General features: G+C 45.0%; 1 protein-coding gene across 1 annotated transcript; it reads right to left on the bottom strand.

Moving 5' to 3' along the window:
- Positions 1–30,498: 30,498 nt before the first annotated feature.
- Positions 30,499–49,642, bottom strand: LOC131281843 (angiopoietin-related protein 7-like). The gene is made up of 3 exons (XM_058311202.1): positions 49,523–49,642; positions 48,601–49,438; positions 30,499–30,860 (listed from the first exon to the last, which is right to left on the bottom strand). The coding sequence occupies exons 1-3, from the start codon at positions 49,640–49,642 to the stop codon at positions 30,499–30,501; spliced, it is 1,320 nt and encodes a 439-aa protein (XP_058167185.1).
- Positions 49,643–68,537: the final 18,895 nt, after the last annotated feature.

Below are 68,537 nucleotides of genomic sequence, written 5' to 3'. Positions count from 1 at the left end.
CCAACGACGATGGAGGGAAAATTTGAATCCTTCCAATTGTCCTCGAGAGGGTGGAGGTGTGACATGTGATTTAAACCCACATCCGAACGCGCCATCGGACGGAGGGCTCAGACGAGCGGACGAAGATAAGGCGAGTGCAACCGGAACGTCACAAGGACACGGGGCACTGATTTATAGTTGACAGTAATGTCCTGCGAAACGTGACGTTCCATTGATTAAACGGTTTCGGTTCCATCGCCGTTTGGTGGTGGCAGTTCCGGAGGGGGAGGGGGGGAGGGTGGTCGGATTTCGGGTCGGCATTCACTCAAACTCATCATCCGCGCACGGTACCGTTTCATGGCCATTCGTCATTCGTTATCGGGATACTTTGCACGCCCACCCCATTTCCCGCCCACGTTATTCCCCCCTCCGGCGATTCCCAAAGTCTGGCGTAGATTAGTTGATGCATTAAAAATTGAAGACACATGAAACGTTTTCGTGTGTAAATTGGAACCATATGAAGGCACTTTGTCACAGGCGAATGAACGAGAGAGAGAGAGACCAAATTGAAACAATTTTATTTCAATCATCTCTGTAATCAGAAGAGAGTGAAAAAAACATTTATAATTGATACTATGCATGCATGCATTTTTATTGCAATCATAAAACTATAATTAATACTGCAACCCGGCCCAGATTGAAACGTAATGGAGGCGCACGGTGACCAATTGGAGAAACACAGTTAAAAGACGAAAAATAAAATCCGATACGAAACCTTTCGGTAAAATTGAGGAAAAAACTTCTTCGGACATATGTAAGCAAGGTTATGTGCGCACGGTTAAATGCTACAGTAAAATACCCACTGAACTGTCGAACAAATGAACAAAAGGGCACAAACAAATGAGAATACAAGTGGACAGAGTGTATCGTTCCGTTACTCACTGGTTACTTTTTTTTCGTTCACACTGGAGCATTCAAAACACGGAGAAAACAAACATGGATGCATAAATAGTAATTTAATTATCTTAAATATATTTTAATTGCAAAGTAAATTATTATTGCCTTCCCATTTCATTTCGAGCGCATTTTGGTGGACTGTCCGTTTTACACCGTTGTGTCCTGTTGCCGGCAATAACGACACGAACATCCTATCGTAGAGGACATTTAAGCAAACGTAAATGGAAGTGTGGGAATTTTTGTAACTGAATCAGAAAAAGTTGACATACATTGAGAGACTACAAAAATTTCTATCCATTTTCTATATACGTCCGAGCAATTTGTTGTTCATGAAGCCTGTAATTAATTCCTCACTATTGTGCACATATGGACTCCCTTTTTTCACACGTTTCCAGGTCATATCAGCTACAATTGAATCAAAGGTTTATGAAAGCGCATCCGAAAAAAAAGAAATCCGTTCAGTCTCGTTGCAGTTCCGTTGTGAACATATTAAGCAATCTGGAAACGGGGCATGATATAATTAAAATTTAATAATCTGATCCAGACCGAAATTGGTCCCCCAAGAGTCCTGAGCGCTGGACGCTGTTGGCTGCCCGGCTCGTTCTTTTCGTGGCCAAATCAATCCATATTTACTTCAGCCTGTCTGTGTGTATGTGTGCGAGTGGCACTAGTGGACGGCCCACTTGGAATAATTCCCGTGAACTGATTAACTCAGACACTTTTACTTCATTATGCAGCCATCATAATTACTGCCCCCAAAGGGGTCGCTTCTCCGGGACGCCGGACGCACGACACAGGGGGTCCGAATAATTCCGAGCGGAAGTACCCGGCCCGAAAGGACGCGGCCGAAACCCAGGGGTGGAAAAGTCTGGAGGTCGTTCATCCGGCCGGCTCGGAAACCATCACCCCACACCAAGGGCCAGGGGGAAGGGCACGACGGCACCCGGGGCAGGCCAGGAAACGTTTGGAGGGTGGTCGTATTTTTCAACACTTTACAGTCACTCACAGGCAAATACGCAGAAAAAGGGAAAAACCAACAAATGCCCGCCCGGACACCGGGGGCCACCGCCTCGTTTGGGGCCCGCAAATGGGAAATATTCGTGATCAGCGCGAATAAAGTGTGTTGATAAATTAATTTCGTCCGCTTTCGGACTTCGGCGAGTTTGCGTGCGTTGCCGACAGGAGAGAGTGGGCCACAGGAGAGCAGGGAAAGGGGAGTCCAAAAATTGTTACCTTCTCGGTGGCGTATCATCCACCACAAGGTGTCGAATTCGGTGCGGAATACCGTTGCGATACACCTTGAGAACTTCAATGCCCGGGAAGGAGCAGATCAGACGAAGCAGGCCCTCTGGTCGTTACTGTCAGTCACAATAGGATATATTCAGTTCAAGCCAGGACTCCCTTCGCCAGCAGTATAGTTGAATTTATTGCACTAATTAAAGCAATAAATGCGTGAAGTTTAAACTAACAGAATGCTGTATTTGATATCACATTCTATCGAGTGCAAAAGTTTTATTTTAAGTACTTTTAAGGGAGTTGAAACAAACAAGTTTTTATAAAAGTTGGAAGGCAGAAGTAAGCTCAATAGAAAATACAACTATATGATACATAAAACACATATCTAGCAAAAAAGAATCATTACAACATTTTTCCATTAAAATATAAGTCAAATTGAGTTCAGTTTTCCCCAAAAATATGATATGTGTTTAGTTTTTCTGAAAAACATATCAGGAGTGATCCAACGTGAAAGAACCAAGAAACAAAAAAAATTCGTAAATCCCTAAAATACTCCCTGTATTTATCTCTTTATCAAAATTTTGAAAGCTTTCGTCAATCAATCTGCTCCAAATAAACGTTCCCCAAACTCAGCGGAGTTCCCCAACGAACGAAACAATCGAAACGAACGGATCGAAATAGTTCTCCCCGTAACCTAAAGGCCACCCGGTCAGGCGCGGGCTGCGTGGGCTTGCTCCCATAAACTTGAGGCTCAAAATCTCCTCCCAGCGAAAAGTTGTTGCTCGAGAGCGATGATGGCCAAAGCGGAAGGGGGAGGCCAGCGGAAAAGCACATACATCGCGCACATGCAAGGCTCCTCCAATACGTTCGGTTCCGAGTCCAACTCCGACTCGTCGAAGGCCGATGCAAAAGGACATAAATTAGGAAAATCGTTGTAATAACTCCCCGGTTAATCTGGTTTTCCTCATTTGATTTCCTTTCTCGTTCTTCCCCTTGGATGTTCATTCTCGCTTTGGCAACGCGCCCTTTGCCCGTGTTCGCTGAAGGTTGCTTATGCTTCACTCAATCGGATTTATGCTTCCCTTTGTCCGCCTCCGCACGCCCCACGATCAGCTTCCTTCCCCTCCGTCTCCTGTCCTGCTCGTTTCTCTTCCGTTCTGGATGTTTGCTGAATGGCAGCTTTCTTTCTGACGCGCACCGTTTGCCCCGTGTTTCCGCATCATCCCCCGTCCCGCGAGCGGCGTCTCCCAAAGGCCAATCATGTCGTCAAGTTTGACCGCAAGAAATATTCATAAATTCATAACCGAAGTCGAAGTCTGGGCCGCCACCAATTTCCACCATCCGCTGCAACGCCCTTTGGTGGTGGTGTGGGCGGCGGAAAACGTGCGACCCTCCCGGGTTCGGCGTAACCGAGGAGAAGGAATCGCCACCGGCCGTGGAAAGCACGGAACATTCTTTCCAATCTCCTCCGACCCTTCGCGTTGGCCTGCAAAATCCACTCATTTCGACCCGAAAGGGGTTCCGAGTTTGATGCTCGTAAAGTTACGTAAAATTATGTGAACCGTCATTGACGAGCTTTCTGGAGCGGTCGCGCCCTCCACGTCGCCGACGCCGGTGAGTTGTGGCGGTAGAAAGCGCAGGTATTTCCTGAGCGCCAGAAATTCTTGCCCACGCCACCTTTCGAAGCCACCCCGGGCCGGTGTTGGGTTTAATGTTTGAAGGCCGTTTGAAGGCGACAGCTCGTGACTCGGTGGATGGGGGGTAAAGTATCGCACTGCGAAAACTGACACGTTTCGACAAAAGTATCACTAACATTTGTGACTGGTTGGGAAAGACGATGGCAAACGATGTGGCTAACTTGGAGTCAGTTTAAATCAACATGTTGGAAATGAATTGTAGTTCACCATTGACATTTTAAACAGCCCTTTTCGGGCCTCATTATTTTATTTTGAGTGAACAGTATTATAGTTTAAAAATAGTAGCTAATAGTTTTAAAGAAGCAGCACGTAGAATTGATGGCCCTTAACCTATGATAAACAAAACTAAAAATGTCCATACACAAACAACCTACATTTTCCCATTTTATTAAGATAGGAAAGTGGAAAACATAAGCAGTTAAATTACAATATTCATCGCCAGATTATAAAACTCGATTTAATCAATTCAATGAAACCATAGTTAATCAATTAATTATACTTTAAAACTCTTAACTTGAAACTATCCATCATTTCCTCTCAATTTCAATTTACATTGCGTTAGTACTCCTTCCCTGTGCTGCCATCTGTTGACCGGGATTGCAAACCTAACGCACGGTCCTAACGTATCCTTTCCACTTCCCTTGCAAAATGTTTTTTCCCCTTCCCTTCAAACGTAGGCCGCGTAGATTGATCCTTGCACTAGCACTAGCTATTATCCTGTCGCGGTTATAATCCCTTGCGTTATAAAAACCACCACCGGGGTAGGAATAAAAAGGATATCGGGGTTTACGCTTTCGTACCACAAACACCGCAAACAACAAACCGACCATTGATAAACGACACAGATGGGGAGAGGGAGAGAGAGAGTGTGAGAAGTGCGTAAAACAGGGGGATGAGGAGGGGCTGTCAGACACACACGCATGTGTGTGTCCTACGGACGACAACACACCGTCACAATACGCGTTTTTTGACCTGCCGGCATTTTTCCGCGTGCACCATGTGTTGTTCCGGGCAACGCAAGACGGGGGCAACATAAAAGAAAGAAAAAAAAAAACAAATCCGACGTAAACATAAATTCACGCGTACCGATCAACTGCAAGCCAACATTTTCCACCCATTTCCCGCGAATGAAGAAAAAAAAACTACAAGCACGAGAAGGAGGCTGTGGAGGTTGAATACTCACACACCACCGTGAACCGGCAAACGCACACCCCGTTGTCTGTTGCGTTGTTGTTGACGACGACGACGACGATGATGATGATGATGATGATGATGATGACGACTACGACAACGACCTTCCGCTCTTCACTTCGCTAATCCGCCTGCTGCGGCTTTGAACCACCGGCTAACTTGATGGTTTATTTTTTATACCGTGCATATTCTCCACCCTTCCTTCGTTTCCCTTTGCCTGTTCTCTTCCCCATCCAAGCAGGCATCCTCTTTCTTTCTCTTACCTTTTCTTTCCTAACGCGAAAAACGCGTCGAATTCGCGTTTTATTGCACGCTGCTGATTCGGTAAAGATGCTGTCGCTTTTCTCGTCCGCAACTCAAACTTCTTTCTCCTCCCCCCGAGGCGAGGACGAGGGCGAGGGTGAGGAGGAGGCAAATCAGACACTTTGTACCACCACCAACATGCCAGAACGGTATGATTTACTCCCGGGAGTTCGGTGGGAGGCTTGTACTGCCTATTAAAGATTCTTTTTTCTTCACCCTCTTGTTGCTTCTCGCACTCACTGTGGCGGATTTGTTTTCTTCCTGTTCACTTTTCTCTCGTACTTTCTCTCTCTTTCTCTCTCTATCTTTCTGTTGCTCACATCAAACGCACTTTGCAGATTTGAGTTTTCTTCGGCTTTCTTTCTATTTCCTCCTATTTCTCGCACATTCCATATGGATGGAAATAAAACGCAACCGGGGGCGGATGGGAGTCGCGGGGTGCCGGAATGGTTTAAAAACATGTGATTTTATGTTTTCATTTTACCGCACCGACCGGCCGGGGTAGAATTGCCGCCAAAGGAAACACCAACGGATTTAATGGTGGGTGCCAAATGTTGAAAAGAAAATTATTTGAAAAAAAAACAACGACCAAGTGTGTCTCTTGGATAGGGATAGTTTTTTTCAATTAGTCACTAATTTTCAGCAGAAATTATTTCATCAGCGCTTGCGAAACCTTAAACGATACGAAACCCGTGACAAGTGGTCCAAAATTAATTGCAGATGAACACACTTAGCCAGCACAATACAACGGCACCCTCGAACGGAAACTGAAAACTGTCGCTCCGAAAAAGGCAACTCACACCAACACAAACCACCCTCGGGAAAACTGCAAACACAAAAGGACACCGAATGACAACTGTCCATCATTTGTCCATCAAAATCATCAACCCCGAGGGAGGGGGACGCTAAATGGTCCGCCACCGGTGGGATGGGTCGGAAAATGAGTGAAAATGAGGGTAGAACGTTCGTCATTTACCATTCCTCGTGCTTCCTGTCCTCCTGTTGGCTGTTGGGGGGAAGTGGGAAATGGATCGATCCTTGGAGTTACCGGCGGAGGGTATGAACGGAGGCACGTACTGTTTCCCTTTTCCGCCCTCTCTCTCTTTCTCACACTCACACACAGACACACAGACACGAGCCGACAGAACACGCACTAAGGGCAGAGACGATGGGGTGCTTTCTTGGGCGAGGACGAAGACGTAACGGTACGACATAAATCATGTGTTTCTTTTTATGACTTTTCCTTCGTTCCTTCGACGCCCACCCTTCGGCCGGCGCGCGAGAAAATCCGAACCGGAGCAAACCACGCGAAAACTCCGAGTCCGCAACTAGCAGCAACTTTCCTTGCCGCGACACGGCACGGTCGAAAGCATAACCGCGCGAACACACATACGGAGATCGTGTCCGAAAACGACTGAATTCCGCCGGACAATGTGGGTTTGTTGTTTGTGCGAAATGGTCTTCGATGGCACCGTGCATTTTACAGTCATTTTGTGCTACCGCCAGCCCACCGTTTCGCGCGCCCCAAGCCAACCCCCTCTCCCACCCCCTTGCGCCCCAAGAGCTGGTTTGGTACGGTTGACCAGTTCGATCGGATTTGGAATTTGTCGGTTTTCGGCCTTCCGATGCGCGGCGGGAGCGAGAAAGCAAGCGCACCCAGACGGGAAGAAGATCGCTCGTATGGCACCGTCTTGGGAAAAGCGCGACGGCAGCGCAAAACATCGCGCCACGGTGGCCCCGACGGATAGATATGGCCACCTGTGTGCACGACGGCGTTGCATGCGGCAATGCGTGTGGTGCATCCTCGCGTTTCTTCGAAGATGGGGCACTCACTGAGCGACGGAGGGGAATCGAAACCAAACACCAACACCAAGGTACACCACCATTTCCCCTTCGACACGAACTTCACCCCTTTAGTTAGGGGAAGTTCGTTGGAAACGCTCTACTTCACGCACACCAAAGCGTTTGTTTCTCCTCTCCGAGGAGGGGAAGAAGCCGCAATCAAAACATACGAACGGATGGACGATGGACAGACGGATGGATGGATGATTTGGACCAAACATGGCGGTGGCGGACATGGATGGAGGCGCCTTGCGAGGTGGAATGTTCGCTGAGCACACAACAGCTTTCGTCCCGGTTTGGACGCGAGCAAAAGTGTCACCGACATCAATGACGATCGAAACATGTCGTCCGAAATGACACGAACAACGATCATAAAGCTACCGAAAAGCCTTGGTTCCTTGGTTTTTGGACACTTTTCGGTGAAAGGTGATATTTTCGAAGCACACAATTGTCGGACTCTGAAAAACCTTCCGAATCGGTTTGGAAAAAGGAATTTTACGTAACCATACACTGCCACTCCGGGAACATGGTCCATTCTAATTTCGAATTCGTATTTCATCCAAATCTTGATGAGCACACTCGCGTTGAAGTCTGACAGCAATCCCCTTCCGTTTTCCCTCTCCCTCCCCCTCGACCAGCGGACACAAACAAATATATCCGTGGCGGATTCCACATTATGTACCAACGCATACCACCGCACACCGTACGGTCCTCGGTGGTGTGCGAACCGAATCACACTTCTGTATTGGTCCGACGGCGGTGGGACTTCCTGCTTCCTAACGCGACTTCAAACACACTGGCAACGTCCCGGCATCGTATCCTTGGCACGCACATTAGCTCGCACGCTCACACCACGGTGTGGAAAAAAGTGGAGCGTGCGCTCTAAGTGACGGTTGTAAAAATGAATGAATTATGGTTACTCCACCCCGTCCGCCGTCCGGCAGGTCCGTTTTCCGCCCTTCCCTACCCCACCGCTCCCGGTCACTGTACCAACATTCAACCACCTGAAGGAAGAATTTCTTCTGTTTTGGTTGTTCTGGATGAGGTTCGCTCGGAAAAAAGAAAGCAAAATGTTTTTACGACCCGCACCATACCGATGGCGTCGAATAAATGTTGCAAATAAGGGTGCAAAGGACGACGGTGAAGTAAAGGTGGGGTGGTTTTTTCTATGCACCGAAAAAGTTTACTTTTTTATACAACTAGAAAGAGCGTAAAGTTCTTATTCGTTTGAAAAGTTCTCGAAATCAACAAAACGTATGAAACGGACCCGAAACGTTGGATGTGGAAAACCAAAACCGATTTGCCGACGGCATTTTGAAGTGAATATTTCGTTGGTGTACGTTTTATCTAGATAATATTCAAATGTTTTTAAAGGTTTTATAATGGAAAAAACCCCTTACGACGGACATCAGTAATATGTTTTTTACATTTTTTTAAATCATTTGGAAACATTTGTAACATTATTAGCATAGCTTCTTTAACTGAATTTTTCCTTTAATATTCTTTATCCTTAAGAGAAACTAATATATTAACGACCTGGAAAAGAAAAACTAATATTATGATAAAAGGTCAGGTAATTTTGGCAGACAGAAATACTAATGCTTTATTTGGAACAATAAACATTTTAAAGTTGACCGATGCGAATTAAAATTGTTCGTATATACTTTCTATGCGATTACCAATTATGTGCATTTACAGAATCTTCTTGAAATTTTATTTGCACAGTTAGTATTGACAATCAGTTGTTCTCTATTTCGGTTATTTCAAAATACTTTAGATTTTATTTGGATCGAATGCTTGATTTCTGCCATATTTCTAAAATATCTGTTACAATTCATTATTTCAATTCTATGAGATAAATTATAACATCGTATCTAATACACATTTCACCAGGTAGCGAGAACCTACTTGCTCGTCATCTCCTCATTAAATACTGCGGACATTATTTCATTTCTAATTGGTACTATCGAAGGATTTATGTTCTATATCCCCATTCAATTTTTCCACCAATTGACAAGCATGACCAATTATTCTGAATAAATTCGATACAAAATCATCCGCACGAAGTATAAAACGACCTTTGCGAGCCATTTTGTTTTGTTTTCCTCCTCATTATCCGTTTCCTGCGGAATCGGAAATAGAAATAAACGCAATCACGTAGTTGTTTGATAGCAAAGCAAGAGTGGGCGGGGAGGGAGGGAAAAAACGAGCCAGAAACAACTGTACTCGCAGTGTTTAGTCAATCAACTCGCGTCCACTCACCCGTGGCTTGTACCACCGGGGGCTTATCTCGTGGGGTCAATCTTTCTCCCGTAAACACGTCAATAAACACAACTGCATAAAACCGCGCGAAGCCCCGCGTACAATATCATAATCATCAGGTGTAGGTTTACGCGGGCCATAAATTCCACGGTGGTAGGTCGCACCACCCATCCACCTAGTTGATCATGCACGGGCTACACGAACTAATCGCGAACAGTCAACAATTAGGTGTCTTCTCTTCGCTACACTTCACACTATTAATATTCATGCCGGGTGGCGAAGGGGGTGGGTGGGCGTGTGGTGTGTGGGTAGAGATTTGGGTAGGGTCTTCTAGCCGGCGACCCACAAGCTTCCATCATCTTAAACCGGCCGTCACTAAGGAGCCCGGCGCTAATTAAGCCACTGGTACAGGTTGAGCGATGCTTATTAGATTTTATGATAAAATTATTACGACGTGCAGTGGTCAGCGAAGGGAATCCAATGGAGGTAAGACAAAAAAACCAAAACGAAATGGATCATTTACAGCGGAACGCACACCGGGAACACATAAAATGCGTCACCAGGGAAGCCACCGGCAGCACATTCCAACACGAACGGGGAACGGAAGGCCTATGTTTTAACGCGCGGGTGAAAAAGTGAACCTGGTGAGGGGTTTGGCCTCGTAATGGGCCGGGTGTGGTTACCCGGCAGGTAGACGGAAGGATGATTAAAGCTCTCACGGAAGGCCATCGATGAATTTACAACCTCTGTGAAGAAGTGTATTTGAAGGAAAAAAAAAGAGTATCACATGTGAGTGGGATGAACGATCATGGAACGGAATAGTAAAGTGATCTACTCTCAACGCCTTCGGTACGACGTTTCGGGTCGATTTCAGGGCCGGTTTCAATCGGGGGAACACTGGAAGCATCCAGTGGGGGTCATAAAAGTGCGGTAACTGCCACAAACGGGAAAAAATGGAAGGAAAACAAAACAGAAGGAAGGAAGGGCAAAAGGAAATGCAGAAACATAAAGCAACAGGAAGGGGAACGCACACAGAAAACACAAACGGGAAAGAAAACAAACGAACGGCAAGGAGATAGAAAACGGCAAAGGCAAAGCCGAGACACGACAAACTAGACTTACGAACAGGAATGCTAAAGAGCCGGAGGAGAAGAGTATGAAAACACAACGGCCATCCAGGAACATAGACGCGACGAGCTGAAAGGAGCGAAAACAGAAACACAAACAAAACGGTAGAGGGCGCAAACTTTGACGGTTTCATTCCGGGCAATTATGTTATTATTTTTATGACCAATTTGGACCTATTAGGCGGTTCTTTGGCTCGTCCGTCTCAGATGAAAACCTCCCCCCGGTCTCCACGACAGGTCCGATCGCAAGCTGATGCGTCTTGAGTCGATCTCCTCTCCCCGGACTTCAAACACTCGCCCTCGGGGAACGATTTGGGTGATGCGCCCATTTTCGCACCCATCACGCCATGGCCGGAACGCACCGGAGGGCATTTCGCCAGCGGGACTTTGGCACCTTTGGGGGCGCCGCGCATAAAAACGCCATCCAAGATGGACCCGCTTTCAACGCCACCACGGTGAAACTAGCCATCAGCGGATAAACGGTTAACGCTACCGGAGCCCGCGAATGGGCACCATGGTTTGGGGCAAAGGAGTGGATGGAAATTCAGAGAAAATGATGCCCGGAGGCCCCAGGTCGTTTATCGTGGCCCAAATCATCGAGAATGATCGTCCGAAAAAAATACACTCGGTGGTAGAGTGTAAATACCTCACAAATCCTGTGACCGCCGCCTTTGAGCCAATAAAAAGAAAATTCTAGAATTTCATAATTCTCACTCCCGTCGCACCAGAGAGACAATTTCGGCCGTTTTTTTGCTTTAGCCTTAAGCTAGAAAATTCACTTCATTGCGTCACGCCATCATGATTAGCTGCGCCCGCCGCCCGGGAACCATTCCCCTGGCCCACCATTTTCCATCAGCACGCAAAAACCAGACCCGTACCCGACTCCCAAAGACTCCCAGCGAAGCCCGCTGCTGATGGACGGCAGATTGATGGGGGACACGATTTTCCAGACATTTTCGGAGGTGATTTATGACAATGGAGCAAAGTATGCGGCATGCGACCGGACCGTATCCGTTTGCTGGTGCACGGTGGGTTGGGGGGGCTTTGGGAGTGCCCGGTGTTTTTTGATGGAGTTGGACGAAATTTATGGCATGGGTTGAGAAAACTCTATAAAATGGAGACGATGATTTACGGGATGGGGAAATCATCATATCGTAAAACAACACGGGGTACGATTATTCGAGCGGGAGGAAAGGGCAGGGAGGGTGATCGCCGCAGGTCTATTCGCTTTTCGGACCCGATATGAAATATTGGTGCAATAAAGCGACGCTAGTGATGAGTGTATCTAATGCTAGGGAAAATAACACTAATCGTTGTGAAACAAATATGAAGCATAGCGTTTTGATTCTTATTATAATTTCGTTTTTTCGGAAGATAATATTAAAGGCAATTGATGGCAAATGCTTGAGAAAAGAATAGAATACAAAAAGATGTTTAAAATACGTACAAAACCTCGGTTCACATTTCTAGAAATGATTAACTGCTAAAACTCCCTAAAAAAATGTAACTTTTAAAAATTTAAGTAGACAAATTGAACAAAGTTTTACATAAAATTAACTATTCTACGACCCGTTTTTCAAATGCTCAAACAATTTCCGCACAGATTTGCAATTAAATGTGCTACAATTATGGTACACTATTTAGAACCTCCAAAAATATGTTTATATAATTGTATTTATAAAACAAATTTGGGAGACTTCATCGTCTGTTTATCTTCAGTTGACTTGAAAATATCGGGTTTTGTTTTCATATTCATGCAAAGTATGAGCAAAAATGTTTAAAAATAACTGCATGTGAAATAAAACTAATTTGCAACGTAAAAATTGTTCAGTTCCACTCCCAACAATTGAGTTGTATATTATACCATGTTTATTTTTGCTTTCTTGGGTTATTATAGCTAATAGCTATTTTGAGACTTTTTTATTTTTCTACACCTTATTTCCTTCATTTGTATGTTCTATTGCTGAAATCTATTTATAGAGCTACACATCGATCCATCATCCGTTTAACCTATTACCGTCTCATAACGCAATTTTACTGCTTGTTTTATTTTCGTTGCATTAATTTACTGTCAAATTTGTTATGGAAAAATAACCATCTGCCATAAAACCCACACAAAACCATTGTCAACAAACGTTCATGGTTTCGTTCACCAAAACGATCATAACTTCGACGCAATTATGCTGTGGCCCTGCTGCTGCCCGGTGCACCATTTTTTAATTCACGGATGATGAACGAAGATCTTGAGACTAGTTTCTAGCTACAAAGTATCCCCCGCCCTGGCCGCACCAGCCCCACCACGGCGCCACTCAACCGCATCCACAAACAAATTAATCGCCCACAATTTATCACTTCCGCAAGTGGTTCCTTCCGTGCAGCGTGCGGAGTCGCATCTGCCGCTGAGAGCGGGACCTAATTTCACTTTTCCAACCTTGAAACCACCCTTCGGACCCGGTGCTCGTAGGTGTCCACTACGAAAGACACGTGAACAGTAGATGTGTGTGTGTCACCGTTTCGTGAAACGCGAACGATTTAGTCGAATCGCTCGAGATCGTAACTTAACGCAAAACGGATCCTCACACGATCGTCATTGGGGGATGGGGCATATTTTTCCAAAAACCCCCGTCTCCCAACGCGGGCGGGAACCCCCCGCCGGTCGCTCGCAACTCGGGAAAACGGTGCGCAGTTTCCGTGCGTCTGGTGCACTAATAATTTTGCGTTTGTTTGCCCACTGTCGATGCCGATGTATAAATATTTAACTCATCAACTAATTCAATTTCGCCCGTTCGCGCGGACTTTTGGCCCAAGCGTTGGGGGAGACCTTGCAGGGGGGGGGAAGGACGTACGGATCTGTTCGCTTCACAGGTACCATACACCGTGCAGCGCGAACCGAGACATGGGACGGTGTGTGTACTTAAAGATCGTTCTGCAGACGATTAAGACACGCGGATGATGCTTATTTTTGAGCCATAAATCAAACCGCTCTCCAAACGGGACGATGCTGCGCCACGGATGGTTTGTATCGTCTCATTCGATACCTTTCCTTCTCTATCACGCTGCGGATAGTGTTTTTTTTTTTCTCTTATTCTTACGACCACCTTTCCGCAAGATTAGCAGAAGGAATTAGCGTTCGTTCTATGAAGCGTCCGTTGGAGCGATCGAGAACGAACCAAGGGCAATTTCTTGATTGAACACACTTTGTGAATTGCACTCATTAACACCGGCAAACCTCCCTCCTCACATTTCCTTGTCTATTTTCCTACCAACGTCTGTTGGACGCAATCGTAACCGCTTGCGGGAGAGTAAACCTCATTGCATCATCATCGTCATCAGTCCACCCGTCGATGCAGGCAATCGCACCCACCCGTGAACGAGAGCATTCGGTTTTCCGCCGGGAAAATCGTTCGCCCGGGTCTGGACGAGTGTGTGTGTGTGCACGTGTAAATAATATTTTAATGAGTCCACCATTGCCGCGGCGGGCGACGCCACTTGCCTCGATCGAAACCACGCTGTGGCGTGTTTTATTTACGTCTGGCGCGACGACGAACGTTGGTGTGTCTCCGAGACGAAGACAGGTTTCGCTGCAATGCAGAACGGCGTCACCCGGGGGGGGGTGGGAGGAAAACTTTTCCCCACAAGAACACACTGCTGACCGATTGAACAGTGCTTGTGTGTGTGTCGAATGAACGGACGTGCGAAAGATGATGGCGAGATGGTGTCAAAACAAAACAATGCGATCGAATAGTTTTTGGGTGCCTTGGTGGGGGAGGAAGGAAGGTGGAAATATATTAAGTGGTGAGTAACATGGAACATCTTGGGGATGATGATAATGATGATGATACGTGTTTAGGTTGTTGGGCGTACGGAATTAAAGTGAAGTACTTCGAGCTCGTGGGAAATAATTTAAACACCTAAAGTACCTTTACCAGAGGAAATGCAAGGTCATTTTTAGTTATTTGCTTTACGCAAAGCTTGACATTGAGAGGTGATGATATTTTAATTTTTACATTCATTGACAGATACAATGAATAGATAGAAATTGTTTTAATACAACGTTTTCGAGTAAGAGAATATGAAGCAAGAATTCTTGATCAACCACGACAATTAATAATTCGATTGAAAGAATCTAACCAGCTTTTGTGTAAACTTCTGCTAAATTAAAACTGCCCAATTTTGCAAAAAAAAATCCGTATCACCGACCTCTTCTCTTATTGTAGATCGCTTACTCAACTGCTAGGTGTATATTAATTAACCCTCAACGCAAGCCAAAGCATGTTCGACAGATCGAAAAGATAAAGTATCATTTCCGTCACGGAGACAAAGGGGTGAAACACCCGGCCGGAGGGAGGGAGACAGGGTGTGTATGGAAGCAACAAATCCCCCAACGAATACACAAATGCTTCCACTAATCAACGGCTTGTTCACCGGGTGGTAGTACGAGCGGTTTGATACATCGCGCGATCCAGTGGCCTTCCTCCCGGAGGGAAATCCATCTTGACAAAACCACCGGCTCGAGTCCGAAGGGGTCCGAAGCCAAACGGGGTCATTTTTCACTGTCCAGCTTCCACCGGAAATCACCTTTCAACGGTAGCTCTGGTCAGGTCTGGTGCGGTTCGGACTACCGGGCGCCACCTCGTTCGTTGCGTCTAATTTGAATTTTATGCATAAACATCTAATTCCGTGAGGGACCCTCCGTGAGACCGCCGCGTCGTTCAGCATCGCCGTTGTTGTCGTCGTCGTCGTCGTCGTGAAGTGTAATGTCTTCACTTTGTGCCCCCTTGAGAGTCCATTTTCGTAGGTTTGGGTGAGAATGTAGAGCTATTCTTAGGCTCTTTTTGGTCCGCTTTTCTTCCGAATGGCTTACAAAACGTGCGGGCTTGAACTTGTACTGTATTTTGTCGCAATCGCTAAGGTTCACATAAGAAATGGTCATAAACAAATCACACCACCAACAACCAGCGTCAGACCAGTGGACGTAATAAATCGATTGAATTAGTCTCACCCGAGGTGCATTTTCCTAATCATTAAAATTATTAATGCACGATAAAGATGACAGGCGCGCTGGAAGCTGACGTTCACGGACGACGAAGACGAGATGCTATTGTGCCGCAGAACCGTATATCTCCGGGTAACAATCGTTCACTACCGGTTCGAGACGAACCGGGACGAGGCTGCGGATTGGCGGCGTGTCAAACTGTGGCGAAGGAAGGCAAAACGTGTGCAGCAAAACCGCAATACAGCGCCGCAGTTGCACCGAGTCGTTTGTGTGGGATGATGGGCACACGGAATGCAGACCTTGCCACCTCGAAACGAACGCACATAAATCAATCAAACTAATATGCGTACGGTTATTAATTGTACGTAATCGATGTGGCAAAGTATAAATATTGATTTAATGGTCGGCGGCAGGCGATGGAGCTCGTTTTGCCGCGGGAAACGCTAGTTGGCTTCTTCGGTTGGTTCGATTGATCGAAGCTGACATGCGATCGGACGCCGCTGCAGTTGTGCCTGATGAATATGATCGGCCCTGAAAGCAGGTTGAATTGAAGGAATTTCATGCGAAGGAATAGACACTTCTGAGAAACACTTATGAGGAATTGAAAATAATGTATGATTCGAGATAAGCAAAGATAAATCATAAAAAATGTTTATGAAATATGACCTATTCTGATAAACAAACTCCAAAGGTAAAAGACGGAACGAAACATGATAAAATTGTTAGAAAATAACCAAAACTTCTATTATCGCGATGTAATAAGTTTACAGTATGATATTATCCTTTTAATCCTGATTTAAAATACTTGCAAAACTGATAGTTTATCTTTTTCATCCAGCTCTACTCTTAAAGAACATTATTCACTTAAAGAGCAGTACAACGGTGTGAGATAAAATGGTAATATCAAACAAGAAAAGTCATTGCCCCAAAAATACTTTCAACTTCAGCCATCATAAAACAAAGCACAACGGAGAAAGTTTCTAGACTGTCGATACAGAAAAATGTTGATTCCGCGGAGCGAACCCAAAAAAGCAACCACCAGATCGTGGTAGAAAATGAAAATGAAAATGAAAATTTTCTTGAAAACCGTCCGCCACGGGCAAACGGCCGAAGATTCCTTAAAACGGAATCCCAGGTACCCGGTGGCATTTTATCTTATGTAAAACAAGGCAAGGAGGAAAAAATGAGCGAAAAAAATGTGAATAACAATTCCTGACAATCTTCCAAATCGTAACCATTCTGCCACTCATCCACGCTGCGCCGCCACTAATACGCTTTAACTGGCAAATGACAGCAAAGTGTGTGCGCCACCGAAGGATGATTTCCTTTCGGTTTTCTCTGGTGTATTTTTTTTTTTCATGGGTTCTTCTTCCTAGCCTGGAGCACTGCGGCGTGTGATCTTAAGTGGTTGTTGCCCCACCACCAGGACGAGGCATCAGAACGCTACCGAAGCCGATTCCCGTATCGCCAAGGTGTACGAAAACTTTTCGTGCCCCAAAAATGATTCCCCATTTTTCCGTTTGATCATCTCGAGTTCCATCGCGAACGTTCCTTGGCGGAGGCAGGTTTTCCGAGCGGCGCACATTTCCACTGAAATAATAATTTCTTTTCGCTACCGGCTGACGTCAGCTGCAGCGATTGTTTTATGGAAAACTTTTACACGAGTAATAGCGCGCGGGCGTTGCGTCTCGCTCCCGTTTGATGTCCCGCCGATTCGCGTTGCGTATGACAGGCGATGAACTAATTGTGGATTTTTGTAGGACGGTCCAAAAAGTTGATGATTCAATTAAAATGAAAGCAGGGAAAGAGGGAAGAAAAATGTCTATCTTATTAATGATTCTTCAGCAGAGTTTAGGTGGCGGAGTTCTACAAATTATTAGTTGAAAATTTATAATTTCTTAAAATTTTCAGAATCTCTTTAACAAATAGGAACAAATTTATTCACGATCAACTTGGTTCTCTTCAAAAATATTATAAGTTTGGTTTTATTGCAATTGAAAGTGGATTTCAATTTAACTTCTTCCTACAGATCATATCATTTGGTTGCAAAATGAAATAGTTCTAAATAACCCAAGTAAATAAATAACAAACAAAGTCTAAAATGTGACTTTTCCTTGTCGTTTGGATTGCACGAAAAGTGTCCTCGCACCCTGGGGACGTCCCGGTCCGCAAAAGGACACACTCAAATGCGCCTGTGGGACCGTTGAATGTATAAATATATTACAACCACATCGCCAACGGAATCGCGCCAGAGCATTCCGGCCGAGCGTTGGTGTTGAATGCCTCGTGCCGGAATTCTATTTCACTCGGGATCACACAAAAAACAAACTGTCCCAATCCGAGCGAAAACGCTGATGATGCTTCCTGAAATAAACTCCATCTCCGGTCGCAAAGCGGATCACATTCTAAGCGCCCCATGGTCCGGGGCCATCCTTCAGCCTCATCATGCCCGGTTCATGAAGCACCGAAGGCCGGGAAAGATGGAAAAATCACCAGCACCAACTGCCGGCAGAATCCTTCCCAAGGGGCAAGGGCGGCTGCAGGAATGACGCGGCAGCAAGGATGCAGAAAAAATGCACCACCGCTTTCAACGATGTCAATAAATCCTGAACCCATAGACAATCTCACACTCTTTCGCTGCGCATCTCTCTCTCTCTCTTTCTCTCTCTTTCCCTCGTTCTGCCGTCCTTCCTTTGCCTGGTTTCGCGTCTCACTCTCATTTCACAACACTTCCACCGACGGAAGGCAGTAAATGTCAGAAAATCCAAATATATTGTGTATATAAGAATTTCTTCTCCAGCATGTCCGGAGAATGTCCTGTTCTGTCGATCTGTGCCTTTCACATTCACCCCTGGTTTCCCTTTTGAACCCTCCTTCACGCTTTCTTTTAACGGCTTCGGTTCCCTTTCGACAGACACGCCAGCAGGACGAATGAGACAGTTTTCAAGAAAAAGGATACGCGTGCACCGGGCGAAGTTGTGGCCAGGCGCGAGCAAAGACACATTGCCAATCTGCGGGAAAACCCGTACTGGCGGAATGCTCGGTGCACTTTACAGTTTGCTATTTTCGCCTCCCCCTTTGGGACGGGTGGGAAACAGGAGCGAGGAGAAAACGAAATAAGAAATAAGAACAACAGTAGCGAAAACACATCATCAATGCAGTCTGCGGGAAGGCCAGATGGATGGACAGGACGGTACGTTTCGTGACTCCTCCCCATTCTGGCACGCTCGCATTGCACCAAATCGCTGCATGTCCTTCTCGAGACGTGTCCTTGCGTTGAAACTTCCGTCAGCTTTCGTTCTGCGAAGGAGTTTATCGGATTGCATTTTTCTTTTCTAATTTCGTCTTGGAAAATACTACTGAAGACACAATTTTCTCAACGCATAGGAAAACTTTTCAAGAGATTCAACTTATCAGCTTGAGATAATAATTAAAATAAACTATGATTAAACTTTTCAAATAATTAGAATTGTAGTGTGTCTTTCATTTGTTTTCAAAATTATTTTTCCTATTTCTATTTTTTTTTATATTTTCATACATTTACCTTAGATTATAAAAATGGCTTATGAAACCAATTTATTTCATTTCAAACAACTCTATTTCCATCGAGTGAAATTATTGCGCAAGCTGTCTCGAAAACGTATTTAAGCGACGAAGTTCTCTACGATGGAGCTGATCGGTGCTGAAGAAACCACTTCGGTAAACACGAAAAAATGCATCTCCAGAACGCGATTCATCGACAAAAAACATAGGATTTTCTTCTGCAACGAATGGTGATCCTCCTAGAATCCGTTGGCAGAGAATGGAGAAAACCGGCGCGAACTTAAATTAGCCCCTTTACAGTGATTAGTTTGGGAAAAGCCGTGGAACAAAAGTGCTCCCGCACCGGAAAACTGAAAGGAAGCTGTCCGGGAATGTGTCTACAAAATGAGACGCGAGATGGCAAAAACGTTACGTCGTTACAGAACCGAAGGGTGCGCGCGATGAAGACGTAAATCTTTGGATCCAAATTTTCTTCTCCTCCAAGCCTGCAGGCATCCAGGCTAGGTAATGGATGCGTTTTACCGGGAGCTAATTAGGAGGGAAAGCTCAGGAAGAGAGGGACAGGTTTTGTAATTTATTCGTCAATTTATGTTCGTTTTTGAGGTACATTTTCGCGGATAAATGTGCATCTCCTGTAGCACGCGCGATTTAAGATTGGCAATCATTTCAGTGTAAGAGTTTTCCAACAAATTAAATTAATTACGTTACTTTCAGTGTGGAAAAGAAATTTAAAAGCAATTGAAAAATTGTTCGAACATTTTCTAGCCTTAAAAAATATTGGTAAATATAATTTCATTTAATATAAGATTAGTTCCTTTGCGAAGTGGAGAAAGTATGCACAGTTTTCTCTTTATCAGGAAAGTTGTGTGATAAAAATATGACAAGCAACCAACTCAGCAAAGTTGTACGTCTCTTTTCATCGCGAGGATTAATGAAAGGTGTACAAATATTATCAGAAACTTGCTCGTATAATCCAACCCACTTCTCCCCTCAGACCTTCTTTTCCTTCCTTCATCCAATGACAACCTCCTTGTGCTCGTGTGTCAAACCTTGATTGAGTGATCGCAGTTGCAACGGAAAATAAAAACCGCATCAACCACTGCGCAAGGGAAAGGAACGACGTGGCCTCAGCGAGAAGCCTCCTACCAAATGGCTGGGGTAAAAATATTCACTCCAAACGCAGATGGACATTTGCATCCACACACACACATGGTGCATCGGCGTCGGTGCAGATTTTTAATTAGATTCCTCAACACCACAAACAGACAGGACTGGACGGATGCGGAGAAACGTGAAAACAAGGTCAGGCCGGAGCCCGGCGGAGGAGGGAACCCGAGGAACCCGCACTCGCCGTTGATGCTTCTTCACTCGGAAGGGAAACGTTTCAACTCCCGCAAATCACGGCTCCACGTCAGATCACTTTTAAACCGTCAACTGGACGAATGCAACAGGCTTGTGTTTTTTTACTCTCTCCTTCCCTCTGTTTTACTGCTGGTGATAAAAGGGCCGTAGAGACGTCCGTTTCGGAAAGGGGAAGACTTCGCGGACGGCTATCAAAACCACAACCGCACGACGTTGTCTACCTTTCCCGCGATGGCCTCAAAGTCAGTCACTTTTCGTTGCACTATAATAAGTCGGGATTTTTCCTCCGCGAAAACGGACACGTGAGTGACAAGAGTTAAAACTGTTTGAAAATATTTATTAACAAATCCTGCCGTGTTTGGTCTAACACGTTTGGACCCCTTTTTCATGGTTTTACTCGTTTGATTTGCGTTACCAAACCTTCTGACCGAGCGTTTTACGCCCGAGGCGTTTGTTTTGAGCCACGTTTGCGTTGGACGTAGGGACAAACTCGCCGTACCGGGGCGCGAACGATGATGGGGTTGATGATGGTCTGGGCATGATTTGAATGCAGAATCCGTTCGCCCCCAATCCGCCAACGGAAATAGCTGGCCCAAAGTGGGTTCGCCCGTGAAGAGGGAGCTCATAAAACTGCAATCGTAGACCTGCAGGACACAACGGTCGGCTCGGGCACCGCAAAACAGGAAGAGGGACAGCCCGAGATAGCAAAAGGGAGGAAATAAAACCGAGTGAATAGCACACTTTAAACCCCGTGCGGGGGGCGGGGTTGGGCTAAGGAAAGGGCGAAAATGGAAAATAAAAACTAGATAACTAGTTTACCGTGCCATCGGCATCATCGTCGTTCCCTCGAGGTCGAGTTGTGTGTGTGTGTGGTTTCGCGTTCCGTTCCGTTTGTTCCACTGAACCACTCCGAAAAGGGCAGCGAGCGGCGCATCTTGAACGGGTTTTTATCTTTCAAGGTCATGCGCGGCGGCGATTCCCGATAGTCCTCCCGTGGGGGAAAAGCGATGTGCGAGATCCGACCAGCCCAGCCCCGGCTTCCCAGCAGCACGGAAACGGGGCCTAAATGGATTAAGGTCCGGGACGCCCGGGGCCTTCTCTCGCACGCATCTCAGATCTCATCAGATCAACATCAAATCCGATTTGCATCACTTTGCGCAAAAGAAAACAAGCAATCCTTCCCCTCCCTTCGCGGTGCAACCGGATCGCCAAACTGGGTTGCGTCCGCCGGCCATCATCGGTGGAGGAGGAGGAAGAGGTGGAGGACTTCCTTCTTGTCATGTCTCTTCGGAGGTGGAACTTCGAGATGAGTGTTTCAAAACACATGACGAGTGACTTCATCCTTTCCGCTGGTTCAGCTTTTTTTTTTGTGGGGCAAGAAAACGGAAGGAAAACCCTCCACTCGGGAGGAAAAAATAAATAAATAAACCATCTCCGGCCGCAGACTTGATGGATTGAGTGACAGCGGTTGTGACGTGCTGGAATTCAGCAATCAAGGGCTAACGAACGATGCATGTATGTGCGCGAATGCGCTTCCCGCCACTTTGGCGAAGAAGTCACGCTCCGTCACAAATCCGCTTTTGTCTGTCTGTCTGGCCCCAGGCCCGTGCTGCATATGCTGCACCGGAATCCCCACCCGGAGTCATTAGTTTCATTAAGTGGTTAATTTTCTGTAGAATTTTTTAATTAAAATATTTGAAGTCTTATTTCCACCGACAGGCGTGCAACATCCCGGGGGAGGACGAGAGGACCCGGTATACCGCGGCGCTCGGGTACGACCCTTTTCCGGGCCACAGTTTTGTGCACCATATTATGCAGTTGCATTTGGGGTGGCGCAAAAGTATGCTCCGGAGTGGGTGGGGAACGAAGGGACGGAAAACAGTTTCTGCTTGTTTTTGACGTGTAGTATGTACGTGTGTGTGTGTGTGCAAATGAGAACTGTTTCCGCACCTCCTCCTCCTCGTCCGAACAGCGACCAGGACCTGACCTTATGGCCGTTTCGGAAGAACTCAACCATCAGGACATGGCTTGCATAAATTTATGCAATACACACTTGCAATTATCCTCGATCGTTTGCCCGCAGGACAAAGCGGCCGGTTCGACCGTTTCTCCCCTTCTTAGCGAGCGGTCCCGAAGGCAAAGAGAAAGAGAGAAGAAACACGACCCCCCATCATCATCAACTTCGTCACTGCCGCCACCCGCATCCCGTACTCTTTTTTCTGGCCGTTTGATGGTGGTGGCGATGGCACTGTTTTGGTGTTGGTGTTTCTGTCCGGAATTTATCGAGTGGAAGTAACAATCGGAAAATTTTTGCTGTAGATTAAAATATAGTGATAAACTTTCGGGGAAGCTGTAAATTTTCACCACGCCAAGTTTGCATCTTAATGATCATTAATGTAGTACCCAACTTTGTGCGAGATGTATTGCATTCGGGGCTGTTGCTGCTGTGCAATTCTTTTGTTTGGCCCGAATTTCTCCCCTTTGCTGTTTGCTGGAACAATGCAATGGGATTTACAACTCGGCGCGTTCGTTTTGTTTACTTGTAATACGCCTTTGCTTGATACTGGAGTATTTTTATATTCAAAAGAGATTTAATCAACACTCGTTTTCATAACCAGATAGTCAAATAGCACGTTATTGTAAGCAGATAAATATGAATCACTCATATTTTAAAGCTATCTGAATTGTTTATAAAAATGCGATATAAACGTTTTAAGTTTAAAAACCATTTGACAAGAAGATAAGTGTTGTCTAGTTTATCGACTTGAATTGATAAATAAGTGCTAATTTCACAAAATCAACCTACCAATATGAGATGTGATAAAACTTGTAAGCAATGTTTCTTTATAACTTCCCGTTTGAAACCTATTGAAAAATATTTTAATTGGTTTGCTGCAACGTTTTCACCCCTTAATGTGTGGTGAAATGATTTGTCAACAGTTGTTTATGATCGGTCATCAGGTTAGATTCAAAACGGGGTGATAATCATCTTTATTTAGCTTAATAGGTGGATAAAGCAAAAGCGATGATCCTTAAATAAGAGTTTCAGAGACAAGAAGTATGTTAATTATTATCAGAAAGAGTTCTCTTCCTAACGTATGCAGCTAATCTTTTCCTCCAAATCCCCTTGTTCATTACCTTTCCCTTCCTAAAACTCCGAGTCACTGAAGGCGGTGCGAAACTAATCAAAACCCATCAACGATCATTAGCTGCTTCACGGGGCGAATTAAGGGAGGAAAGTTTCCAGATGAATTAAAATAAATTCCATTCAAGCGGGAGACAAAAATCATACTTCCAAACTTGTCCCCATCAACGTATATCATGGATTTAAATTTATCACACACATTTGGTGGCTCATTAAACCATTCATCAGGCTTCCGAGTGTCCGCGGGACGCGTCGGGTCCCATCGCTAGAACGGCTGCATAATGGCAATATTCCTTCCTTGTTTTTTTTTTCGGGACAGGCTGCACTTCGCTGGCAACGGGAACGCGGCACGCACATCAACCAGACGCAACCGAAACAATAACAATTAAAACTAACGATCAATATTTTTCCACAAATCCCGCACATCAATTCGAACTGGAACCGATCGTGATGGGAGAAGGAGGTTAATGTCGGTCCATTTCTTACCCGCCAGATTGACCGAGCATGAGGAGCTCGGGTTTTTCGTAGGAGCGAAACCTCATAATTAGCCCGCGACCATTCGGTCCTTCCCTTGGCCTATGCATGCCCACAGGAGATATGGCACCTGTCAACATGTCTATTTGTCTCCCCCACGTCCCTAGGGGTTGGGGTGTGCAGATTTGTTGCGAAAAACAAAATGAAACCAAACTACACACTCACAGCAAAAGAGATAAAACATTCAACCGGGTTGGAAAGTAAATAAAAAGAATGGAAAACATAAAACGCAAACATCATCCGCGCCCGGTCCGGTCAACCATCCTCTCATCCGGCGCGCAAGTACGGGTAACGGGCATCAATCGTCGTAAATCAATCGCTATCTGAAATTAATTTCTTCATTAAATGCACTTCCCGCGCGGAACCGGCGAGAATCGAGGCAATCATAAACCTGTATGCAAACGCACTCCGCCTGTCGGTTGCGTTGATTCGTGCGGTTTCGCTCATAACGGCTTGCATATCGTTCGCAAACGGGTGGAATTGCCGGGCCGTGATTCAACGCCGGGAAAGTGTTTACGAGCACGCAATGAACGCGACCGGTTTAGACGATGATGAGCTGAGTGGCTGTAGGCTGCTGCTGCTTGAGAAGAATCAACTTGCTGGTGATCGCTTTTTAGCAGACGAGCTGAGGAAGTCATTTACGGGCGCGTTTATGGAAAAGATCCTGTGGGCAAGCGGGTCTTTCAAATGTCTTGGAAATAAAAGAAATAATTAAAATGTAAGAATAACAAATAAACTCTTTTCAATTATTGTATGTAAAACGCACTAAAATAAACGAGGATCCCTGTTTCTCATGTTTGCACAAATTGAATTGAACTTTACATATTTTACAACTTCCAAGATTTTTATGATGATCTTTACAATTTAAGCCACCAATTTAAATTAAAACGAATCTTTTGAACTAGACTCTAAATTCTTAAAAATATTTGGAATGCAGTTAAAGAGTATTACTGTCAGTAAGCGAGTGAAAAGGTATTGTTAGCTTAAGGACATTTAAATATTTTCATTCGAAGAAAACAAACATACCCAACTGAACGTGAGCTTCAAATAAATATATGAAGCAAACCAACCCGATGGATTCCAGGAGCAAAAGCCTCCAAAAAGGCGCGCCCAAATCCTACAAAGTAATCTGTGTGCATCCATCTGCTCGAGTTACCCGCTTCGTATACGAGCGCGTTCCAAAGTTCCCAGAATTTCCCCCAAACTCGTCGTCCGATCAAACGGCTACAGAAAATTAATTCTCCTGATGTGACTCGTGAGCGGTCGACTTCCTCCACGTTCGAAGACGTCCCCGCCGAAACGGCACAAACGGCGAAAGATAAGGACCCGTCGCTCCGACGGGTTTTTCCGACGAAAAAAGACACACACCGGCCCGGCGTTTTAACTTTACCGAATCCGCTTGACTTTTCGGTATTGTTTCATTTTCAATAAATTATCGATTGTTTCGCCGGTGCAGCGTATAATGGTAAATCTATGTCCGGAGGTTTGCGCTTGCGCCAGAGCCCAAGAAGGAACGCCTCGCGTTTGATCCGAAGAAAATTCCGCACGTCCTCGAGGGGAAAGGATGGCGGGCCCAGGTCGGTTCACGTGCTCGAGATGCACCGCTCGCAAAACCGGGCCCTACCGAGCTCACCTGTCGTGGCTCTTCACCATAAATCCTGCGCTCCTTGCAGCCGATCGAGCCGATCATGCATCCCGGTAGATCTCACGTCGTCGTCGTCGTCGTCGGCGTGTGTTCGATGCCATGTCGCCTTTGTTTGGTCTTCTCCCAACTGCCAAAACGGATCGCGGACAAGTTTCGTTCCCGGGGTACCGATCTTTTCAAACCCCACGCCCAAACGTGGAGCACAGGAGTATCGCATACCCACACACACACACACACACTTATTCCTTCCGCGAAGCTCAAATTGTTTCTGCCATTTACCGATACCGTCACGGATGCAGCAGCTCAAAGGAAACAAAAAACCAGGGCGCAAAGAACGTGTCCCGTGCGAAATGTCCGTGCACATGCAACCGAGGCTGCTGCCAATAACGTTGCCGCCTGCCGATGCATCCGAAATTGTTTCGTATCCAATCACCGGATTTTGTCAGGTTGGGGGAGAAGAAAAGGGGACGAAACCGGGCACGAACGCAAAAGCGAAAACGCTAAACAATGAGGGTAGCGCATAAATCTTGCCGAATTCGCGGGCGAGATAGCATCAAACATTTCTGACGTCACGTGTTCGGTTTGGGACTTTGGGTTGAGGGTTTTATTTCTTGCGAACGTCAGAATGTGTATTGTTTTATGGGTGTATTGAAATGTTGATTGAAATGCAAGTATAGGAAAGAAGTAGTTAAAGGTAAATGGTAAATGTTCTTCAACATGGGCACTTCAGAAAGATCATATTTAAAAGTGTCAAAGTAAATCCAAACTTACTTTTCCTTTTGAAAATTATTATCTCAGTGAACTTTACCTATCTTTGCACAGGAATTGTGAAAAGTTTTGGTTGCACAATCAACTCTCATAATCATCCCCTAGTAAAAACTAGAACGAATGTGAAATGAAGTAATAAAAGAAATGGTAATTCATGCAATGGGCGTTTTGATGATCGGTGTTTATACTTTGTCTGTCACTTTGAGTGACAGGATCGTCGCTTTTGTCACAACAGATTTTAGATAAACTCCTCTTAAAGCGAAAAAATGGTTTCAGATAACCTTGCTCATCATATTTCACGACCCAACAAAAGAAATGAGATTCATGTTCTGGAGAATACCCAAGTCCTGAAGCAACGAAGATCGTAATAAAGTTGTGATTCACCCCTTACCGGATGTTACTCATCTTGAAAGCAGTTAGTTTTTACAAAGAGGTCGCTAAAATATATTCAACAAGTATTAAAATAGACGCTCATCCTGTTGTTTCGAAACTCGAAAGAAGATTGGAATATGTTTCCGAATAAAATATGTGCAATAAATTCAAGGAATCGCTAGAAACATTTAGTTCGATACTTGAAACAGGACTCAAAATCATGCTGTTATCCTTCTCAATTTAATGTCATGGCAACCACATTTTCCCCTTTTCTACTCAAACATCTCCGTAGGAAGTCATTCTTGAAAGCCGAACTCCTTCCTCCAATTGTTGAGCCTATCGAAACGCACTGTAATTTGATAACGATTCCGTTTACATGGTTATAAATATCAACAACCCTCATCGATGGCATCGATCTGGTACGAATTACACGAACGGAAACCCTCCGTGCGGAGGCCCGAAAAGCTTCTAAAACTCGTCCACCAGATGGAAATGTAAACATTATCAAACATTCATTCACCAAAAACCCACCAGTGGCCAGTCGATGGGCTTGCTGCTGCTGGGAAAAATCGTCCAATGGGGCCCCTTCATGTAGTCCCAACGTTCCGGTTGAAAAGGAAAATCACACAAGTGCAACAAGTGTCCCCTCGCGCTCTCCCTACCGTTTTGCGGTTGAAACACCCGACCGGATGAGACCGGAAGAACCGACACCAAAGGGATTTCTACCCTCCAGCTACGCTGATCCTTGCACGATGGTGCATGTTTTACAGTTTAACTGCCTAAAACCCGGGAAGGCCTACGGAGATACCCGTTCCGATGCAAAACTATCGAAAGATTGCATTGCTATTTGAGAAAACAAAAAAGAAAACAAGCGAACCGAAAGTTCCAAACAGAACTCAAACGAGTGGCAGAACAGTAGGAGTAAGGTCATTCAAAGCACGGCCCAAAACACCCGGATGCGAATGGAACGTCATCGTCCCCGGATGGAACAAGTAAACAGTACTCCATTCGCATCAGGCCTCCTTTTGGGGAGTATGACTCGTTCCGGCTGCATTCTGGACGTCATGCTGCATTTTCTCCCTTCCCCAAACTCGATGGGACGACTCCGAGAGAACGAGAATTAACGACTTCACTTTCAATAATAGAAACCAATAAAAGGACGGCAAGTAATAGACGTCCTATTTAGGTTTATTATTTTGTTTCAACCCTCCACGGTGTCCTTTCCCCAAAAAATACGATGCACTTGGATGTGTAAAACGAATGAAAGTCTACGGGGGGTTCACCAATTCACCAGAGTCCAAAGTTTCCCAAGGACACGCATAACACACACGAGAAAAAAAGGAAAACAAGCTACGTAGACAAATGTCCGGCTAGGACTAGTCCAGAAGCATTCTCCATTCGTGTGCAAGTGAACGATGGATGGTGATCGCCTCAATTGCATCAACAGCGCTCTCGAAGAGGTTCAGCCCGTACGTTCCAGGACGTCCCCCGAATGTCGGTGCATAAGGCAAACATGATTCTTTCGTTCGTCGCTTCCGGCCGGTTCTGGTTCGTCAGAGGTGTTGGCAAAAACGCACGCAAACGATTTGTCCTCCCACGTGGTGTGGCGCTGGGATGAAGTGCAATCCATCGGCACACAAGGACCGATCGTGGGGATGCATCTTTCACACGGTGTTCATTTCGATGCAGGTCCGTGGTCCACTTCCCGCCCTTCACGGAGGGTGACTTTAAATCTCTGCCAATTTGGAGAAACTCTCATCATTTTCCACCACGAGAAAACGCGTCCAGTGCCCGGCACGCGACCAGCCCAAAGCTACCAGCCCTAGACTGACAGATGGAAAAGCATTATTATTCGCCCCATTCGTCCTTTGGCGTCCCTTTTTCGGGCGCGTCACACCACGGCAAGTCTTCATCGTCGTCCGGTTGAACGATGCGTTTCGGAAAATTCCGGTCGCCTATCGTCACGGAAAAGACTACCGGCAAACGGGGGCAACGACGGTTCTTTCGGGTTTGCATCCAACTTCGAAGGACATGGCAGGACACGGTGGACAGGCAAAGATAGATGACCACCCACACGCGTGTCCATCCAGCGCCGGAGTGTTCGGTTGCAGATTGAATGACTCGAATGCGTATGCACTTAGCGGTACAGCTCTCTAGATTGGCCTTTCTGTGCGAAGGGAACGAGGGAACGGGAGGGGTGGTTCGTTTATGCAAATACATAATTCCCGTTGATGCAGTTTAAACGCCATCCATCGTGTCCCCGGTGGATCCGTGTGTCGGTTGGGAGGGGTGGGAGGGGTGAGAACGATTGAAAGGCGTTCTTCTGTTTTCTCCAAGGGCTTGTCTACATCTGGGACTACCGAGAACGACGACGAAGATGTCAACCGCTTCCACAACGTACGACAATGTACGACACGATTCGGAAATGTGTTTAGAAACGATACACCGACGTCATAGAGGAGGACTAAACGGGTGTGAGGGCAGGAGGGGGAGTGGATGCAAAAAACGGAACACGCACATCCAACATCGGCAGCATAAAAGCATCACCGTGTCCTCCCCTCGGTCACTCGCACTCGCACGTCACTTTGTCGATGGCAAAACAATCATACACCGAAACAGAAACAATGAAATAATCATTGTGGTTTTTAGGGCCGAAAGATTGAATTGTTTTCGGTCCTCGTGCGCACGGAACGGACGGACGAACAGCCCGGGACCGGACCTCGACAAGACTGATGAATTTTAGGAAAGATTAAGCAGACACCGGACCAGGGCGGGGGTTGTGGTGTCCGTGCGGGTGGGTAAGATTTTATGAGTCTTCTCGCCCTCTGCTCAATGGGTTTCGATGATCGTCGTTTCGGATGTGAACTTCCGGCCTTTCGAGCAGGTTTCGAAAGTTGTTCATCATTGGGTGGGGGGACTGTTTTGGGGGCTGGAGTGATGGCATCCGCATGCATGTGCATGTGCATATGCAGGTGCGTTGTGCATCGGCAACGAACGATCCTCCGAGTGGCAGTAGATAATGGCACTAAATAGTTAAAGAGATCAATATTTATGATGCAATTTGATAGAGCTGGTAATACATTATGGTAATTTATGGAGTCAAATAAGAAGAGAAATAGTCCTTTTTGTTTTGAGGCTTCCGATTACTTATCGTAGGAAAACAAGACAAAATAATTTTACAGATGCATTTGAATAACTTTAACTACCCAGTATAAGTTATGTTACACAATATTTGTTAAACGAATGTTTTGATGTTTCAAATGTGCGGCCATTATTTGAATAGTTTCAATGTTTTACTTTATAATTCTAGTATTGTTTGAAAACTTTTAATAAGTGATGGTAAACTTTTTCATTTTCTTTTTTAATTTTTTCACTAGTACTTATCCAAGTACATCAATTTGACTTTTGGTGAAACACGTTTGTTACAAAATTATTTTTTTCATTGTTATAACTTTATTGGTTTTACGCAGTGAAACAGAAAGGTTGAATAAGAATAGTAACAATTACAACTATTGAACCTGTTGATCATTTTGCTTGCGTTAATTAATGATATCGCGAATCATCATTCTCGAGTAAGACATACCACGTAAGTCGTTTTTTAAATAGTACCACGTCATTAGACTATCACCTGTTGAGTTCTCATAACGCCCGTTCAAATTGGAAATGGTGCAACCCCAGTACCACCAGGCTCCGTGATGCTCCTCAGCACAATTAACGCTATTCGATTGATCATTGTCACGATCGAATGTGGTAAACTTTTGATTTTTTTGGTACTGCAACGGATCACCGGCTGTCCCTGAGTACGTGCCTAACTTCTTCAACTTGTACTCCTCCGATTCGCTACCGATCTCAAACTCGTCGTACTTAGCGTACCCGTAGTTTCCGTGGAAATCTTTCACTTCTACAAGTAGTTCGTGCGGGCGGTTTTTGGTCATTTGATGCACGTATTCTAGACCCAACAAGAATTCGCCATCAACATTCCCGAATCCATTGCGGTAATCCGTCCAGTTCCTATAAAAATCGACAGAACCGTCGAACCTTTGCTGGATGACCATCCAACCGCCTTCAAACTTAGTTTGTTCGCATAACACTTCAAATGGTTGCAAATTTTGCCCTACATGAATAACGTGTCGTCCGGATAGTTTCATTACTTGCCGACACGAGTGGGCAGGATATGGAAACTGGGCCTCGAGTATTTTCTTGCTTTTTTCCGACAAAGTATTTATATTTCGTACCGAATCTGTAAGTATATCAGGAGTTTTCTCGTTTTCTCCAAGTTTCAAAAGCGCAGTTTGCGTCTTTTCTTGGAAGGTTTTCGTTTCGGCCTTTTGTTGTAGGTGTATACTGTCCATTTTAGAAATTATCTGATTCTTCAAGTCTTCAATTTTTTCCCGTGTATTGTTTTCACCCGTCTTCATACTCTGCAATAGATACAAATACATATTTCTCAAAATTCAACCAGTTTTTCCTCCAAGATAGTATCATCTAACGGTTTTAATGTTTCCTTACCTCTTGTAAAGAGTTTTCCATTGCTTGGATTCTTGCATTGAATTTTGAGTCCACTTCACCAATCCTTTCCATCCCAACTTTCTCAAGTCTAATAAGCATTTCATTAATGCTTGTATGGCGGTCTTTTGAAGCTTGTTCAGTTTCCTGTGAAGAATTATCAATTCAAAAAGTAAAGATTCCAAATTCATCAAGTAAATTTGTTCTATTTTTTCATCAAAGCATAGTCAAACTCACCCTCATTGCCATTTCCAACAAGTTCATTCTTGTCTCAAACTTTTCTTGCAAACGAATTTCCATTTTCTGCAATAAACACGTGCTTTCATGTAGTCTTTTGATGTTCATTTAACACGTCTTTGTTGTTTAAATCTGTTACCTTCAGCAAATTCCCTATTTCACAGTCAGTCGTTTTCATAGTTTTCTCTACCTCTTGCAATTTGTCCTCCACAAACTCCATGGTAGTTATTAGGGGCTTCATCTCGAAATTTTCTAGAGCCATTGCCAGCCGGTCGGACACAATAACACCCAAGCACATCACCGTAAGATACACACGAGTAATCATGACTTTTAACTTACTCTCTTACACTTAAATGCACAATCCGAACGAATGATGAAATGACAACTGACGCTCGTACGATTTCGTTCGACTTAGAACATGTGTTCTAAGCGATAATGTGGAGTTATCAACAGCGGCCCAAATTAGCGGTGAACATAGTGTAACCGATGTGTTGCCAAACGTTATCTCGAACGGTTGTTCACGGCTGCACTTTCCTACTCGAGAAATGCTCTTGTGTTTGTGAAATTTTGAACATGCCATTTTAATGCTTTATTCTATTTTAGGTTAATCACACGCAAGGCATATGAATGACCGTCAAATTTGCCATCAGATGGTAGCAGAGAAAAGAACTTTCGAGAACCGGGGTTGTCGGTAGGTGAGTGAGTAAAATATGATTTTTTTCCCAAATATAAAATTAATTTCGCAGCCCTGTTTCCCATACAATAATTATTTATAACATCAATATGCTTCCATTTAAAACCTTCGCCTGTTTTCTATGAAATACGCCTGTAGAAGTTCAAATGTAACCATGTAAACCATGCACCTTTACTAAAAGAACGGTAAAATTGGAAATTAAAAGATGGCTCCGAAGTTGCAAATTAGTAACATATAAATATTCAATTTATTCGATCGCCTTCTCTTATGGTCCTTCTACCATAGACTTCCTAAATAGGGAAAATTACGACTAGAAAAAGTGGCCACCGTGCAAGCCACTATTAAATGCATACGTTCACGCATATCTACATAAGAATCGGAGTCCGCTAGCCCTCCCGGCGGAGAAAGAATTCTGACTTTCTTTCACCCAAACAACACCGCAACCATCACCACAAATATCGGCTCGCGGTTCCATGACTACTATTGTTAGTCCGATTCCGATTGCGAACCCCGATTTCCCAGCCAACCAACCAATCCCTTTGCGATGGTATGAGAAAAGGGTGTTTTTATGCTGCTTTATGTTGTTGTTTTTCTTCGCCACTGTTTCCCCACTGGTTAGTCCGTGTAATGTTGCACCTTCCGGTCGTACCGAGCCGGGACACTCGCTTGTTGTCTGGCAGAAGACAATCGTGTACTTTTAAATTAATTAAATATGTTAAACACAAATCTTGTTAAACGCTATCAATTTGTAGTATCACCCCAAGCCAGTGTGTGCAACCGCAAAGCCACCGTCGAGGGCCAACATTGCCAAACGGCAACTGGCCCTGCACCGTAACGCTTCCACCCGCCGGAACCCCCTAGATTCGCCCCCTCCTCACGCCATCGATTCGCTTTGGGGTGTTCGCTACTTTTGTTTTTCGCTTATCGCTTCGGCTTTCGGTCCGCGAGTGTCTCGCACGGACACGGCTCCATTTGGTTCGATTTGGGGAAAAAAAACGAGAACAGCACGATCACGAGGGCCCGATTCTACGATGGAGCTGCGTTGCAATTGGTGCGCCCAATTTCGAAACGGAAGCCAAACCACAAACCGAGGGGCAAGCAATATGCATCGATGAGGTCCTTGGCTTTCCCGCTTTAACATCGACACCGGTTTCTTCGGCGAAGGATTAAAAGATTGGCACACATTGCGAAAAAAAAAAACAATGTCACCGTCCTTGTCGTCGTCGTCGTCGCTGTTGTTGTCATTCCTTTGTGCTATGCTACAATTTGTGTTGTTCCGAGTCCCGGAATTCTTTCGATGTGGGTCAGTTTCGTACGCACTCGGAAGGAAAGCGACAAGGGCAGCAACATGCAAGCAGATTCCTAAGATAACAAACATATCCTTACTCCTGGTGCGAATCGAACCCGTAATGCGTAATATATGGTGGACCATAAATTAAAATTCCTTCCTTCGCAAATGACGATGCCCGAACGGAGGGCTTGTTTTGCATAAGGTTCTGCCGCCCGGTGTTGATGCATTTCAAGAGACCACCGAGACTTGCCCGCTTTCCCCGAGCATCGCCATCCGTAGTGTGCGTGTTTGGTGAAAACATGCCATTTTAAATTGTTTGAAAAACACAACACATCAAAGCTCAAGTAAAACGTGGAACACATTTGACCCGATACGCTCCCTAGCAGGTATCTCGCGTACATTGATGTCCCTTTTTTGGGCATCAGTCAAACGGTAGAAAGTTTGTGTCTTAGAAGCGTCAATCGACCCGAGCACGATTTACAACCGAACCGAAGCGGCGGGATTTCTTCCGACTCGCTGTCCAGATTGCTCCAGTTTTGCTCATTGATTTATGGCACCATGTTCGAACGTTAACGGGCTTAGGATATTTCGTAGAATTCGCAGAAGGAAGAAAAGAGAAAGTTAGGGAACAAAAGGGTATTCGAGAGGCAAATTTCGACTGCGTGTGACGAAAGATGTTGGGAAACATTGCGATTGTAGCGTGCTGTGAAAGTGAAGCAAAAATATGGAAAGCTTTCCCAAAGAAACAAAAGAATTGAGTGACAAATGCACCAAATCGAAATTTATTAATTTTACATGCAGAGCATTGAAAATGTGATCGAATTTATCCACTTTTGTTTTAACAAATAGAAGAAAATGGAATATGATTTTTAAGGTTTACATCCATTTATCATCGTGAGGACAATTTACTCAATAAAAAAATAGAAAACACAATCAGCAAATTAACTCAAATGCTGTATGAGTCATGCTAGTCTCATAGATAGTTCATAAAAATTAATATAATAGTGCAACATACATTTCAGCAGTCATGACTTAGAATTCTTCCAAACCTTATTAGCATAACAATCAATCTGTCCCAAGAAGAAATGAAACTCTTTTCTATGATAGAACAAAACAAGTTGCCAGAAATTGCTTTATTGACATACTAGTTATTTTAATGCTTTACAATAATTTAATTTATACTTTTAAGCATTTCTTCCAATTGTCCATCTACTTGACTTAATTACCCCGATTGTCCAGTTGTCAATGTTGACTGTTCATTCGAAAAGTAAAACAGAATGATGAATGTTCAACTGGCAAATGGCAAATTGATCTCGCTCAACGCTTAATCCATCAATGACGAACTGGATCAGTTGCAACCGAACTTGATTGAATCATTCCCTCTGTCCATTCGATTTGCCGGATGAAGATGGAAGAACTGTCCGCTCACGGTGGACACTGACAACACTTCGTTTAACGTCGAGAAAGTGATCGCGCCGGACAGGATACATCAGACGACAACAACCAGAAAAAATACGGAAATACCATCGGAGGTAAAGATTGAGAGCGAAAAAAAATGTGCATCGGACGAGTTTCAAATAGGAAAACAATCGGACGGTGGGAAATCGCAACGGCATCCACCCTGAGATGGTTCGAACTGGTTGCGAAGCGAACCAGAAGTGGTCCGATCCAAGCAATCGAACGACGACGAACGACAGAGATGATGATGATGATGACGATGATGATGCTGTCCGGTGGTAGACATTGTCAACGGAACTCCGGACGCTCTATCCCCCGGGCTTCTTCGGCGGTGGAGAAAGGAAGTGTGGCGTAACGTTGGCACACGGTTTGTCGCTCCGATCGGCCGATCAGGTGATTGACGGCGTGTACAACCGCAGTCATTATCTGTGGTCATTCTTCTCTCCGCGAAACGGTGCGAAACGGGCTTGCAACGTGCTGTCGCTCCGGGGCCGATCCGGATGCATTTTGCACCGGCGAAGGTGCCGGGCTTGAGTGATGGATTACCGTCGCCGTAGGTGAAGAAAAGAATGTCAAAACCAGCCACATTCACCGGCACCCCTTTTTGGGGACCGAAAGGCAACGGAGAGCCCGGGGGCGAGGGGGCGCGAATGTGTCAACCGGTGTGAGTTGAGCGATTTATTGCTGCGTTAAGATTAATGATAAATTGATATGAAATTTGTTGGTTTTTGTTTATATCAAATAATAAGGAAAGCGTTTCAGCATCCGACGGACACAACGGAACGGGAAAAAACAAAGGCATAAGGAGACATCGATATGCAGCACACCAACGCAAACCTCGGCGGTCATCGGCAGCCGTGCGTGGTAGGATTGATTGATTTATGATGGACAGCATAAATCATTGACAACATCAGCTTGAAACTCCGGGTGGAACGGGATGAAATTGCGAAATGCCGGATGAATGGACCGTTGTCACATTGTGGAGAGTTTTTCTCAAGGGGATTTTATTCAATGAATCAGCGTGTTCCACGGAACGGGGTTTATATTCTTGTTTGGTTTTGTTTTTTGGGTATTTTTGTTTCTTATTGTTGCCAATTTACGATAAAAGGAATCATCTAACAAAGGTTTAAAGAACGTCAGCTTATTTTAAGTTAATTATTATCAATGATCTGATATTAGAAGTAATTTTTATCATTACATTTTTTGTTTATTACACGAACATCAATTAACAACAATTGCCGTTCTGGCAACAAATTTACGCGCACCGCTCAAATTAATGCCTCATTTGAGCCACATTAAAACTCCCGCCATAAAATGAACCACAAAATGCATCCGCTTCTGATGTAGTGCTCTCGCAAAACCGGCGAACCTAATTTTACCACCATAAAACACAACGGCGTGTTCGATAGGGTAAGGGAAGATGAAAAACAAAATGTAAAATAACTGGTCGACAAAAAAATATTACACGATGACGGTTTGTAACAGCGGATGCACACCTCACACCGGAACAATATATCAGCGCGTGCTGCAATGCATGCAGTCGGGTGCATTTAGCTGCACTCCGATGTAAATCAACTCTCACGGTGGAGATCATAATCACCAGCGAGAAGGGGTGAGTGCGGAGTGGAGGAAATCATATTAGTGAAGCTTTCGAGGATAACGAACATTTTTGCAGCGAGAGAATGAAATAGGAAAAGGGGGAAAAAAGAATCTAACTCTAACTCTCCGATCAGCACACACATACACAAACAAACCTCACCCTAATGCATCCCTTGTTTGGGTGCCCATAAACCCCCTTTTTCGATTGCATACATTCAAAACAGCTCGCTCGCTCGAAATCAAAAACTAAACGAATTATCAAAACATTTCGATGACGATTGTTCTGGTTACGGTTGAGTTACAACCGGTTGGAAAATTGCACACCCCCTTTCCTTCCCGGGACCGGTACAACGTATTTCGGAATTGATTGCGCTTTTACGCAGCAGTCCCGCCCCTCCCTTCACCTGCGCACCCCCTCTAAGCCCACCCCTTTACCGGTGCATATCCGCTGCCGGACGCTATTGATATTTATGAGCGGCAGCGGTTTAGTCACACAAAACATACCGGAGGTTTAAAAATCGTCCTCCCGTCCCGTTTGCGCGACGGAGGATTTACTTTCAAATGCACATCGACAGCGTTATCGACCATGCAGCGATCACACATACAAACGGCCAGGCACACGACGGCAGATGCGGACAATCATTAGTTTAGCGTGTGCACGCGCTGCAGAAGCGTCGGATGCATGTTTAAGCTCGAGCCCGATGCACGGAAAACCCCGGGAAAAACATTCCCCCGGCCCAAAACCCCCCCCTCGTCGGACATGCCCTCTCAACCAGAGCCGGGCGCAATAAATCATCGAAATTTCATTTCTATTCACGCAATTTCGGTATTTATTGCAAACTAAATAATATTATTATAATATTGATAAATTATTGAATGTTCGATTTTAATCATCATTTATGCGGACAGTTTTCCATTGTAAATCTAAAATACAACTCCTCTCCTCCCCCCTTCCTTCACCCTGATTGTATTGCAGGTTGGCCCGAAACTGCATCCGTACCGTCCCGGTCCGATGCGTTCCTCCTCGGGTGCAATCGCTTCGGTTTGCTAAACTGGAACAGTCTTGCCAGATCGGTCGGGAATAATTTATCGCCAAATTTGGCTTACAGCCTCCCGCCTCACGGGTTGCGCTGTTGTTGACAACAACAACAACACATCCCCGATACCCGGGGAAGGTGGAATTTTTTCGTATCGATTAACGCCATTGCAGCAAATTTTGTTTTTAACTGCTCGAACACGAAATATCGAACAACAACTGTTGAAAGAAAGTTTTCGAAACTACAGAAGATGATGCCTCAAGATTCCAACCAGATTTAATTTAGTTTTCGCTTCCAGCCGCCAACCATTAACCGGTAAGATATGACCCGAATTCATATTTTAATTATGACATTACTTTACAGTGAGTCTTCCCCCGGCTCTATCAGAGGACATGTTCCGAATCTGGCCACGAAAACCCCAAAATTACATCATAATCCGCCTGAATCATGTTGCCCCGAATCGGTTCATTTACCTGGCGGCCCACGACGGAGCCCTCGCGGTCGGCCCACGGCGATTAAGTGATGGGCCGGCGAGGGGGGGAAAAAAATGAACCGGCCCGGATTGACTTGAAAGGTGGCTGGCGCTGGACCACTTTCCGGGTATGAAATAAAGCGTACCACTTCCCCGCACCCACCCCCGGAGGAGCCCCGTTGACACATTGATTAAAGTTATTGGAGCAATTTTTCAGCCCATTTTATTGCCTTAGACACAACACCGGCATTGCGATGAGAGGTGAGGGAGCGCAGACGAAACGTCATACCGTTTCACAAAATTTACGCACATTCACAAAAAAAAACGGCGAACCGGTCGCGAAAGTGCATCGCGATGCAGCGAGCGAGGGGGAGGGAACAAAAAACCGCCACCTTGTGGTGGTGGTGGTGTTGGATGACCGTTTGACTTTGTCTTAATTTTGGCACCGACATAAACTGATGATCGCATTCACAGGGTTCGGTTTTTTTTTTCGCGGCCGGTTCTGGTTTTGTTTGTCCTTCCCGATGTTGCCGTTCACCAGTTTGCGGCAAAGAAAATCGATATGGAAAACATATTTATGACGATAATGATTGTTAATCGATGGAATGGTTTGGTTTCTTTCTTCGTGCGGAATGAATTGCTTCATTCGGTCCATTTTTGATAAAGGACGCAACAAGAGCCCCGGTGTGATCATAGTAGGATCAATGAAGGTCAAATATAGTGTTCAAAATTTTAAAACTGGTTGTGGAACCAGGTTTATGAGATAAAATACTTTCATAGATATAAATAGTTTTAATGAATCGTGCAGCAACTTCTACTACGTAAAATTAAATTGATTCATTTCAAATGAGTATTAAATGAGTATTAAAGTTACAAAAATAAACTATTGGAAATAAAACAATTCTAAGTTAGTCTTTCTAATAACTTTAACTAATTATTATCCATTTTTATCACTTCTTATAATTCGTAAAATTCGTTAACACTCCTCACAAGCTTCTCCAGCATCCAATCTTCGTCGGATCAACCGGCAGACATAAAGTACAATTTGTATCGAAAATAATTTCTTAATAATCGCCTCGGCGCTGAAAGCCACTTCCACGGTATGCCGGCGTGTCCCGGTAAAAGCGTGGCGATGGGCCATCATTTCACGCAATTTACGATCCACGGTTTGATAATAGCATCGCCATCATCTTCCATCCGCTCGTTGGCGGATGCATCGCGGAAGGTGACAATTCTTCGCTAATCCACCACCGTCTCACCGTCGTGGCTGCCTTTCCCAGTGTGAGGGAACAAGAGGTCTTTGAACCACTCTTCCACCATCTTCTATCCTTCCGTAAGACAAACTTTGTCTGCTCCTAACGGTGGGTGACGAGGAACGTCGCGAATCGCACGGTTTTTGACGCGCACTAGAAGCCTTGACATTCGCAAGCGACACGTTGCGCTTCTCGTTGGGCGATCCACGCCGAACCTCCCTATCGGCGTGCAACGTACCGGTGAGGTCATAAATCAAATCGTTTATGTGCGACCGATCGAAGGCAGCAACAGGCACAAAAACAACCACGCGATCATTCGGTGGTTCAATATGCAAGCCTTCTATTTATGTTCGATCAAGTGCGCAAGAGCTATCCGCACGAGGTCATCAATCGCACTCGGAAAGAGGCTCTCCGATGGGCTCCTTGGGCAGGAATGTCAGTTCGAAAAAGCGCAACCGTTCGTGCGGACATCTGGCGAATCGTTCCGGTGGCGAGTGGGGGACAAAATATGCAAATGCACCGCCATCCCCAGATCCCGCGGGATGCCGTTTTTGCCAGATAAATTACCTACCCGCCTAATTAGCCATTATTTTACATTATTCGTTTTCATATTGGCGCAAAAGTTTATATTAAGCTAAGTTACGATCCGCCCCGGCCCGTTAAACGGTGCTTGAACTTCTCTTTCACTCCGGCTCCGGCTCGGATCGTCTCAGCTCGGAGCGGGCGGAGGTTGCGGTTGCCATTTGCACCCGCTTGAAACCTGCTTTTTTCCGTTCTCCAATAGTGGTTCTATTAATCAGCGCGCGGTTTTGCGTTGCGCCCTCTGGCCGCGTTGATTGAACTTCACTGTCGGTTTGGCTCATCAATTGTAAATGCACTCAAGCGCGGTGCCATATTGGATGCAACGCCTCCAGTGTGTCCAGGCAGCGATGCAGTGGTCCAGTCACAGGCCTAAGGTGTCAGCAGCGTGCTTGTGTCTTAAATCCTTCATATGTAAATATTTTGTAAAACATTGACTTGTACTTCTTTTGTTTGAATGGGAATATTTTAAATCATTGGGATGATTTGAATATACTGATTATATGTTTTCTTAAGCGTAGCATTTCGAAAGCACTATTTATAAAGTCTTTTTGATTTTCAATAGGAATAGAATCATCGATGACGCATTCAAAAATGCCCAAGACGTTTGATTGAAAATCACGATTTTGTCATATGCAAATTTCTATATTAATTTTGATCCAGTTTCAACCCAAAATTTAATGTTTGGTTAATCACCTTTGGTCATTACAACGGATGATTTACTTTAATGTTTAATGCGTTCTCTCCCTTTTATACAAAAAAGGTGCACTGCTCCCAGTGCAAGTTAACAAATCGGAAAGAAATATTTAACTTCTAGCTGATTAACCCGATTTCATCCGGGTAGAAAGACAATTTCAAACGAAAGACTGTTTTAATTCAGTATCTTGAGTTTTACAATATTAAGAATGTTGGACGTTTCACACTGGAAAGTTGGCTTTCTTATAATTTTGTTTGGTTTAAATTGATTAGATCGATTTTGTGTGATTGAGAATATTTGTAGGAGAAGATAAAAGAAGTCTGAGATGAAATATAGCACTCAAATTGTGACCATTCGATTTAGTGACCCCAAATACTACGAAAATGATACCCATATTGCATTTTAACCATTGTTGAGCTGTAGGGGTAAGATGGTAGCCCCTTTCATCCTTTCCTGTACATGGATGAAATTTTATTACATGATGGCTACATATTTAAGTAGTATGTGTATCAATTATTTTTAAAACCCATTCCAAAATTGTTGAATTATTATTATTTTTCATCATTTCAGGGGATAGGTGTTCGGAAGGGGGAAAGGGAAGGAAGTCATTCGACAGGATAAAAAAAAGCTACACTCCAGCCAAGTTTGGTACACATAGACTCAGTAGATTTTGCGTTGCATACATGTAATAAGAATTAAAGCTTTTTGTTTTCAGCATTGCTAATGTTTTACTGAAGAGGAGGAGGGTAAAGGAAGTCTGGGCTGAGATTGAACATTAAGAGCGAGGCTATTCGATTTAGAAACCACAAATACCACGAAATTGATACCCATATTGCATTTTTACCATTTTTGAGGTATGGGGTATCGTGAGAGCCCCTCTTTCCCCTACCCCTTTTTTTTATGTGGCACGACATCCCCTAATGGGACAAGGCCTCTCTCCGAAGAGAGTTTGTGTGACCGAAAGACGGTATATTATAGATCGGTGGTCAGCCGTTCGTAATACCGGAGGGTGCCAGACTCGAGATTCGATCCCACACCTATGGTGTGGTGTTTCCTCGTGCTACCGCTGCGCCATGGGCACCCCATCTACCCCTAGGAAGATAAAATTTTAAACCATGATATGTCCCTATGTGAGCGGTATGTGTTCCAATTTTTATGAAAATCCAATCAGTAGTGGTTGAGTTATAATTGTTTTTCATTAATTTTAGAGGGTAGGTGTTCGGGAGGGGTAGGGAGGATTGGAAATATCAACAAACGAAGTTCAGATCATTCAACCATGGAAAATTAGCTACCTTCCTGCCAAGTTTGGTGCAAATCGGCCCGGTGGATTTTGCGTGATGCGCTCACATACATACATATATTTATATATACAGACAACGGTGACTTTTATATATTAGAAGATACATTCACTATTGCTTTTATTGGATAAAGTAAGTGAAACAGTTCGCTTACGAATATTAAAGAGCTTTATCGTTAAGTCGATCGTTGAATGTTTATTCTAATTGATGCGATCACGAATCATCATTCTCGAGTAAGACATACCCCGAGAGTCTTTTTTAAAGCCCCTCCATTCCATCGCACTCTCATCATCTATTGTGTTCTGATAACGCCCGTTCAAGTTGGAATAGGTGCATCCATGATACCACCAGGCCCCGTGTCGCTCCTCAGTACACTTGTTTCCATTTCTGTTATTTCTACGATCGAATGTGCTAAACTTTTCATTTTTGTTGTACCCCATCGAGTCTCCTGCTGTCCCTGAATATGTCCCTAACTTCTTCAACTCATAACTCTCGTAGTCACTGCCGATCTCAAACTCGTCGTACTTAGCGTACCCATAGTTTCCGTGGAAATCTTTGATCTCCACCAACAGTTCGTGGGGTCGGTTTCTCGTCATTTGATGCACGTATTCTAGCCCGAGCCAGAATTCGCCATCCAAAGTACCAAATCCATTGCGGTACTCTTTCCAGTTCCTATAAAAATCGACCGAACCGTCGAACCTGTGCTGGATTACAGTCCAGCCGCCGTCAAACTTAGTTTGTTCACATAACACTTCAAATGGTTGCAAACATAGCCCTTCATGAATTACATATCGGCCGGATACTTTCATCACTTGTCGACACGAACGAACAGGCTTCGAAATGTGAACCTCGAGTATCTCATTGCTTTTTTCCGACAGTGTACTTATATTTCGTACCGAATAGGTAAGCATGTCAAGAGAGTTCTTATTTTCACTTATTTTCTTGAGCTCAGCTGCCGACGATTCCTGGATAGTTTTCATTTCTGCCTCTTGTTGCTGCAGAATATTGTCCATTTTAGAAATTATCTGGGTGCTTATATTTTCCAATTTTGCTCGTGTGTTATCCTCGCTGGTCTTCACACTCTGCAAAAAAAATAGTTAACATAAATGTAACACAAATCGATCAGCTTGTGATCCAAAATCGTATCTCATACCCTTATTGCCCACTACCTTACCTTCTTCATAGATTCTTCCATTGCGTGCATTTTTGTCTCGAATTTAGAGTCCATTTGCTGTAGACGTTGTTCCATTTTCTGCAAGAGAATATCATTGTTCTCACTCATCTTCCTGTGTTCAATAAATTTAGTCAAGCATTTAAAATCATCACCTCCATTTTTGTCTGCATGGCTTGCTCTACTGCTTGCAGTCTGTCTTGCAAGAAGTCCAGCTTGGTCATCAGCAATTCCATCTCAAATCCCCCAATAGCTGTTGTGGGGTGGGCTGACATGATCACCAAAAAACACAACACCGCGAGACACACGCGAGTATTCATGATTTAAAACGTTCACTTTTGCACTGGTACGTATGATCGAATCAAACCCATAAAGACGACTGAGGATCGTGTGGTTCCGTTTATTGCGAGTAGGCAAACAAGAACAGTAATGCAACATGGGTTCTTAGCGATAACGTAATTCCACCACCAATACCAATAGTCATGACCATATTGTGGCAAAAACGTATTCTTGCAGGGTGATTATGTGTTTCATTCGAGATTATGGGTTTCATTTAACAACAAATACTGTGTTTTCACTTGTCTTTGCTTTTAAATACATTATACACGGCACGATAGTATGATTCTCTATTCATTATGCCATAAAAAATGCCTTACTAAAAGCGTGTTAATAATTTTACTGTGATTGAAAATTACGATGTTGTCATATGCAAATTCCTATATTAATTTTGGTCCAGTTTCAACCCGAAATTTAATGTTTGTTTAATCACCTTAGGTCATTACTTTAATTTTCAATGCACTCTCTCCCTTTTATACAAAAAAAAAGGTGCACTGCTTCCGGTTAAAGAGTCCCAAATGATTGACTCGGTAAAAATGGCCGGAGGAACAAAAAAACCTGCGCACTACGATCTTAAAGCCAACCGTGCAAGGAACTGCCCGACCTCGGTGCGATCGCTGGATGGCGGCGTGCCAAAAGCGCGTCAAACTTTAGCACGTCCGTTTCAACAGATCGCTGTCTTATTTCTATCAGCCGGATATAAATCAGTGTCATTAAATCATAAAAATTTCATTAATTCAGCCACTCGGGCGGGCGACGGTGCGGGGCGGGATCTTGTACGAGGATCGAAAGACGACTTTCCCGAATGCCCCAACAACGCGCCCCCGAGTACTCCGTTCCGATCGCGGTCAGTGGCGTTTTTCGCTCACCACGCCGAGTGCATCTGATTGCGACGATGCGGTTGCTGCAATCCGGGTTTTGGAAAGCCCAAGTGTGAACAAATGCATCCACAGGACCAGCGGAACGGGCTACACACACTCGACGCCGTCGACGTGACAGACGTGGCCCGAAAGTGTCCTCCCGATTGTCAACTGTAAAATGAATTATGATCATTGATGGTGTTGATGACTGTGTCACTTACGTGACACTGCTAAGTGCCTATATATAATGTGCCACAGGCCTCCCCCCCCCCCCCCCCCCCCCACCCCGTCCGCCCTTTCTCCAGCTTGCGTGACGGTTTTTCCATGCTTTCACTCGCCGCCGAACGGGGAACAATATTTCGCGCCACGAAATTGTTGCCGCGTTTTTGGACGAAAATGATGTGTGATGGAATAATTTATGATACCCTTCAGCAGAACAGCACCCACGGGCAGACGGACGTGCTGTTGGGCAAGAGTTATTCGTTCGGGTGTTTTTGGCGCGCTTTTATTTATTTATTTTGCCTTGGTGCATCTGAAAATACAATTTCCAACCTCGCGATCTGTTTCAGATGGAGTGCTGTGTCAATGTTGATGCGATCCGCTCGTGTAGCAAACATTCCATAGCAGTTGAGAAAATCGCCTGACAGTCTGAGGATCATTTCATCAGAGACAGAAGGAATTCTATAATGGAAAAGTAGGCCATAACTCTCTAACAAAGTGTTCAAATAAAAAAGCGGCAATTTTAGAGCACAAGATAGTTTTGTACTGTAAAAAAACAAGGCGTAACGAAACAAGTTTTTGAAAGTTCCTCGTGTCATCTTCAAAACACAAATGCGCACAAATAGTGTGGCAAAAAATCTTCAAAAAATCAGTGCTTTCCAACACCAACAAATGATCGCATCGCATCATTAGGATTCGGAACCGGCCCGACCGACCATACATCGCCATATTTCAGCCAGTTAATTGAGGCTCCACGCTCGAAACGGTCACTAGAAACTGCCCGCCACTAAATCATCACCATCCCGATCGTGACGGTGAAATATGGATTATTTGTCAAACCACAGGAAATTTCGATGGACCCGGTTCGGCTAATTGACGCCGTCTGGCGAACCGGTCGAATCTTTGGCCACGGTTCCGGCCACGGATATCGCCGCCAGATCAAATTGTCATCCTGTCCGATAAGGTTTGGTTGATTGGTGGCCGATATGTCGGTTTGGTTTTTTTTGTTTGGTTACCTTTTCCATACCCCTCCTTGCTACAGGAGCACATATTTACATTACAAAAACACACTAAACCGGAGGCGGGTTGGGGGACGGTGGGATGAGGAGCGAAATAAATTTGTATCAAACCGAAAGACAAATATACAGCTTTGATTTCCTCCTCCTCGCCGAAGTGAAACCATGGTTGGTGAAGGCGAGGGGTTGACATTAAAATAAAGATGAAGATGATGACGACAGGATTTTAGGCAGACAACACTAATGAGTCTTGCTGATTGATTAATATCGCCCCGGGATGAGCCGATGTGTGACGCCGTGTGACGCCATTACGAACGAAAGAATCCGAGCGAGGCAACTCGAACCCTTGAAGATGATCATCAGGAAGTGGGAACGAGGAAAACACTTCTTTCAAAAACGTGATACACGTTTGAGTTTTAATTTTGTTTAACTGAAAACATGGGTAGATTTTTTTTTAAATAAGAACACATTGGAATTCTATTAAATATATTAATTAAATTATACAAGAGCTTCCGTCATTAAACACCATACAATTATTTTAAGAAAAGAAATTCAAATTTCTGGAAAATATTTATTTACTTTCTAAGTTTCCTTTTTTGTTTATTTTCTTACTACCCGCATTGCACAAAACCGTCAAGATCTCCCGCTAAACGCAGATATGTCATACGTATCAAAAGCTCAGCTTTATTAAACGGCTGCCTTTGCAAACCCGCGCTCAACACGAACAGTGACAGAAGCCTCCGAGGCATGACACACACACACACCAACACTCTCCACGCTTGATCGGCGAAAGGACGAATGGAAAGGTCATTCTGGAGAGCGGTCCAGACACGGAACCCAACAGCCTCGCGTAGGACACCCACTCATCATCGCGGTTGTTTGCCATTGACACCACGAGCCCTCGTGGCGCATTCCTTCCGCAACCACCCAACCCCACCACGATGCGCGATGGCACATCTTTTAAATCACAATTCGGACAGTTGAACGCGCTTTGATATGATATATAATGTGCCCTAACTGGGCCGCCGTCCGTGCTAATGCTCGTTCGGACAATTTTATAATGTCCCGATGCGACGCACCGCCACCCTGCCAACCCTGCATGCATTCATTCATTCATTCATTCCGCCGTCCGGGGCCGTTCATTATAAAATAACACCGCGGTCGGTGGACCGAAAAACATTATAATAGCATACGCCCCCCCCCCCCCCCCCCACCTCCCCTTTACCCGAGGCTTTCCTCCGTTTTTGGAGGCTCCCGAGCGATAGTTTCCCATTGTGGTCCGCGTGTCCGGAATATTTGAAATGAGAAAATTTAGCACCCGGACGCTGACCACCTCACCCCCTTAGGGTGAATGGCCGGAGGATGTGCGAGGACCCGCCGCCCACATCAGAGCCACTTGATGTGTTCACGGTTTCGCCAAATCAGCATAAACAGATAGCTGTTTAGCTGCGATGAAAGATGGCAACAGGATGGCGCACAAACACCCATCCGGAAGCGGTGGGGTAATGGGTGGGTGGGGGAGGGAACGGAAACTCCCAAAAACCCTCTCAAAACGGTATGTGTCGGTGCATTCCCGACCCGGGACCCAAAACGACAGGTTCCCATTCCGGAGTGTAGCTGTGTGTGTGTATGTGTGTGAAGCCTAAGCGTATCTAATTTTATTTCGCGAATTTCCCAACCCCCGGCTCGAAAACGGATCGCCTTTTCCGTGGCACAAACTTTCCACCGTTGCCCACAAAATGGGAGGGGGGGGGGGGGGGGCGCTCGGGACGGGTTTCGGAATGGCGTACTGATTGTATGTCATGTCCGTATAGATGTCGTTTTAATAATAATTAACTGTCATTGTCACATATAAACGCATATAAATAAAACTTATCGGGGTTCTCCGGGAGTCCGGCGTGGAAAATATCTCCGGTGGCGCCTGTTTTCGCGCTGGCGTAGTTTTCGGTAAAGCATCCAACCCGCGCCCGAAGCCCATCCTTCATCCGGGATGCCGGCCCACTCCGCGGTGTGAATAGTTCTGGGGGTGAAGAAGAAAAAAACCGTGGAACACGCCTTTGAGGACAAGGGAGCCGATCCGAGGACAACAAAAGCGCGGCACGGAGGAAGGAAGGATATGATGCATTTCGAACGCAGGTTTTCGGTTGCGTTCTGCAGTCGTGGTTGATGTTTTAACTCTTTCCTCTCGCCCTACGAGCGAATTGTAGTGCATGTGCATTCGATTGACACATACTCGGGACTCCACCGTTCCGCGCACCTCTCGCGTGAGCTCCTCTCTTTGAAAGCTCCGGAACCAGGACCACCGGAATCTGTAAATTATTTATGCAAAACACACGGATGCAAGCGCGAACCTAATGGACCAATCTAATTGCTGGTGATTATGAGGTGAAAATGTATTCTTTATTTCATTCAATGGTCATCATGTAATCTGATTGAGCGGGAATTAGACCGGAGAAGCGTGAATTTCTTTTAATGTATTTTCTTGATTTGAGGCGACTCGAAAAAGTTAAAAAATCGGAAAGAAATATTTTACTATACAACCACTATTGCTTTTATTGAATAATGTAAGTAAGGGAGGGGGGGGGGGGGGGGGGTCCGCAACAGCCGAGCGGTAGCGCCGGTTAGAAAATCGACCCATGAGCGCCGAGGCTCACCTCCTCGACGGCGTGGGTTCGAATCCCAACCGAGACCGGGCCCTCCCCTGTACGAGAGGACTGACTATTCACGTACAGGAAAAAGGGAAACAAGTCTCGTAAGCCCTTAACGGGCAGGCATGACCAACAAAACAAGGTCGTTACGCCAAGAAGGAGAAGAAGTAAAACAATTCGGTTACGAATTATAAAGAGCTTTACCGTTGATCGTTGTATGTTTATGCTAATTGATGCGATCACGAATCATCATTCTCGAGTAAGACATACCACGAAAGTCATTTTTAAAGTACCACCATTCTATCGCACTCCGATCATCTATTGTGTTCTGATAACGCCCGTTCAAGTTGGAATTGGTGCATCCATAATACCACCAGGCCCCGTGTCGCTCCTCAGCACACTTGTTTCCAAATCTGTCATTGTTACGATCGAATGTGCTAAACTTTTCATTTTTGTTGTACTGCATTGAGTTTCCTGCTGTCCCTGAGTATAACCCTAACTTCTTCAACACATACTTCTCCGATTCGTTACCTATCTCAAACTCTTCATACTTAGCGTATCCGTAATTTCCGTGAAAATCTTTCACTTCTACCATCAGTTCGTGGGGTCGGTTTGTCGTCATTTGATGCAAATATTCTAGTCCGAGCCAGAATTCGCCATCCAAAGCACCGAATCCATTACGGTACTCCGTCCAGTTCCTATAAAAGTCGACTGAACCGTCATACCTTTGCTGGATGACCGTCCAACCGCCATCGAATTTGTTTTGTTCACATAACACTTTTAATGGTTGTAAATTTTGCCCTACATGAATAACGTATCGTCCTGATAGTTTCATAACGTCTTGACAGGAAAGGACAGGATACACAAAGTGAGCCTCGAGTATCTTATTGCTTCCTTCCGTTAGTGTACTCATAATTCGTACCGTACCGGAAAGCATATCAAGAGCATTCTTGTTTTCACCTATTTTCTGAAGATGAGTTTTCGACGTTTCCTGGAAGGTTTTCGTTTCAGCCTCTTGTTGCTGCAGAATATTCTCCATTTTAAAAATCAACTGGTTGCTTATATTTTCGAATTTTGCTCGTATGTTATCCTCGCTGGTCTTGACACTCTACAAAAAGCGATTAACATAAATGAGCATAAACAGCTTGTAATACAAAATCGTATCTCCCACCCTTAATGCACCCTACCTTACCTTTTTCATAAATTCTTCCATTGCGTGCAATTTTGTCTCGAATTTAGAATCCATTTGCTCCATCTTTTCCTGTAGATGTTGTTCCATTTTCTGCAAGAGAATATCATTTTTCTCACTCATCTTCCTGTGTGAATTAATTTATTCAAGCATTTAAAACCATCACCTCCATGTTTGTCTGCATGGTTTGCTCTACTTCTTGCAGTTTGTCTTGCAAGAAGTCCAGCTTGGTCATCAGCAATTCCATCTCAAACCCCCCAATAGCCGTTGTGGGGTGGGCTGACATGATCACCAAAAAACACAACACCGTGAGACACACGCGAGTATTCATAATTTCAAATGTTCACTTTTGCACTGGTGAATGATCAAATCAAACCAATAAAGACGACTGAGGCTGGTGTGGTTCCGTTTATTGCGAGTAGGCAAGAAAAAATCAGGAATGGAGCGATAACGTAATGGCAACACCAATACCCGCAACCACATTTTTTTGCATTAAAATAGCCGCGACCACATTTTGCAAAAACATATTCTTGCAGGGTGATGAAACATCGTAAATTCACTTTTACTTGTCTTTGCTTTTAAATACATAATACACGGCACGATAGTATCATTCTAATTTCATTATGCTACTAGTAATAAAAATGCTTTACTAAAAGCATGTTAGTAATTTTACTTTAAATGAAATGACGATCGAACTGACATGACGTACAGTTTCTCCACCGTGAAGACGACCGCAAACAACAACGACACGGACAATATGGGAACAGGTAAGTGTTTGTTGTTTAACAAACAGATGGTGGATTGGTTTACTCAATTTTTTTAAATTTTTAACAACAATTTTTCAGTTATGATAACTGTTTCTGAGTACTGAGGATTTTTGTAATCAAGTGTTATGGTGTCTTTTGATGTGTTTGTTGTTATGTCCATCAATACAAATTATAAATCCTTCCCACAAACTGTTTACAACCTATCGAATGTTCGATTCTTAACATTTTTTGCATAAAATTTTCAAGCTTCAAGACTTCGTGTTCATTGGATCACCCTGTGGAACTTGCAATTCGATTTATGCCACAAACTCGCTCAAGGAATTGAGCTGAGTATGTCGAACGTTATCTCGAACGGTTACTCCACACATCGCGTTGCAACTTGTGTGTATATGTTTTGCTACTAGGTAATGTTCTTCCCATGTTCCCTTCATAACGCTGATGTTGATCAAAACAAGATGTTCATCAAACTCAATATTGAATCATTTGAAACACGCGATGGAAAAAAATATTGTTCAAACGAAATCGGCAGGAATGACGCTAGCAGAGGATGCTTATCATGAGCAACGCGTAGTCTGTATAGAAAACTATAATTATTGTATCGATATCCTGTCAAAAAACATTCAACAATGCATATGAAAATGTATATGCCGAAAAATTCTTATTTTCAACAAGTATGATTAAACTTTATGTAGCAGTATGAATTTCATTTTATTTTATTTTTGTTGTCATCTTTTCATACTGCAAAGGATCTAAATGAGATAATTCGAAAGTCAAACCGTTCGATCGCTTTTGGTAAAAATAAAGTTCTATAGACAATTAAATTTGGAGCATTAAACTAATATGACTCATATTTTAAATACACCTTCTCGTATTTATCATGCCTCGTTATCGGCTAATGAATGCACGCCGTCGGTTGATTAACGCTTCGAGCAAAAGCTCATCAACGCCAATATCTTTCCACGTCGAAAGACGAAACATTGTATCGCTTCCACCTTTGGCGTGCACCGGTGAATAAATATCTCTAGTGGCGAGGAACAACAATCATTGCATTATAAATAGTCACCCTGCGGGTTCAGTAAACGACATGCAGAATAACAACCACCGCTCCTTCGCCCAACCTAGCCCGTCAGCAGGAGCTCCGGAAGAAGTCCGGGGAAGACTAAATCATACCTTTCATCGAAACGATCAATTTGCGTCAAATTTGCACCAACGCAAAGTACCGCACCACCTTCCACCCGCCCTGGCACCCCATTGGATGCCCGTGCAAAAGTCAAATGCATGCCTCGATGCATCGAACTGCAATCGTCCAACGCGGGTAAGGATCGACAAACCGTTTGCTTAGGAGCGGAGGTTTCCCTCCTTCCGAAACCGAGGCGAAGCGTTTGATTCCATGGAAATTTATTACCATTGATACATCAGAAGCCAACGATTTATTCAACGCTTCTTATGATACGCCTCGGACGGAAAGATTTTCCCAGCGGCTCGAGGAAAACAAAGACTGAAAGGTCCGAACGTCGCTTTCGGGCGCACTTTTCGGACGGCACGATAGGGAGCCCGTCCTGATGGGAGCCAACTTTCGAGCCACACCGTGTACGATCCTGAGCCCGGGCCCGGCAAAGAGCTCACATGAATCATAATAATTTACTGGATACTTTGCGCTTATAATATAGTCATGCATGTATCGTGATAATGTACACCGCTCACGGCAATTTGTTTGCGCTCGGTGCGCTCTGCTTTGCGCTCCGGTTCATGCCCAGGACTCCCGGAACTCCTTTCCACGGTGCACCTTATGCTGTTACGGTGGGGGTGTGGTTCCGAACTTTCGGACCACACTCCGGATCGTCCGCCGCGTGTCTCGTCGATTGAAAAAGCCCTCAATGCGAAGGATCCGATGCCGAAAGTCGAACGCACCCTCGTTGCACCCGTCCGGTCGGTGTTCAATAAGTGTTTGCGGAATAATAATAATGCACGGTCCGTTTCTGCCACTTCGGTCCGGTTGAGTCACCGCCGCGGGGGGATGGTGGCGGGTAGGAGTGGCAGCCCGCAACCCATCATCATAAATATTAGACTAATGGAATCGGGCCGCCTTCGGTTGGGGCTTTTCGCTCCGAACAGAGGTGCAAGTTAGAGGTGGTTAGAGCGTTGTAATGAACACTAGCTATCACCGGACATTAAATGACCATTCCACAGTTTGTTCTCGCATAGTTGTAAGAAAAAGGTGTTGGGATTCATTTGGAACACCCTTTCGAAGAGTAAACACATGAGATCAAACAGTTTTTATTCTTTGATTCTTTTAGTTTTTCATAAACTGATACTTTCCGATTCATTCCATGCAATTAATGTTAGTATTTATAACACTTTTGAATTGTCATCCAGCAAGTTTACATTTAAAAACACTTGTTGCAAATGGGTTTCAAAGGTTATAATTTGGTCAATTGTGAACCGCGTCACAAATTTAGTATCTTTGACCGATTTACAACTCAAATGGAGCCCGCCTTTACAAATCGCCCCGTTTTAATATCCCTTTCTTGTGCATGCTGATCGAGGCTTGACAGATGTCGAATGTCATCTGTCACTGCAGCGGCTTTAGTGAAGATTCGTAATCTACTATGAATCTCCACAGCACTATTAAACAAATTGATTCTATATTTCAAGACTACTTTTCTTAATTGATATTTTTATTGTAATTAAAAGTAAGGTACGTAAACGTTTCACAAAACAGTTTATGATTTGACACCCTCACTTTAGAATTGGTAAGATAAAAAAATCATAAAGTCCAATCCAAAGGACAATTTATTGCCTGCATTGATCGTTAATAAAACTTTTGCTCTCTCGCGCAAACCATCATTACTTTCCACCTCTACTCAGTCCGCTTAGGCGTTACAGTGTGACGCTCTTAAAAGGCTCAATTTGGCATCCCATCAATCATCTCGCATCGCGGCGGCCTCGGGACACGTCCGAAGTTAATCACGGGTGCCTCCAACGGTAGGCGATCCACAGCTGCTGGTCAGCCGGCTTGATTTATTAGGGCTCCCGGGTCTGGGTTGGGGGTGCTAAAAGCTTGTCACTTCCGTAGAAGGTAGCCCGTGGTCCGCTAGGGTCCCATTTCTTCGGGATGCACTTTTGCTGCAACCGGGCGGGCAGCGCGAATCTTGCCTGGAAAAACTTGCCGTTCGCACCACCGTCCATTATTATTTATGGTGTCGATGGATAGAATAATTCACATGAAATGGCGAACGCTCGCCAAAGGAGGGACAACACTTCCCAAGCCCGGTTCCCAGGCGTTACACCCACGAACGGGGAACGCACGTTGCTTCAAAACCCGGTAGGAGGTACATTTTTAATCGACAATGTTTGAAGTCGACCCAGAAGCCCCGGCGGGGACAAAAACTGCACCGTTTTTAAAAGCCCTCCGCTGCCAGCAAGTGGCTGGACGAAACGCTGGGCAGAGCGGTAATGATTAGAGAAGGGTTAAATTTACGGTCCGTATAAATCATCGATTGTCAGTAATTAGTTTGTGGCTGTGACGTTTATGTTTGCGAACCGGTGGGAATGGGCCCTGATTGGGAGGGAGAGGGGACTGGCGTAGAATTTACGAGCAAAACCGAAGGACGAAGTAAGTACCCGCGTGCACGTGTCCACGTGAAGGAAAGTGTGCCTTCAGGGGTCATCTTTCCCGCGGGTGCTTTTCTTTGGGGCTTTTCGTTGGGAGTTTTCCTCGGCCGTTTGGACCGTTTGCGGTCAAGTTGAAAAGGAAAAACCGGACGCCGGGGCCGCTGGAACCGGAACTAAAGTGAACCACGCATCGCCACGGTGGGGATCTTATAAAATTGTCAATTAAAATGATTGATGGACTGACACGCGCATACCTACGGTACTTAAGTTTCTTCACCCCCACAGCCACCCGCTCCCCTTCGATCGACCCCGACCTCGGGTTGGTCGGCAAGAACTAGGACAAAAATGGCGACCGGTCGCAATAGGAGCCTCGAAGGGAACGGTAAAAGATGACGGGTTAAACCTTGCTCCCGGTGGCGGTGTCCGATTGCGGTGTCTCTGTATGCAAAAGCCCCCTTTTCTTAGAAACCGGTCGACGCCGTTCGAAACTCGTTTTGCCTCGCCTCGCCGACCAGATCGATGACGTCGAGCGCAGTCCGTCGCGTACGCTATGACGGTCTGACCTAATATATTGCCTCCAACCTTCCCGTGGCGTCCTCGTTGGACCGTTCCGTACGTCCAGTAGTCCGGGAGGTAAGCGCGCTGCTCGCCACGGTGATTATGCGGCGATAATTAAGAGTGTATCTTCTACGAAAGCGTTTGCGGCTCAATAATGTTTCGATATCATCACCTAATAGGCTCCTAATTGGGTGCCATTAGAGGACGCACACGGGAACTCAGCTGAAGCTTAGTCGCAGACAAAGCATAGTATACGTTCAACGTAGTACTCCATCGGCGCGGACGACAACGGGAATGCTGGGAAAATAACCTCAAAATGCAGCAGAATATATACAAGTTGGATGGGCCGAAGAGATCAAGTGGATCATCAGAATTTTTGGGGATTCGGTGTTAACTTTAGGGAATACTTTTGTGAATAACATCTTTGATAGGACTCGCCCTACCTAGCGCGTTCAAAACATAATTAAAAAAGGATTTATAAACTTCCTTTATTTATATTTTCTACCCGGAGGCGATGGTTGACCTCAGGGGTCATAGATCGGCAATCAGTCAGCTGATCGCTGAAGTTCCCCTTTTTAATGTTAGCGTTATCTGTCCGACTGTCTTTTCTGAGCCGAACTGACAGCTGGCGTTAGGAACGAAAAAGTCTTTCTAACATCTCATATCAAAGCGCTTCCTTTTACTACTCCAAAACAACGCAACACAACCGACCACTTGCAATTTGCATATGGGTGTTTTTGTGTGCAAAAATTACCAAACCAAATGTTTTCCCCCTTTCCCCATTCGGGGATCGTCCCGCTAATGGGCATAAGCCGGTGCTGCAAATTGGCCACAAACAATTTTCGACGAAATGTCGATTTATTTCTTTCGCTGAATCCTCCCCAACTTCCTCGCTGAGTGGAAGAAACCTCGCTTACGGTATGCCGAAATGGTTTCCCGCGATGACGACCATGAATGGACGGACGGACGGACGGACGGTTGGACGGGAATTTGTCATCTGATTTATGGCGAAACCGGGCCCGCGTAGGATGTAAACGTATGAGAAACAACTGTCAACCGCCGCATGTCGCAGCCGGTATCGAACACTGTCGTCGTCGTCGTCGTCAGTCGGTTGGCGTAATTCTCCGGCGCGGAAAAGAAGACACAAATCACTCGGCTTCCTCGTAATCGGCATCGGGAGAAACCCTCCCCGGTGCGGCCTCACAATGCTCTCGTTTTCGTTCACCCGAATCACCCTCGCCAAAACCGGACCGAACAAGACAGCAACACACAAACACACACACACCAGAGCGGAAGCGACCCCTCGCGCGGCGCTGTCGAACGCCGGGGAAATGCCAAGGGCGATATACTTGATGGAGTTTAATATTAGCTTCCACTGATTTATGATCGAGGGCCATAAATCTGTCCGTGTTTTCCAGCGTGCCCGGCCCGGGCATGATGGGCGTCTTTGGGACCCCCGCACACACCGCGATGAGCTCATTCCCGGCAGCAAGTCGAACCGAAACCGTCCCACACTCACCCCGTTTTCAGGTCGATCGAAACCGTGTCGATATCCCGGGAGGGAGAGGGAGGGAGAAGGGGGGGGGGGGGGGGTATCTTTCGCCCATCAAAGTCAACTGTCACGACGGAATGATCACAAGCCGGTGCACGCCGGCAAATCATTTCCTCACACTAAACAAACTAATTATGTGATAATAAAACTTCTCCAACCTGACACGCGCGTCTAGAGTTTTGATCGATAACGGATAGCTCCAGCGAGAGCCACGTGGTAGTAAATCATGGCGCTCCAACAGCCACTTTGGTTTGCAAGAAGTTATTTCGATTAAGCGTTCCAAATGGGAACTGCCAAACGCTGCATTGACGGACAGGGAATATCTACAGAATAGCGGGACCATTTTTGTCGGCGAAATGTGTGTCAAGAGGTGCCGCGGACATAAAACCGATCAGAAAACGGTCCCATTTCGGTTTTTCCAGGAACAACAAATAGGAAGAAGAAAACCCTGCGAAAACCTCTTCTGCAAACACACACACACCACATGGTTGGCCACAAATGACGAATTGGTCCATTTGGAAGTTTTCATCTGGTTCGAATGTGTGTGTCCGTGTGAGTCTCTTTCCTTTCCGTCTTTCAGCCCCTCTACCCTCTCCCGCTCCCCAGCGATTCCTTTCCATCTTCATTCGGAGCGCATTAACGGGTGCAAGATTTATAGAGCTCACTTCTAACGCCGTGCCGACCCAGACTGCGTTTTATGGACACTCGAGCTTGCACGAGAAACCCCGCTCGCACCCCGTTCCACCGCACGGCGATAGTCATCGATAAGGATTTTATTCAAATTAGAACACAGCAGAAACGCCGGGTCAATGGGCTTATAAATCAAATTCATAGTGCGGCCCTTCGGGGGTAGGGCGTTGTGGTGGTGGCTAAAGGTTTAAAAAAGTCGTTGGAAAAGGAATCACTCTTCAACAATGTTACATTTTTTGATGATAATGAGATCGATCATGTGAAAGTAAGCAGATCAGCAAAAGCATACAAAATTAGGGAGAGTTTGTTTGATTGTCTTCATAAAGCTATGCTCATTAACAAAACCAAAACAGAAAAGACTGAAATGAGATTCAGCCGTGTTCTGCAAAGAAATAAACGACCTAAACATACTCTTTTATATCATGAATGATGTTTTACCCAGATTAATGCTAAATTGGTTAAAATAACCTGTATTCTGGTCTGAGCTAAGGTAAGAAATTTGACATATTCAATTTGATCGTCAAGTTATCATTTTACAAAGCCCTAAGTACTTGAGAAGGTGATTATTGATTTGTGCTACTTTTCTACTTGATTTATTTATCTCTTTGATTATTTATTTCTTTTATATGAAAATCTTCAAGCTTTGCAAACAGACATAGAAGATTTGTCTTCAACTTTAACAATGTAACACTAATTTGCAGTTTTTTTGTTCAACTGGTCATGTTCCGTAATCAAATTTTGAAGAACATAAAAAACAACGTGAGAAAAGTGCAGTTCTGCGGAAAGGTTGCATTATTTTTAAATTAATTTAATTTTCGCAACCACCTTCAACACCATCCATCGCAAAGCTCAACCGAACAAAGTTACAAAGCACAAGCGCAAGTGTCTGCCCCGTCCCTTCGCAAAACTGCACCACTCAGCGCCTGAACGTCACTCCTCAGCTGGTGTAAATCATTCTACCGAAGCTCACCGAAGCGATGCCCTTGCGGCAGAATGCCATACATAAATCTCAAACGGTTACCAGCACGTGTACTCAATCCGCACGTAGAAGCACCGGCGGCCTAATGGGAAAGGTAAGCTACCTGTCACAGCATAAGCCACGGAGGGCCACCGCGAGGTCCTGTTTACGACCGCACCGGACCGCCGTGCAAGCGCTGCATAGTCATAAACAAACAGATCGCTGACGCCCGCGGTCCACGGTTGGCTCAAATGCCAACAGTATGGGAAGGCCTAGGAGTAAAGAAAAAAAAACGAACAAGCGGTTGGGAATGAGAAAATACTCCCCGAAACAGCTTTCATTATCTGCCACGACGCGGTTCCCAAGAAGAAGGGAAGGCCGCTGAAAAGTGAACGCTGGAACCGGCCAGAGAAGTAAATGAAACTCCCAGCTGACAAACTCGAATGTCGGAACACGATGGGCAGAGTGTGTGCAGGCGAGAATTTAAAAAAATAAAACTAACCGAAACGGGGCAGAACGGTAGTGCCACAGGGAACGAAGGGACGAGGGGGCGGAAAAAAAGAAACATTCTGCAACACGACTGACATACAAAGATCCTTGACGGCCTATAACTGTCGCTTGGCAGGTTGTTCATGTCACAACTCAACGCGACACCGCCACGTTAGCGCTTCCAGGCTCGCTTTACGCCACGCTTGTACCGCTTTTGTTCGACTTCTTGCTCGCGCCGCCTCGCCTATCAAACGCCACTTCCTGCTTCCTGGCGACAGGGAACGCCGGAAGCCGCGCCAAACGATGCCCGGACGATTCCCTTTGACCACCGCGAAGTGGCCGTATCGAATGACGGCGGGATGGGGAGCAACAAAAAAAGAGAACACCACCCTGCACCGACTGCACATCCCCACCCTGACGTACAGGTATCCATTCCATCCTGTCACTCCTATCCACTGTGGCTGTGGCACGCGTGCACACGGACGATAAACCCGCCCGGGATCAGTCCAACCGGTGTGGTCCGGCGCTAGAGACCCGATTCGCAAAAAACAAACGAAATGCGTGGAAGGGAATCAAACAGACCTCAGCTCACCGCGAAAGACAACGTTGACGAAACGACGAACGACAAGCACAAGCACAGGGGGGGGGAGAAAAATGCTCCCAAAAAATTGGCAAAACAGAGCAAAAATTTGACCACAGCCGCAAAGCCCGCCCAGCTTGTGCCCACAGCTGTCCCGGGAATGCTGCTGTCTTTCGATTGTCCGCACGCGTCCAGCACTGCTGGTGCAACGTCTAAGCAATCTATCTTTCTAAATGGATTGTAAACAACTGCCGGAATCCGGAACGTCAGGACTGTGTGTTTGCGTTGTGGCTCGTCCTGGAGGAAAACGGCAATTCGACAAGCCAGTCCAGAGTTCATCAGTTGGAAAACATGATCGTGATGGATGGACTCCGGTGCGTAACGACATCCACAACGATACTTTTCTCGCAAAGCATTGTTTGTGTTGCTGGAATTATCAGTAACCAGTTGAATGTTTTCGTTTCCTGTTAATTTATGAACAGTTTTCACTTATTTACTTAATTCATACCATGTAGTTTAGATAAATGCTTTTCAATTCGATTTTGTTATTTCCCAGAGCTATGTTTTTCAAATCAAATCAGTTTCCTAGTATTCTATGCAAAACGTATTTTTTTAAACTCATAAAATATTAAAAATAGTTAAATAGAAACCCATTGGGCACGGTATGAAAAAAGAAAAACTACAGTTTTTTTCTGTATGGTTTACATTGGTAATTATAAATTGGCTAAAGTATGAATACAATTTCTTGTTATCTAACAGATTTTAATAGAATTTCTATGTTATCTACTGTTTGTAATACCAATCACAATGTTCAATCTACATTTCAGCCAGTCACAACAAACAACAAATTTTTTATCAAAGTATTCAAAATATTGCAATTAAACTGGTTTCAAACATGTTTTCTAGTTTATGTTTTTCCATTTTGTTTCTTGTTTGGCAAATTGACTTGAACAAGTTTTGTTGTTCTGTTCCTATTCTACTGATGATTACTCAATTGAAATGTTATACTTCCTGCCCATAGATCTTGCAGCAACCTTCCTGATACACTGGGAAATCTATTTCCCGCTGCATCACGAGCAAGAAGCGCCCAGAAACTGCGCTGTTCCGAAGCCCTAAACTTCATTTGGAAAAGACCCTCGATGGTCGTAAATCTTCCCGCACGGGAAAGAAACGTGCCTACTCCTAGCTCATCGGCATAAGCTGCAACACAGGCGTATCAACATCAAACGCATTTGCCTGGCAAACGAGTGACTGATGCTCTGTCTCTCGGCCGACCAAACCAACTCCACTGCTGATGTGGAGATTTATGCGAATCCAATCGAATGCGCTCGTTCGGTATTTCGTCGTCGTCGTTCTGCCGGGAGTCTTCCGAATCGAAACCGACAGTGACGATGCGATGATGCTGCTGTCTGTTTCTTTTCCATCCCATTGCCAAATGTGTGTGTGTGTGTGTGTGTGATTGTGAAGAATTTATTGACAGCGCACGCGGTGAAGTAGATCGTTTCCGACCGATCGGGAACACCCATGCATGAGCATAAGTCTTGTTTTGGTTTCTGATGTCGGGGGGTTTTTGTTTTTTGTACTCACATTTCAAATCACGGAAACGACCGAACCGATGCTTGGGATTTGCGGTAAGGTTGTGATTAATTCCACTCGCGGTGGGAATCCCGAAACCGAATAGCGGAAACCAACAATCAACATGTGTTGAATCAAATTAAAATAATCAATCTCAAGAATGTGAAACTTTGAACGCATGGAAGAAAAAAAATATAATAACGACATCTGCGTTCATAAGCCAAGAAGAACGTTGATGGCACGGAACGGAACACGCTGGAGCCGAACTTTTTTCGATACAAATATTTCATCAAAATACTTCCGTAGCCATTTGGGCCAACGGCAGCTCATAATTCAAATATTGAAACAGCACTTCCACTTTGGACGGCGTTTTCCCAAATTCAAAACTCTTCTCCTCAGATCCCCCATCCCTCCACCTCTCTCCCTGCCCCATCATTGGGTTGTCGTTCTCGCCGATGCAAACAAATTGAAACACGTTTTCTAGTTTTCTTGGCACTCGATCGGTCGAAACCGGCGAGCGGGCCTGCGCCAATCGGAGTGTGTATCGCAAACGGTTGGTGGAACCTTTTCCCAGCCAGCAAACCCAGTCAGATGATAGGAATTATGGACGCCGGAGCATAAAATTCGTTCCAAATACCATTGTGTCACAGTCGTCGTTCCGGTTGCAATGTGCTTGTGCTTCCAGTATAAATCAAAAACCCATCGACCAGAGCGTCGGCATCGGGTCGGGAAAGAGGGATAACTGTCGGGAGTGTGTTGAGGTAAGGAATAGAATCGTTGTGGTGCACGAAAGAAAAAAAAACACGTACAGTGTACACTCCGTAACGAATCCCAAAACCAGCATAAATCCATCATGGCCGAAAGTGGAAATAGAGCGAGATGCGATCATAGGGGAAGAGGGTTGACGACGGGTGGGGGGGGGGGGGGAGAGGGTGAAAAAACAAACCCCCCCTGTACAATACAAGCCAACGCAAACACACACGGACAACGATCCATCACCAAACTGCAGAAGATGGTTGCCATGGCGCGTGGAAATGGGAACGACAATTGAGAGACGACTTGAGCCGGGGGAAAAAAAAGTGTTTCGGAAAAGAAGCATAACGTACACAATCAAACGCTGCGCACCCGGGTCGGGCCCGTACCCTCCCTAAGTCGACCAACTTCAAAAAACTAACGAATCCCACAAATTTTGCATCGAAATAGAGGCCATAAATTAAGATTCCTGTCGGATTTCCAGCCAACTCTTCCCGGGGCCGACGCTGACGAAGGCGAATCCGAAGGCGAGCGATGCAACCGCTGCATCGCTGCAACGGATTCGGGCTGTGTGCCACCGGGAGGATGTGTCATTTCGTCTAGTTTCCGGTGCAGCAGTGCGGCACGACATCCGCATCCACCCGGAGTCCCCGGGTCTGCAAAACATTGTCTCCGATTTATCGTCACGAGCGCAGGACGAACCACCCTTTTGGACGGTGCCTTTTTTCGACGCCGGGAAGATGGAAGGGACCGAGCACTTCCGATCGATTCTTTATGATCGTTTCCCGATTCTTTTCTGGTGCCGTTTCCCTTTCCCAGGTCCGGCCTTCAATCAGCTTTCAAATTTCGTCCCGATCCATCCCGGTTTGCCGAAGAGTGAAGGCGCACGTTTCGGAACGATTTCCTCTGCCAAAACATTGCCAAAGACTCGAGCGGGCGGGCGGGCGCGCGCGAGGAGTGGACGCGGGGTGTGCCATTAAAATCCATAAATAACCCATACACCAGTGCAATATTTTATGCGATATAATTTTTAAACCGAAGCCGAGACGTCGCGCTGCCAACGTGCGCAGCGGCGGCTCAAAGCTCGTCCCACTTGTTGTGGCGCACCGGATCCTTGCGGTAAAGTGCATTCGACAGGGTGGAGTGAAAATCATGCTAACAAAATAGACAATTACCAAGTCAAACATATCATAAAATTAGAAATGTTTTATAGCAAATTATTACGAAGAAGAAATCATCACATAAATAACGATTCCTCCAATTGGTTCAGAAATACCCTCACTTTGTCCTTTTTTTAATATAATTTAATCTAGTTTTGCTCTAGTATTGAGAAAATTTTCTGCATTTTCCAGCTTTATTTGTCTATAACTTGATGAAAATTTATTCATTTATTCTTTTTGCTTATTGAATGATCAAAATAAGAACAAATGTCCTATTTTTCTCTATTTACAAGTTGAGTGTAAGATAATCATTCAAAATGTATTCTAATCGTGAGTGCTGCAAAACTTCGTAACTATCAAATCTGAATAAATATGTTTATTTTTATCTTGATGATTTATTGTTTTTTTGTTGATTACTACTCTTTAAAATCAATTGTATATTTTGTACATCAGTATTATTGAAGCCATCTGATATTTGTACTGGTTTTGTTACATGACTATCAAATCTGAATGAATATGTTTATTTTTATCTTAATAATTTATTGATTTTGTTGATTACTATTCTTTCAAATCAACTGTATGTGTTGGACATCAGTCAAACCTTCTGATATTTGTACTGGTTTTATTACATGACTATAAAATCTGAATGAATATGTTTATTTTTATCTTAATAATTTATTGTTTTTGTTGATTACTATTCTTTAAAATCAACTGTATATTTTATACATCAGTATTAGTCAAACCTTCTGATATTTGTACAGGTTTTATTTCATGGTTTTTGTCAACTTCCTGGATGAGAAAACCAACGTCGGAAACACCCTGTCCTAAGCACAACCCATCCGGAACGCACGACGAACGTGGCCACGGGTCGGAGAAAATAAATATTGATATATTTCATTGCCAGGAAACATGTGATCGGCTCAAAAAAGCGTCCATGTCGATGTCTCGTGCCTTCCTCGTCATCGTCATCAACAACACTGTTTCGCGGTGCAGCAAAGTGCATGTGCAGCGCGCAGCCTCTTCACCCGACCGAGCGGTACGAAAATAAATGCATCATTGCCTCCAAAACGGCACGCACTTGTCACTTGCGTTGTGTGCAAAACTAGCACGCCGATTCCATCCCGATACATCATGTCACCGATCGTGGACCCCTCCATAACCCCCCTTATACTCCCGTACGAACAAACATGACAAGGCCCATAAAAGTGTATGATTTAAGTAAAAGTCGTAAAAATAATTGTTAAAACAACGCTACGAGCGAGCATAAAAATGCATTCACTGTCCCCATATATCATATCTTCGGTGCATTGTCATCTGGACGTCGTTGTTTGGGCCGTCGTTCGTCCACCGGATGTCGGATCGGATCGGATTTCGCTTGCAGACGGATAGTGCACTCCCCCCAACCCATCCGGCGGCCAACAATGGTGTGCGTTTTCTATGCAATTGTCAACCCCTCCCCCAACGTCACACACTTCCCTTTTCGTCCCTCCAACGAACGAGGTTGTCTTTCCGGTGCATCAATAAATCGAATGCAACTCGCGGACATACCTCGCCGGTTTCCCAAACCCCCTCCCGTCCATCCCATCGTCGAGTGCGATACATTTCACGTGTTCGTTCTCGTTTACAATTGAAGTATGTGTTCATATCACACAAATCATTTGAGTTCGGTTCTTTTTTTTTGTATGTGCTCGCTCCTCTTGCCTCGCTCGGATGCCGTTGTGGAGATGACCGAATGCAACACACCGAACCGCGAATCAAACCAATCCATCGAAACGGCGGTGCATCCACGGAACCGGTGCCCTGAACACCGATCCCGGGTTTTTGGAGACCTCCGAATCGTCGTTACTCAGGATATTTGAATTGCCACGTGAGTAATAAATAATTTACAATTATCGTGTCAAGGTTGGGTTTTCCTTTTTTTGCGGGCCAGTCCGTAGTGGAGTAGGTTTCCCGGAGGACACCGGAGCCCGCTCGGAACAAGGATTGGCTGAATGGGAAACTCTTTCAGTTTTTTACGCTGCCCATTTCTGTTGACTTGCTTCGGAATTCTTTCCGCGGCGCGGTGTTCCATCCGTTGCCATTTTCCACCAGTTGAGGGTTATGAATGACCGATTTTGGCTTCCCTACCTCCGCAACCACCGTGCACTCCTGGCCACGGATTTTTCGTGAGGATGGATGGATGTAAATGGCCATTTGACTCAGTTTCGGTTTTTTTTACTCTCTCTCTCCGGCGGCTCACATTTGGCCTTGTCTCGTCCGGTGCAATCGTACGTGGCCGAAGACACAACGAAAACACTGACCGGGCGCATATTCCGGACGATGGTACCGGTTCGTCCCACCGAGGCCATGTGGGAGATCGGCCAGATCTACAAGCACACAAACCGGGAAGCTATATTTTTGCGGTTGTTTGCCTGCGGCTCCATATTTCACGGTGACGAATGATCACTGCTCAAAAAATATCCAGAAGCGGCGATGATTTATGGCGGTACCGCCCGGATCCGGCTCGGAGGACCGGGGGCCGCAACTAAACTGGTGCGCGCCCAATGCCTCTTCCCGCTCGGGGCCTTTTGTTTGGCCGGAGTTTTTCCCGCCTTGATGGCACTTTGGAAGCGAGATGGCCTCGGACATGGTTTTTGGGAATATGAGTGCTAGGAAGATGAATTTTAAAAACTATTGCCTCATGATTAATGAATGCATGTTTTTGATGCGGCAATTTTAAATGGTAAAGAAAACTAGAGCAAGGTTTTCTTTTTTCTGCACATGATGCTTACAGTATCTGTAGTTAGTTGTAAGTTTATGTAAATTTAATTGTAGTTAAAATAAACATGTTGTTAAACAGTCCACTTTGAAATTGCATGACAAGTTCAAACAAATCATCAGAAAAACAAATGCATGCAATCAAATAAACGTTTAATACGTACCATTTGAATTATCAACTTATTAAAGTCAAATAAAAACATTTCAATAAACGTTATGAGCTGAATGCTTTGGGACATTTTTCGCATGAGTTGCAGCATGTGTGCAGTAAAAAACATAAATCAATTTTATAAAATTCAGACCCACCTAAATTGTCAAAAAATATACCCGAAATGATAAGTGTAAACTCTTTAGACAATCTACAGCACTTAAATCAGTTGGTTTTTAAGCACCTTTATTCAGCTAAATTTGACTGTGACATTTCAAACACAATCATTCTTTTCATTTTCTTACAATAAAAACATTCAAAACAAAATTTTACAATGTATTCTACTGAACTGTCAGTAGCGCTTGCTGGCTCGTCCGACTACTGTTTCCGTTGATAACCCCATTTTTATTTTCCTTTCAGCTTGCATATTCCCAACACTGTTTTTTTAAATCAAAATATCTCAACTTTGGCTCGACAATGTTGACAAATTGTTTATAAAGTGATCCCCAAACATTAACCTCCTTTCGATGCCCCCATCGCACCCTATTAAGCTGATGGCGAATAAACACTTCCCAGGGCCGGATCCCGGATCGTGTCAGCGCCGAAGGGTCCGCGACCAACATGGCCAGCCCTGCCCGGCTTTGGAAGGGGGCGTGGGAGAGGGGGCGCCAAAGGCCGACCACTCACCAGCAGCGCGCCCTGTTCACACAATTGTGCTTGATGAGCCTGGCACATCACACATGACGCATGGTCTTTAATTTACGACATCTCACATGTGCACCAGAGCGTTCACTTCATCGCAAAGGCAATCGCCAAGGCGCAAGGGCACGAGGGCTTGCTATCGGAGTCACGGGGGCCGGTCGACTGCGCCAGTCGACTTCGAATCAAATCACAAACACCACCCCCAGGCTTTCCGCACACACACTCTCCCTCTCTCTCTGCTATCGCCGCGGGCGAATCGATAGAGGGCTGGCGCGGTATGGAGGGACGTCTCGCCATCGTATGTCATTCATCTCGCAGCCATGCTTTATAGGCAAATTACATAAACACATAAATACATTTCGCATCCCCCGCGCCCCGCTCACTTTTTTGCCTTCCACCCTGGCCCATGGCTAAGGCGTGCGTGCCATGTTCAAGAAAACCCCACTCTAACAGAGACATCCAAGCGCGTAGAGACGCTGGAAATGAAGCTGAGGCACAACGAACGCATGTCGAAAAAAACGCTGCCGATGCTGGCACGACCAAGAACAACCAGCGCACCAGCTTCACATTCGTTGCTTGACAGCTGTAAATCATTCAATCTTATATCAGAACGTTAATGTCACTCCGGGAACGCACAGCTCTGGGGTTCGACCGGGGGTAAGAGCAGCGTGGAGTATATGCGTTAGTACTTAGCGGCTGTGATGGGCCACTACCACCAATAGAACCTCGGGGCGAAAGCAAACGGACATGGAAGGGTAGGGAAGCAGTAGGGTGATAGAGAAATTCACATCCATCCCATGGCTACAACAGAATTTAGTACAACGAATGAGTGAATGTATGCACAGTGGGAGGCATTATGCCTAAATGCAGCGTAAAAATAGAAAGTTCATTTTTATTAGAAACAATTTTTTCAATAAGCCATCGTTTGAATATAAGTTCTTCAAAATAAAAGAACAACTCAAACATAATTTTTAAATATTTTTAAAATCTAAATTAACGCCATTCCTATTTCAGTGATTATTCAATAAAAAATCTATGTTGATTAACATTGCATCAAACATTAAAATGAAGACACAAAAACAAGGAGTTTAAATTTTAATTTTAATGGTTCTACATAAGAAGAATTTGGTATGTTTTAGATTAAAGATGGTTACAAATGCATTCTGACAGAAAAATAAATGTACACCGAAGATTTATGGTTTCATTAAAAAGGCCCCAAGCATTCATAAAAAAGCCCCAATGATTACACATTTGTTTAATAGAAGAATAATTAAAACTTTCAAAACGTCTGTACAATTAATTTTATCAAAAAAAATAACAACTCCGTAATATTATAATGCTATGTGTCCACCTTCTTCCGAGCAACTGCCCCACTGTGCCGCGTGGCATGTGATGAGTGTGGGTCGAAACGAATCACCATTCGGACTGGCATTCCACAACCGTGGCCCGGGAAGAACGGTCCCTTCACCAACCGGAACCTGCCTTCATGCCATTCCTTCCGCCCTCGCGAACAAGAAAGTGGCAATCCCGCGAATCGCTGCAAATATCATTATTAGCGGACAGCTTTTCGGATGCGTTTCGGGATGTGTGCGGTGTGGAAAGATCTTCGCAGCATTCTCGACGCTGCCGAAGACGCCTCTGCGGCCATCGCGGCCAGGCCTCGCATGTCTTGTTGACGAGAAGGATGGCGTCTCGCACGCGGCGTGTGCGCACACTCATAAATTTTCCTTTTGGGTAATAAATAAAAAATAAAACTTATTACAATGAAATGAAACTCGTATCGCGGGGGATCCGCGGGGGGTAGGTGGGCCGCTTTCCACCCCTTGGAGTGATGTCATCCCATGCGCAACGGAGAGTTTATTTAAACTGTACCGAGTCAGTTCCGAGTGGCGATCACCGGGAATGATGACCAACACGAACAGTCAGCGCTCCAAGTTGGACCACTTGTCCTGCCTGCGGTGTTGGAATCGATGTCCCACCGCCGGCCCCAGCATTCCTTCCCTCCGGAAAACCATAATCTTCTCCCTCCGCCGGTGGCTGACCTGAATCGACAGGTCGAACCGAGCGCGCAAAGTGGCGTCCTTCCGCCCCGGTCGGCGCTGGCCCTGGCCCGGTCAACCCGATGGTTTGAAGGAATGTAAATAAAATAAATTAACACGTCAAACGCGAATATTATTGATTTATTGTCTTGTTTTCGAGTTTTATGTGCGTACATTAAATTATACGCATGCACCTCGGCACCGTCTTTTATGGGCCCAAGAAGAGCTCGTCACCCGCGACTGGCGCGCGCGTTGATTAACGCCGGGCCAGCCTCCCGGGAGTCGGTTTCGGTCCGCACGGCCGGGCATCATTACGACGGCCGTCCGGTCTGACACCGGTTGATCGCTCGGTGACGGTATGGGCCCGTGTGCGAGCATCGCAAGGTTGATGGTTCCGTGATGGACAGCTGAAGGAAACTGGCCCACTTTGTTGACCAGGGAATGGAAAGGAATATCGTGTTTTTATTCGCTGACAGACGTTCGTTAGTGTGATCGTGCACGAAACAAGGGTTTTCGTCAGCTCCGTCCTGTTTCTCATAGTGTTCCCTGGACACCCTCCAGCAAACGGGTTTTGAGCGAAGGAGGCAGCTTGTTTTATTGCGTTTTGTATCCATAAATCTTCACGTATAAATGAGTTGAAATAAACCGGTCGATTGTTCCCATATTTATTTGCAT

Source organism: Anopheles ziemanni, chromosome 2, assembly GCF_943734765.1.
Source record: "Anopheles ziemanni chromosome 2, idAnoZiCoDA_A2_x.2, whole genome shotgun sequence".
Lineage (NCBI taxonomy): Eukaryota > Metazoa > Arthropoda > Insecta > Diptera > Culicidae > Anopheles > Anopheles ziemanni.
The sequence above is the reverse complement of the archived record's forward strand: the minus strand, read 5'-3'. Positions and strand labels throughout refer to the sequence as shown.

Excerpts from the sequence above, each read along its gene's own strand:
- LOC131281843 (XM_058311202.1), bottom strand. The coding sequence starts at position 49,642 with ATGAGTGAGAAAAATGATATTCTCTTGCAGAAAATGGAACAACATCTA. Across the intron at positions 49,439-49,522 it reads TGGAAGAATTTATGAAAAAG|AGTGTCAAGACCAGCGAGGA; the intron begins GTAAGGTAGGGT and ends CGCTTTTTGTAG. Across the intron at positions 30,861-48,600 it reads CTTTAAAAATGACTTTCGTG|AAGTGAAAGATTTCCACGGA; the intron begins GTATGTCTTACT and ends AACTACTTGTAG.